The sequence below is a fragment of the Dicentrarchus labrax genome, unplaced genomic scaffold, assembly GCF_905237075.1.
Source record: "Dicentrarchus labrax unplaced genomic scaffold, dlabrax2021, whole genome shotgun sequence".
Taxonomy (NCBI): domain Eukaryota; kingdom Metazoa; phylum Chordata; class Actinopteri; family Moronidae; genus Dicentrarchus; species Dicentrarchus labrax.
Genome location: NW_026136703.1, coordinates 126,757 through 198,845, shown reverse-complemented (window position 1 = coordinate 198,845; position 72,089 = coordinate 126,757). Strand labels below are relative to the sequence as shown.

Genomic DNA, 72,089 nt, shown 5'->3' with positions numbered 1-72,089 from the left:
AGTGCTCCTGAGCTGCCTGATCTGCTGTGTAGAGAGGATGAGAGGGGTTGTCCATTATGGCTTTCAGCTTCCCTTCATCCTCTTCTCAGTCACAGTCTCCACACTGTCCAACTCCATCCCCACCACCAAGCTGGCCTTCCTAACCAGCTTGCTCAGTTTGTTGGCACCACAAGTCTCGATGCAGCACACCACAGCAAAGAAGATGACACTGACCACTACAGACTGGTAGAACATCCGTAGTAGCCAAGTGCACACGTTTAGAAACCTGAGCCTCTTCAGAAAGAACAGCCTGCTCTGTCCTTTCCTGTAGAGGGCCTCAGTGTGGTCCGTCCAATCCAGTTTGTTGTTGAGTGTCACCCCCAGGAACTTGTAGGTGTTACACTCCAGAGTTGGAACAGAAATCAGGGGTGTAGAGGGTGAACAGAAACAGTGACAATACAGTTATATATATAATGTATGAAGACTGTATGAAAGGGTCCCTTATTATAATATATATATGACCGTATATAGTTTTCCAATAGGAAGCTTAGGAGGAATCAGCCGAGCCATCAGAGTGTTTACGATTAGTTGTGATCAGCTGATGTAGCTGGAATTGAGAGCTGAGATTGACTTCCTGGCCTGCCTGAACCAACGCTATGCTTAATTTATCAAGTTGAATTTTATTCATATAGACCAAAATCACAATTTTCGTACGTTTTAACAGGGAAAAAATGGAAGAAACCTCAGGAACAGCCACAGAGGGATCCCTCTCTAAGATGGACAGACATGCAATCTGTTGGGTATTACATTACAATTAACACTTAGTGTTCCAGTGAATATTCGGGGCAGCAGGACGTTGTATGTGGGATTGAGTCACAATATACTACAGTTTGTGTGTTCATGGTAATGAAGGAACATGTCATCCAGGTCAACAGTGTGGAAGAAGATCAGGCTTTGATACACACACATTACTTGTTTGTAAATACATTCATAGTTTGGTTTGGCTCTACACATGGGATTTGATGACAAAGAAAAATAAAGAATATCACCAAACCCTCCCACCAAAACATTATGCTTTTGTGTAATATGCTGCCATGGTGTACATTGTTGTTTTACACAGCTGAAAATGTAGATTTAGCAACACATACATACATGCCCTACTCACCTTTTCATTTTCCATCAGATGGAGTTCAACATAGTCACACTCTGCTTCTGATGCTGTATTAGCTTACCCTTGGCCTCACACACACATTTTCACTATGGTCTTTTCCATTCAGCAGTCCTTCCATTAGGACAGGCTATTAACAGGCGGATAGTGACATAGTGACAGACACCATTGAGTCATTGAGCAGAGATGGAGGCTCCAGCTGGGAGCCACTTCGTCATCTTCATCTTGTCTTTCCCCTACTAGCATCTTACAGCTTGGGGTCTTCGACTTGCCAATAACAAGGCTGTGGACCCACCCACCAGAACCACTAAGGCATAAATGAACATACATCTAAAGTTAAAACTACTTTAGGTTAAGTCTTTATTAAATATATTCCGTGCTGTTTTGGTAACTCTTCAAACATGATCCCCTCTTTCAGACTGGCTATCCTAAAGTTGGAGTCACAATTTTCTGTGTGAAGTCCTCCAAGTGCAAAGGGAAGCCACATAATACTCCAGTTACAGTTACACAAACCAAACAACTTATCCCCCTCTAAGAGTCCCTCTGACTTGTGTGAACAGCACACCATCATTTTATAATGAATGAATATAATATTCATAGGCATGTTTTCATTAGTGTACAATCACCTGAATATAGGAATTGTTTCCTATATTTGTTGTGTTTTTGTTAGAAGGAGCTATTTTTATCTACAGATGAGCAGTTCACCTTTGGTGCAGGCAAAGACAGAACTGCATGGTTTGTCAACTCATGATCTACCTCTACACAAACTAACACTTCTTCTATGTCCTCAGACCTCTCAGATGGCAAACATTTGTTTTTAATTTAGATTAAACAATCTAACCCTTCTCTTTCTATCCCTCAACCTTAAACTACAAACACACCGGCTATGCAAAGAATTGTATCTTTCTTTATTCAGGCACGCTTACTCCAGTGACCCTTAACCGCTGTAAAAGCTGGACAAACACAGGAGCTCAAAGCAAAGACAATGAGGATAAACAGCACAGGCACTCAGTGAATGTGTATGTGCTTATAGACTGTCATCACAGATCTCTCAGACAAAATGATCAACATTTCAGTTGTTTTGGCTCAAAGCATCAAGACAAAAGAATCAATGGCTGCTGTCTTTAGATAGCCAGGTGAGCCAGAGTTTGTGAGACTGAGCAAACGTGTGGGCTCATTGATAACCTCCTGAGAAATCAAGGTTATTTGAGAATCACTTTGATGATTCAAATCACCTTTTTAGTACAGTTTAAGGATTAACTAAACATATCACTGTTCATTCAGCTGAAAAAAATCAGTGTGATTCTTTCTTCAGTAGTGTGTTAAGTCTATTGCCATTTCAAACTGTTACCTTCAGTTCAGTACAAAACTAGCTAATACTTTAAAAGCACTGTTCAGTCATAGCTACGAAGCCACTTATTTTTATACAATTCTTTTCACTTTTTAATTTAATTCAATTCAATTCAATTTTCAATTCAATTTTATTTGTATAGCGCCAATTCATAACAGAAGTTATCTCAAGACACTTTTCAAATAGAGCAGGTCTAGACCAAACTCCTTATAACATTATTTACAGAGACCCAACAGTACCACCATGAGCAAGCACTTGGCGACAGGGGCAAGGAAAAACTTCCTGTTAAAAGGCAGAAACCTAGAGCAGATCCTTCAGCTCTAGGTGGGTGGTCGTCTGTCTCGACCAGTTGGGGTGAGAGAGAGAGAGAGAGAGAGAGAGAGAGAGAGAGAGAGAGAGAGAGAGAAAGAGAGACAGAGACAGAGAGAGAGACAGACAGACTGACAGGTGCACAGCAACAATGGTATTGGCAATGGCAGTCAAGCAGGACTATGGCAGGAGGCTCCACCAGGATCGATGAGAACCTGCGAGACGAGTAGGCACAAGACCTCCGAGGAAGAAGTGAAGTTAGTAACATTCATGGGACATGAATGAGTGCAGAAAGAGAGAGGAAGAGAGGAGCTCAGTGCGCCATGGGAAATCCCCCGATAGACTAGGGTTAGGGTTAGGGTTAGAGTTAGCATAACTAAGGGATGGTTCAGGACTCATCTGAGTCAGCCCTAACTATAAGCTTTATCAAAGAGGAATGTCTTAAGCCTACTCTTAAATGTGGAGAGGGTGTCTGCCTCCCGAACCACAACTGGAAACTGGTTCCACAGGAGAGGAGCTTGGTAACTGAAGGCTCTGGCTCCTGTTTTACTTATAGAGACTATAGGAACCACAAGTAGCCCAGCATTCAGAGAACTTAGTGTTCTAGAGGGGTAATAGGGTACTATGAGCTCTTTAAGATATGAAGGGATCTCTTTTTCTAGTTCCTGTCAGTACTCGTGCTGCAACATTTTGAATTAATTGGAGTGTTTTAATGGACTTATTGGGGCAACCCGATAATAAAGAGTTGCAGTAATCCAGCCTAGAAGTAACAAATGCATGGATTAGTTTTTCTGCATCTGTCTGTGATAGGATGTGTCTAATTTTTGTAATATTACGTAAATGAAAGAAGGCAGTCCTAGAGGTTTGCTTTATGTGGGAATTAAATGAAAAATCCTGATCAAAGATAACTCCAAGATTCCTGACAGTGGTGCTAGAGGCCAAGGTAATGCCATCTAGAGTAACTATATCTTTAGACAGTGAGTCTCTAAGGTTTTTGGGGCCAAGTACAAGACTTTCAGTTTTTTCTGATAACATAAGAAAATTGCAGCTCATCCAGGATTTTATGTCCTTAAGACATGTTTGTAATTTAGATAATTGATCAATTTCATCGGGCTTGATCGATAGATATAACTGTGTATCATCTGCATAACAGTAAAAGTTAATGGAGTGATTCCTAATAATGTTGCCTAAAGAGAGCATATATAAAGTAAATAGTATTGGTCCAAGTACAGAACCTTGTGGAACTCCATGGCTAACTGTAGTATTTATTGAAGATTCATCGTTAACATGTACAAACTGCAAACGATCTGATAAATATGACTTAAACCAGCTTAGTGCGGTTCCTTTAATGCCAATTTGATGCTCAAGTCTCTGTAAAAGAATATCATGGTCAATGGTGTCAAATGCAGCACTAAGATCTAATAATACAAGTACAGAGACAAGTCCATTGTCAGAAGCAATCAGAAGGTCATTATTAACTTTAACCAGAGCTGTCTCTGCGCTATGATGAATTCTAAATCCTGACTGAAAATCAAATAAACTATTGTTATGTAGAAAGTCACACAACTCTTTGGCGACTACTTTCTCCAGAATCTTAGAGAGGAAGGGGAGGTTAGAAATCGGTCTATAGTTGGCTAAAGCCCCTGGGTCAAGAGTGGGCTTTTAAAGAAGGGGTTTAATTACAGCTACTTTAAAGGACTGTGGTACATATCCTGATAATAAAGAAAGATTAATCATATCCAGTAAAGAAAGTGCCAATTAAGGGTACGACTTCTTTAAGCAGCCTAGTTGGGATCGGGTCTAACAGACAGGTTGATGGCTTCGATGAAGAAATTATTGAAGTTAACTGATGAAGATCGATAGCAGTAAAACATTCTAAATATATGTCTGAGTTTACATTAGTTAAAGTTCCTGAGCTTGGAGAGCCACTGATAGCTGTTTTTACCAAGTTAGTGTAGGCTATATATTGTTTTCAATCTAAGACATACACATTTGGGAGCTCCCATCATACTGTGGTTTGGAGATGGTGGAAGATAGTTAGCCTATCCTACATTAGCACTGATTCCCACTAGATATTATTTCTTGTTATTTTACCCCTGCTGAGTTATTTGTAGCTCTCACACTCTTGTTTTTTTTCATCTCACATTATACAAAGTTGGGTTCTAATTGGGGACAGCTAGCTCTCTTTTATGGGTCCAGTTGTGTTGATTGTAAATGACTGTAGAACTGTAGAGTCCTACAACCTTTGTACCATGATTTGGATCACAACTCATGGAGTAATGCATGGAGTGCTTGAATCACTGATGGGGCTAAGGAATGGATAATATCTGCCCAGCTGATTTACTGCCTGTGTGATTGTTGGAACTTGTGATTAAGAACACTTTTTACCCACAAAGATATTGCACCATTCAAGTTACGACATTGCAAAAACACCACAAAAAACAACAAAAAAAAATGCTAGAGTAGACACTAACTGGGGTCTGATCATCAAAGACTATTCACATTTCTTATTTTTATGGTGCACATGTCAATAAATATTGTTCACTATTACTGTAATAAAGTCTCTCCTGATTGATATGTTCAATGACCCATTCACACGCATTCATACAGTGGTGACAAAGGCCATCACAACATTAAGTAATTAATTCATACAGCGATGCACAGCATCGGGAGCAATTTGGGGTTCAGTATCTTGCTCAAGGACACTTCAACATACAGTGGGAGGAACAAGGCAATGCATGTTGGTAACCGCTGACTTGACAGAGGTAGTTGTGTGTGTACAGCAGTGGTTGTGTTTGGGGGTGTACAATACAATAGAAGCTCCCTGAGGCACAAACCTTCTCGGTTGGCAGCCTTGACCCGCACTCCATGGACTGTACACACATCTGTCCCACATAGCCCTTCCTCCCTACATACAATGTGTGGATCAAATGTGGTCTACATGTGGGCTAAGTCACTTATAAATGAATAACTGCTTCACCACGCCAGGCCATTAGGGTCTCAAACTACATTTCAAGAGCTGTCACGCAGAAAGCCAGATGGCCCCCATCACGCTCAGACATTTGTGAGGCACTGAGGCTACATCAGTCAAGAATAAGTGATGTAGTCTTCTACTAATCTTCTTGAGATTGGCATATATATATATATATATATATATATATATATATATATATATATATATGTATATTTTATATATTTCAAAATTAAAAGCAGTTTTGGTGTTTTCATTTCAATCCTGACAACACGATATCTGGCTTCAGAAATACTAGTGAAAGTTCGCTTTTTAATACATTTAATGTCTATTTAAGAAGTCCTAAAAACAACCAAATGGACAGATCAAACAGACTATTTTGTGCAGCAAATAGGGGCAGTCTTAATGCCTCACAAAGTCTTGTGTTGAAACATTTGAAGACATTTGTTAACACATGTTAAAAATCAATCAAGATTCTGCAACTCCATGAGGGAAATGTTGCCAAATAAATTTGATTTTTAGAGAAAGTTGCTGACCAATGCATTATATTTTACCAATACAGTCAGGTTCAATTCTGTCTACTCACTGACTGCTGCTGTTGATCATGATTGCAAAATACCAACGTTCAGTCCAATAGTCAGTCAGTAGTGTGTTTTTTTAATTCAACACTGGAGGCTAGGGTTTATGTCTCCTACCTATAATCAGCGTTGTTTCTCTTTAATATCTGACTATAATGATAATTTTAGCTTTGCATTCCTATACCAAGTATGTAAACAAGAACAACTGCTCTTAGATATTAACCCAATCAATAATTTTCAAGGATTTTTGAAGTTTTAAAAAAGAGCTGTCCTTGAGTAGTCCTTTAACACTGACTGACAATGCAATATTAAGGAGTAAGTTAGGGCCAAATAACGGTCAAAGGAAGGGAATAGAAGATATTAGGAATATACATTCCTTCCTGAATTTGTAAGAAACAATCTGGTGAGAGGCTTGTACAGAAAACTGGAAAGGAAATTCATGAAAGGACATTCCTATAGCTGAGATACTTCGACTGAAAAAGTGAAAACATCTGCAAATTGACCTCAGCTTAGCCTTTCCACTATTAATGTACAGTTAATCATGAGCTTCTTGTGTACCTTCAACAAAGATGCAGATAGCTCTCTCTGGTCACGTTACAATTGGAAGTCTCAGGATCCATTTAATCCCGGAATGAACCTGGCCATGAATTGGCTTTTACAGGTCCTCCTTTTTCAGAGCTCGTTTCACTCCCTGCCTTCATTCACTTGAGTTTGCTCTGGCCCAAAATTGTGGCAAGATGTATAATAAATTAGATAAGTTCTGGGAAGTGACTAAGGAGTAAACACAGTAAACATGACACTAATGGCATGGCTCACACCCTTATCTGTGCTTAAATGAGAGGGAGCATGGGCGGCTTCCTTAATCAGAAGGTTGTGGGTTCAATCCCCGGCTCCTGGTGCCACATGTCGAAGTATCCTTGAGCAAGATACTGAACCCCAAATTGCTCCTGATGCCGTGCATCGGTGTGTGAATGTGTATGAATGTTAGTTTCTGTCCAATGGACTTTGCCATCACTGAGTGAATGTGTGTGAAAGGGTGAAGGTGGCACGTAGTGTAAAACGCTTTGAGTGGTCAGAAGACTAGAAAGGCGCTATACAAGTACAGGTCCATTTACCGGCTATGTTATTGGCATTGGTCATGCACACATTCTGGCTTGATCAGGAAGAGAAAAGCTACAGAAGTTTGATGAAACCTGTGAGAGATTTTGTGTGTGTGTGTGTGCATTTGTGTGAGAACAGACATCTGGTCTTATGGTCTCTGTGCTCTCCATTCACACAGCACAACAAGCCGCAATTTACTGCCCCTCCAGTGGTCATAAAACACAAATGCCTGAGTGTGTCTGTGTATGTCTATGTCTCCTCTTTTTCTTTCTTTTCCCTCTCCCTTTATCCCCAGAGTCAAAGTTCAAAAGTCTTTTATCACTGAGGAAAATGAGAGAACTTTCTGCTTCTTTCTTTCTATTTAATCACTTCTCTCCATCTTCCTCCTACCTCTTGTTTGTTCTCTCAACATCAATTCCCTGAAAATTGCCTGACAAAGATATTCCCAAGTGCTTTTCAAGTCCGGTGAAGATGACAACAATATTTAGAGCTGGAGGTTTCTGAGGGAACCCAGCACAAATAAATCACTATGAAATACACAGGATTTTATAATAAGTGGGCTTCCAACTCACTCACAAGTGTGTTATCATTCAGATGTAAGTAGATAGGTATGACAGATACGGCTCTGCTGTCTAGTTAAGACAGGATCTATATATATTATTTACACTCTGATCAGTGTGTGAAATACCTTTGATAACAGCACACGTCAATGTTATGTCACATATTTCCTTTCTTTTCAAAAGTGACATTAGAGAATTGATGCCATTCTTATGTCCATGTGTTAAATACAGATCTAGTGTGCTTATTTCCACATCAAGCAGTTACGGAGCACAAGATCATTTACAGTATACACACCAAAATGAGCTGCTACTCTTAAAACAGAGGATATGAAGGGATGATGTTGTTGATACATCTGTACTTCATCAATTGACCCTGGTGTGGTTTTGTGGACGGACATTTTTAAGTTGATTTGTGCTGGAGGTTGCGCAACCAATCAGTGGTCTTCTGTGTTTGAGCTTCACATCTTTAGAGGCAGCTCAACTTGCTTGGAACCTCGACTTAGGTAGTACCAACAGAAGTACCAGGTAACAGGTACTACCCATAACTGCCCTAAACCAAAAGGGCAAATGGAGTCAGGCCATACTAATGCGGTGGAAATGTAACACATCACTGTAAAACTGATCCTTCCCTGCCCAGGTATATGCATAAATGAGTGACGAGGTAAATAAGTAGATGCTTCAGCAGCTAGAGCTGTGATGTATGATCTGAGCTGTTGAAATAAAATCTTTCATCCCTGGCTTAAATTAACTCAGGACATTCCTAGAATAGAATTAGGGCTACAGCCTTGCAGCGATTAGCCTCTATTTTCATTACTCAGCATTTACATACAATTTAGTTTTTAATTAGTTTTGTTTGACTTTTATCAGATGAAACAGACATAGCCTTTGATTTTTTACAGTTTTTTCTCAATAAAAAACAACAAATGGAATGATGCATCCAGTCTCATGACCTTTCTTTCATCCCATTGTGAGTCTAAAATCAGCTTTTTAAAATCCATAAATTAAATGTGAAAAACTGAATAGCATTCAGTTTACACAAATGTATATGACTGATAATCTGACTATCCTGGTGAGTGTTACTAGCAAGGTAGGTTTTCAGAGTGTGGTTGCACAACAAAGCCTCATTTCCTAAAAGTGTTTTAGGCTAAGACGACTGTTTAGTAGGGATTAATATTGAAAATGAACAAAGGTCATGTCTTGCAATAAACTTGTTCTAAACAATATGCTGCAATAATCCTCTTAAAGATCTCAACATGCTTCCACACAACATACTCAAGAAATTAATAAAGGGTTGTCATTGTCATTAACAAACAGTGAACACAGTGACTCTAAGAAAGTAAAAAAAAATAAAAAATAAAATATGTCATCTTTTTAGTTTCACAACTGAATGTTTCATTTCAGTGGAGCAACAAGTGGTATAAGACTGAAGAATTAACTTTACGAACAAGCGTAGACTATGAGCAGTTGCATCTCATCACGGTCCCATAGCCCCATGGTCACAGGACCACGCAGAGCAGAAATGCTCCTTCCCGGGCATGGTTTTCTGCTCACAGATCCTGTTCTGTGCACTTATGTCACATGCATGTTTTATATGTGTGGGTTTTGATCAAATGCCATAATTATACTTCCATTTTAGTTACTTTTATTTTTTTTTCTTTGAGTCCTTGGCATACAGACTGGCTTATGATTTTTGGACTTCAACCTCCCCTCAGTACTTTCATGACAGGAAAAATCATATAATTCCCTAATGTCAGACAGTATCACATATATTGTGTATGAGCTTGTTTAAACTGTTCATTGATTTGAAATGTCATCATTGTAACCACATTTTCACAAAATTCAGCCTGACAGATTTGTATGTTTGGACATTTTTAGATCTCTATTAGAATGTAAAATAAAGTTATGTGTATTTGAATAAACAAATGCAGCAGAGGAGAAGAACCACAGGGGCTAATAGCCTGTATTAATTAGCCTATATTTATATTTTTACAAATGGGGTGGTACTGTTATCACTGTTACTGTCATTCACATTGTATTTCACCTCACCTTTAATTTATTTACTGTATAGATAAACAGAAAATACAGCAAAAAAGTTCATTAAGGGCTCTGAGACCCCCTGTATTCCACACAAAGTACATAAGAGTCCACACCAGTGACCCTCAACACCAACACAGGAGTAATTCATCTATATTAGAACATACAAACCTGAAGCCATAAAGCTACATTGTTTCTAATGCCTTTGTTTTTCTGAGCAGATCTCGTTACTTAACCCCCGACTGACTCTCACCACTTTGTTTTCATTTTATCTCCCAGCAGGAAGTAAAGCAAATGCCTCTGGCCCAGCCCCTCCTTGTGTTCCCACAATGACTTGTTTTCAGTCCAAACAGATGCTTGTCTAAGTATCATTATCTTGAACCAAAACCCACATCCTCCCTGCTGTGGACTTTGAAGTCAACATCAGAGGTGTAAAACACTGATGCTGTGGTTATCCTCTTTTTGAACCTAGTTGTGTCACCTCTGCTATGTTTATTTGTGAGAGATTCTTTAAAACATCTCTTCTATGGAGGGTGGCCATGTTGCTATTGGGATGAACAATATTGTGCTTCACATAAAACTGATAAAAGACTGAAGACACTTTGCAAAGCAACCATTACAGGCTAATAATCAGGTACAATTTATCAGGTACTAGTTACCACCAAAAACAAGCCATAACAGAACCTGAAACCCAGCACCTTTTTGAGCATGGAATCAAACGAGGCACTCCAACAAAACTTTCTTAGACAGTGCCTCACTTCTGTCTCTTTCATGTGTAAAACCAAAAAGACACTGTCTAAGGTCTCCTGACCTCTCTGAGGCCCTAAGCAAAATTCTGCAAGGTGGCCCTTCAACCTGACCCGTAAGCCATGTTAACTATTTGTCATTGCCATAGAGTCGCACCTGACATTCCAGTACTCCCACTACAATTCTTCCTCCTTTAAAACAATTTGCTCCATCTGTCTGTCTAAGAATTAGTAGCTTTATACGGAACAGGATGAGGTATAAAAAAATAATATTTATTCAATAGAATATTAACATTGTAGAAAATATAACATGTAGAAAATAATAAAAACTAAAAACTGACATTTGGCTCTGCTGCATGGTAATTAGTCCAGTCCTTACAATATTATAAAATTAGCTTTGTCTATACAATGTAAACAGAAGTCTACAGTCTCCTTTAATTTCCTTTTATACATTTTCAAATATAAAATACTAATTAGGTGGGGTATTTACTGGTGTATTTTATGTTGTAGAATAAAAAAGGAAAAGAGAAACAAATAACAAAAGGGTATTGGAGATTTGTTTGTCTGCATATACAAATTAGCTACACAGAGGTATACTGGGATATACATTCACCACCCAAATATGGGCAACTTTTACGGCCACATCCATCACATTCAACTTCTTGTTGCAGGGGTTATTTAAAGGTAGGGTCCGTAATGGGTGGCTGAGGCTCAGAGGCAGTGTGTGTCTTCCACTGAGAGTTGAGGCAAAGTAGTCAAAGGGCATTAGAGAGGAAACCAGGAAATGTTCTCTCCATAAAATATGATCCAGTTTCACCAAAATCCGTAACATAGCTGGTCGTGTGTGACATAGTTCTGTAAATGCACTTGTCTCAACCCAGAGGTTAAAGTGACAAAAACAGGAATGACGGAGGCACGAGTCAACCTGTTAAGAGTCAGGGAAGCAGCAATATGATTTTGAAGATGTTATTTTAAGGTAGTAAAGTTAGATTATGGGGGTTTAAATGTGCTTCACTGTTAAATTCCCCAAAAACAACAAACGTCTCATAGAAAGAAAATCCTGTGTTCATGGGCTTTAAAGCTTTGAAAAGTAAATATTCACAAATCTTGTAACTTAGAAACAGCACTGAAGTTAATGCCAGGTCTAAATTGGTAGTGATGTGATGCCAGCAGTGTAATACAAAATGCATTCCTGTTCAAACAAGTGAACTCTAAAACAGATGTTTTTTAGTGCACCTCTGATATCAGAGAAACAATAACTTTTGTTTGCCTCATTATATGCTATGTTTTTTTTATATGCTTTTTCCTGGTTTTATATCCTTCTCTGTTCACAGATTAGATTAATCACGCACACTACTGGGCAAGTGAAAAGACACATTCCTAGCTGTAACCCCTGAGCACTGGCCTGCAGCAGCTCCCTCTGCCATACAGGTCCAAAGTGCCTGGGAGCCTGGGAAGTGCCTAAACTGCTCATTATGCAAATGGTTGGATATGTAGCTGGACCTGCTGTAAACCAGGGGATCCATTACTTCCTACCTTACATTACCAACCTAATAAGATACAGACTCTCATACTCAAGTCATTACCACAAGGTGCCAGCTTCTCAAAGAGGTAAAAAGGCTGACTATTAATTAAAAGCTGTGTGTTTTGATTCCTGGCACTGACTAGAGGCTGTTAGTTGGCCACTGGAGGAGGGAAGGTATTATATCTATGGTACTAGACATACTAAACCCAAAACTATGTGGTTTTATTTCAAATTAGTTTCTAGGTTACTTTTCCTAATGTTCTGCAATGCATAATGATATTTACTTACTTGTCTTTTGTCATGTAGATAATACAAATGTTAGGATGATAAACTTAGTTTGACCTGAAGTGCAGTCCTGAAGAGTAAAGAAGACATGTGATATAGCTGAAAGACAGCGCCCACCCCAGCTACAACCTACTCACCCTGCTGCCATCTGGAAAGAGGAGAAGCTTCCGCTGCCAGGCATTGAAGCCAATTTGACAGAGTGGCTGAACTGTGGCTGTATATGTTGGATACATTATTTGGAGCATAACAAGGCCCATGGAATTACTTGTTTCAGTATTTGATCCATTTTAAAAGTCTTGAAGAGCTTCACAATTAAATAATTTTATCCATATTAAGTGGCTTCATGTACCACTGAACAGCTTTCATAGGAATGAATGGAGCGTCCCCTCCAACATTGTATCCAGGGAGTGGATAATGGGTCCATGATGGACACTGCTCACCGTGTGTTCTCGACGGCATAACAGCAGTTAGCTACCAGTCAGTGTTGGTTTTTAATGTTACGTCACCTTGAGCTCCTTGTCCATTAGCAGCAGTTGGCAGTCAGCTTATAGGTACAAGTAAATGTCCATCAGTAAACCCATCAATTCCTCAGAGTTGAGGCAGAAAAGCAGCATGACATTAGAGATAAAAATATGTAGCTTTTTTGCATCCAAAAAATGTAAAGGATTAGCCCTGACTTCTGTTCAGAGCAGTCAATTCACTTAGACACACCAAGCAAGTCCCTTTGAGGGTGGGCTATGCTCTATCTGGAGGAGACCATATAAAGTGATCTGTAACAAACCTGGGTCGTCTAGTCGCATAAAGCCGAAAAAGAGGTTGGTTGAAGCAATATGAATTCTGACCTTTTTGCCCACAGGTATTACTTTTACATAGGCATACCTCAATATTTTACACTTTAGCCTCCTTTAATATTAACATCAAACATTGTAACATTATATATAGGCCCATGGCAGAAACTAAGAAACAGCACAATAAGGTCTCTTTTAAACATTTTAAAGTTAAATTGTGAAACCTGAGTCTGACTAACCCATAAAAAAACCTATAACCATGCTGAAATTAATAACCTTCTTACATTCCAGCTAACAGGGGGCTTACTTTAAGTTCCAAGCATTGCATAATGTTTGCTCTGTTGCATCCTGATGAGCTGGAATCCCTTAAGTCATACTGTACGATAAGATAAGATAAGATAAGATGTACCTTTATTGATCCACCATAGGATAAATTCAAATTAGACACAGCAGCACTGTAAGCTGTATTGTAAGCAGATATGCCTGTAAGTGTGTGTGTGTATGTGTGTGTGTGTGTGTGTGTGTCAATGTACTGTATATGTACATGTGTAAGTCACATTTTATCGTATGTATTTTTGCATTTAATGTAATTTGTGACAATCAAAGACCACGTATTGACAGGCAAGAGGGATGTATTGTGTCCTTTGATGAAACAGAGAGAAAACAAATATGATAACAAGCGAACATACCAAATGCATGTCTCTTACAAACCCTCAATATAAATCAAAATCCTGATAATGTGCAACAGGATTAAGTCCTTAAAACAACATGCTGTCAGTGTCTCAACATAGCTGAGCAACAGGCCTCAGAACAGCAGGAGGGAAGGAGGGAGGAGGAAACTAGGATGGAGGAGGAGGAAACTTAAAAAGTCCTTGTTTGCCCAGTCAACTACTACATACATACACACAAGAGCAAGAGAAAGGTGGGGGGATAGGGTGTATCTATCAACTTAGGTATGACAATTTCCTGTGGCTCCTGCTCACACTTTCTTCTTCCTTCTTTTATTTTATTTTTTGCAAAGTGCATCTACAGTTGTTTACATAAGATATAATGAAATGTAACCTTAATAAAATAAGGGATTCCTGTATTCAGTTCCGAGAATTACAAACATAGATGTTCATATACCTTTTGTCATCAACAGGGCGGCTGTGGCTCAGAGGCAGAGCGGGTTGTTCCTTAATCGGAAGGTGCTGGGGGGGGCAGCAGCGCATGGACAAACTGTTGCCGGTTGGCGAGGAAAATCCTGTCTGCCTCCACGGCCAGCGCCCGGTAGTCTCTGGAGGAAGGGAGGGGGGAACTGGCCAGTGTAGTGCGCACGGGTGCTGGAAGCTGCCGCAGGAAAATGTTGGCGAAGAGGAATGAGGGATCCGCCGCGCCCAGCACAGCCAGCATCCTCTCCATTAACTCGGACGGCTTGCTGTCACCCAGGCCGTTCAGGGACAGCAGGCGGTCTGCTTTCTCCAGCTCCGACAGTTAAAAGAGGCTCAACAGGAATGTTTTGAGTGCGTTGTACTTGCCGTCAGCCGGAGGAGCCTCTAACAGCGCCATAGCCCTGGCTGTCGTCGAGGCATCTAAGGCCGCTACCACGTGGAAATAACGTCCTGTGTTTGTAACGTCCTGTGTTATTCCTCTCAGCTGGAACTGGGCCTCAATGTGCTGAATCCACGGCCGTGGGTTGTGCTGCCAAAAGTCCGGTAACTTGACGGTAGCAGCGAAGACAGCGCCGACATTAGCCGTGCCGCTAGCAGCGGCCGGCGCCGCAGCAGCAGCATTTTCACCACCGTCGTTGTGTGACATAATTCAGCCGTATCCAACTCGCGGTTAAACAACTAGCTTGGCTCTGTCTGAAGGTAACAAAATCTACCCACAAGCATCTCTAAAACACAACCACAACTTACGGTTATGTTAATTTATGCGCAGGACCTATAAACCTTATAGGAATGACGAGACTCCAGGAAATCTCTGTACCCAGCCAAGAAATGGTCCCACACATAAACCTGCGAAAAACACAACATTGTTTTTACACTTAGGGTTTAGTAGGAATTATACAAAATTGGTGAGTTTTAGACGTTGGTAGGTGTGTTTTTTAACTTGTTTACCACTCTTCCCAGTTTTTATGCTAAGCTACAAAATGTACATATCTGCTAACCACACTAGAGGCAGTGCACCTTTGTCTCTGTCTCTGTCCTTCTCTCTTTACCACCCACCCCCTCACCCACCTAGAGCAATCTGTCCAGGGTCTGTCCGAAGTTTTTCCTTGCCGCCGTCGCCAATGCTTGCTCATGGTAGCAAATGTTGGACCTACTCTATTATCTAAAGTGTCCTGAGATAACGTTTGATATGAATTGCCATTATACAATTAAAATTTAACTGAAAGTTGAATTGAATGAAAGCAATATTAAGAAGCTAACTTTTTGTCTCCTCAAACTTGAGGTCACAAAAACTCTACTTGGTCACTTACACAGTTTATAGATTTGACAATTTCACACATCGTTGGACATCATATCACCATTTTCCTCCCACTGTACAAATACTGAGGCATAATATCTCAGATTTGGCCACCTCGGTATTGAGATCCTGCCCATTCAGCCAGCCAAGTCAGACACAAAAAGGGCTCAGTGGTCAATGACTACGTGAAGCCCCATTTTAATAGCTTAAAATAATAAATAATAAAAACCAACCTGATCAGAAAGATAATTACTTGAACATACATCAGTGCGATAAAAACTAAATAAAATGCCAAAAAAACATCTCTCTCGTCCTCTTCACCTTGTACACATCTGACTTCCAGTATAACTCTGGGCTCTGCCACATGTAGAAATACTTGGATGATACTGCGATAGTTGGCTGTATCAAGGATGGATGGGAGGGGGAGTACAGGAGACTGGTCGAGGACTTTGTGAGGTGGTGCAGGTCCAACCGTCTGCAGCTGAACACCTCCAAGACCAAGGAGATGGTGGTGGACTTCAGAAGGAAGAAACCACATCTCCAACCTGTGTCCATCGAGGGGGTCGATGTGGAGGACTTATAAATATCTGGGGCTGCAGCTGGATGACAGGCTGGACTGGACAGCCAACATGGACACTTCACAGGAAAGGGCAGAGCCGTCTCTACTTCCTGAGAAGGCTGGGGTCCTTCAGCATCTGTAAAAAAACTGCTGCAGATGTTTTACCAGTCTGTGGTGGCCAGCGTCCTTTTCTATGCTGTGGTTTGCTGGGGAGGAAGCAGCAAGAAGAGAGATGCTCGACTGGACAGATTGGTGAGGAGAGCTGGCTCAGTGGTGGGCACAGAGCTGGACTCTCTGGTAACAGTGGCAGAAAGAAGGACCCTGGACAAACTGCTGTCCATATTGGACAACGCCCACCACCCTCTACACAACACCTTCACCAGGCAGAGGAGTGTGTTCAGTGGCAGACTGCTGTCCCAATCTAGCTCCCCCAATAGACTTTAAAACTCTTTCATCCCCCTGGCCATCAGACAATAGACAATTGACAATTTCCTCCTCCATTTACACCATTTTCCTGGACATTCAATTCAATTCAATACAAATGACTTTATTGGCATGGCGTAACACTGTACATATTGCCAAAACAAGCGTTTAGAATTAAAAATAAAAATAATAACAATAACGGAAAAAAATATTTACAATAAATTCATTATAATCTATACTTTTGGTAATACTATGATTGACTATGATACTATGAATCTATCTATCTATCTATCTATCTATCTATCTTTGGGACCACGTTAACCATCTTCTTACATGGAGGGTGCAGACTTTACGACCTATTATAAGTCAGAAAACAGCAGTTGAGGAATCCATCACAGGTAGCCTTAGTAAAGGAGCAGTCTTTATGAGTTGCTGTTAATGGTAAATGTCTAGCGCCTTTCTAGTCTTCCGACCACTCAAAGCGCTTTTACACTACGTGTAAAACACATTCACTCAGTGACGGCAAAGTCCATTGAACAGAAACTAACATTCATACACACTCAATGCACGACATGTGGCACCAGGAGCCGGGGATCGAACCCACAACCTTCCGATGAAGGAACAACCCGCTATGCCTCTGAGCCACAGAATTGTTTCTGTTACGCCTGGTTTAGACTACACAGGATCTCACCTGGTCTCACAACACCCACCAGCTCCTGAAGAAAGCCCAGCAGAGAATAACTTCACATTTCTCTCATGAGGCAGGCGCTACAGGAGTGTGAAAGCGAGGACAAAAAGACTAACATTTCTACCCCCAGGCCATCAGACTCTTAAACAGTACAGCCCACACCACCCTCTCCCACAATCAGTCACTCCCACTGTAATGTAATGTCACTCTGCACCTAAAGGCCCGGACACACCAACCCGATTGTCGTGACTCGAGTCGGTTCGGTGTGTCCTGTGCCGTCATCAGTCGGCGTCGGTGTCAGCGTTCATTTTGGCCGATTCGGCATGTAGACTCGGCCAGTGGCCGTCGGCCTCAATGACCAATCTGATTGGTGGAGTGCTAGCCCTTGACTAGCGAATCAGTGAGTGCACGAGAAAACCGGAAGTGACGATGGTAAACATACTACGCCAACGCCAGTATCTTGTTATTATTAGCCATCGTATTTTTGTTCAGCGAGTAATGAAAATAATGATCCTTCTTGACTACTATCAACACTCTCTGATGAAAACAAAGACTGACGACAGCGTGCTCTGTGTTTACTAGGTCTAGAGTGATCCATCATTTCCGGTTTTAATTTTTTTTGGGCAACAACACAGATTAGCGCCGCCTGCTGTTATGGGGACGTATTACGCACGCGCAGAACGTACGCTGCGGCTCAGAGGCAGAGCGGGTCGTTCCTTAATCCGAAGGTTGTGGGTTCGATCCCCGGCTCTTGGTGCCACACGTCGAAGTATCCTTGAGCAAGATACTGAACCCCAAATTGCTCCCGATGCCATGCATCGGTGTGTGAGTGTGTATGCATGTTAGTTTCTGTTCAATAGACTTTGCCATCACTGAGTGAATGTGTGTGAAAGGGTGAATGTGGCACGTAGTGTAAAAGCGCTTTGACTGGTCAGAAGACTAGAAAGGCGCTATACAAGTACAAGTCCATTTACCATTTACCATTTGTAGCACATAGTCACTTACCAGTGGGCTGTTCATTGACCGTAGGCATGCTAGCTGTAATAGCGGCTGCCACTATTCCGGACAGGAGGAGTTACTAGTGTAAGAGGGGGTAAGGAGGCGTCAGTTTACTCAAAGACATAAAAGGGCTCCGTTAATGAAACAGGTTTGGGGAAATATGATGCTTGGTAATGGCTTCTAAAACAGAATTAACAAATGCCTTCTTGATAAAACTAAATGTATATGGTTATATGCCACACATATTGTTGAGTATTGTTATGTACCAATGCTGGATTTCTAGTAATTTGTGTTGTTACAAATGATTTTGAATAAAATTTCAACAGAAGCGGGAAGAGGGTGTAAAACTTCTGGTGGTTCATGCCATTCCCCAATGTCCCATCCTGCTCCATGCAGCACCCAACTATTTAGAGGTTGTTACTGTAGAAAGAAGGATGTGGTCTCTTACTGGCTTTCCACCCACACTGTGTTCAGAGGGGTGAAGAGAAGTAAATATTTTTTTTGTTTGTTTTGGCATGAAAAATATTCATAAAGTGTAATTTCAGTATGCAATGTGTATCAAATCCTGATGTGGATAAGAAGAAAATTCCATGCTTGGACAATAATATTTTTTGTACGATAAACAAGTAGACAATTATGGTCCAGAGGTCCATTTGACTTTACTAGTGCACTGCCCGTAGGAAGTATGTATTGCTATAGAAAAGTGGGAGGTTAAGTAGCTTTTTCATGGATGGCCAAATGAGGTTGTGTTTGAAGGTGGGACGTCAGGGACATTTAGGACATATTATTTAGTCCTGTAATATAGGCCAGCATACATCAGAGAGAGAGAGAGAGAGATGTGGGGATCCAGCGCCAATTCTCCGCACCCTCCTCTGTGTGAAAGACTCAGATGCGGCGAGGGGGGAAATGTTACTCCGTCCCTGATCCTCCTCTGGAGGTAGTATCAGGGACGCATTATTTTTGAACCGCCTACAGTGTGAACGGATAAGCCGGTGGCGCGGAGCGAGGACGTGTTGGTCAGACAGTCTGATAACTGCACAGGTCTCACAAAGCAACGTTACAGGACCAAACATCAGTAATGTAGTAACTGTAACTGTCTTTGGAAACTTATATGAGGAAAGAAAAATACCACAGCTGTACGTGGAGAAGCGTCTGTCCTCCTGTCTGTCCTCCCGCCTGTCCTACCAACTCTTCCGTTACATTTCTGCCCGAAAAACAGCGTCCGTCACCGGCGAAAAAACTCACGGAGTGTTAAAACATTCTCCGTCTTGCGAGTGAGGGAGTCAGTTTACTGCTGGTGATTATTATGTAATAATTGTGTAATTTAGAGTGAAAAACGTAACTTAGAGTGAAATACGTAACTTTGTCACTTTCCAGGATGTTTGGTGGGTCAGGATCTCAATCACTACACATTATAACAGCATCCATATGATTAGAAAGTGTCCGCGGGTTTAGATTGACAGGGGGAGACAACTGGGTAACACCTTCAACACGGGCTCTGCAGTGATTGGCTCTTGTGCGCAAGTGGCTATGGTGGCTATCGTTGGCAATGCTAGCGGAATTCGGAAATAATTTATGAAATAATTTATTAACGGTATATTTGTAGTCCAAACAAAGCCGACGTTGCACACCCTTAAACCACACAGCAGCCATGTGGAAACTCTCAGGTCAGTCTGATCCTGATCTGCAGAGATATTTGAGCCACACACACACACACACACACACACACACACACACACACACACACACACACAGACAGACAGAGATTTCTTGCTTTATAGATAGACTACCTGTACAGCAGCTTGACAGGAATTCCTTTCTTTGGACACCAGATCTGATTAAAATAGTTCAATAAATAAGCTCATCTGACACACACAGACAGACAGACAGACAGACAGACAGACAGACAGAGAATAAAAAAATTATAATTTACATCATCATTTACAACCTTCGGACAGGAAGTTTTACATCCATTTTCAGACAGCATATGATCGCCTACTAACAGTGTCATTTCCGAATTTCAAAGTCAGATCATGCAAAAAAAAAGAGTTTTTTTTTTTTAAATAATAAGTAATTAGTTATGTACTGAAAATTGGCACGTTCAACTTAAAATAATATGTAACCTGGCTGCCTAAAATTTTAGGTTGGACAACAATTTAAGGCTTAAATTGTTGAGTTTGGCCAACTAAGTAACTTAAGTTGTTTTAACATATATCAGAGTTTCTTAAACTTAGAATAAATAGTTGGGGTGACAAAGGTGAAGCTGTCAAATTAGTCCCATCAACTTTAGATTTTAAGTTTGTTTTAAGTTTTTGTGATACCAACAAGATGTTTCAAGTTTTACAAACCTAAATCCTAGTTTAGACAACATAAAATGACCAGTAAAACCAACAAACTTGAAATGATATCTTGAGTTGTACAAACCTAACAAAAAAAGTTGTTCAAACTAAGCATGTTGTTTTTTTAAGGCAGCCAGGTTACTTTTTCCAAGAACAGTTAATCTAAGTAGCAATGTTAAGTTCATTCAATAAAAATTTAACTGCATCTTTTTCCCAAACAACTTAAATCTATAGTACGACATAAAAACTATTCTTCAACATCAAAGACTATTCAGAATGCCATTTTATTGAATTTCAAAACTGGGTGGCCTTTTTGGTATTACTACCATCAGGCAATGCAGAATCAGAAGCCCACTCCTTTTGTGACCTCCTCTTCTGAACTGCCAGGCTAAAGCACATAATAAAGATAAGTCAGAAATCAAGCATATACCATCAATTTACCAATTCACTATTTCAATTTGGTAAATGTGTATAAATGTATACATTTATTTGTATGATGTATTTAGTCAAGATAATTTTAACAGAAAAAAACATGGAGTCTCAGGTCTGTGATTTTTTATTTTGCAGACATAAAAGGCTCACTTTAAGCCATTTTCAGGTGATTATACACAAATGAAAACATAGTTATGAATATAATAATTAATTTCTGCCATATTCTGTAAATAGAGTCCCCCAAATCTGATACACCTTTAACATGTGTAAATATCAATGTTTGTTGTTGTTTTCCACCATAATTAGAGTGTCCCATGCAAATGAAATTAATTCACACACCTTGCAGACAAAGACGAAACTTGAAGGATCCTCCTTCAGGTAGTATGGAAGTCCAAGCAAAGCAACTGCTCTTCTCTTCTGATTTGAAGTCTCATAACACAACAACAACAAAAGAAGAAAAATTGTAATCAAGCATGCCCATGTCAATTCTGACAACACTGGGGTTGCTGCTGTGTCACCTAGCGACAAATTAAACTGTGGTTTAGAACAGATTTACAATCTGGAACATGCTAAATGGGACATGGCTGCTATGTCAAACTGACACTTTAAGATGTTTAACTGTTTACATGACAATGTAGCATTATAAAGCCTCATATGTCATAACACAATGTAGTAAAAATCTTTACTGTCCTTACTTGTATGTCAAGGGGCTGAAGCAGAGTATACAGGTCTGCACTGGTGCTACTTCGATCTGTACATTTCGAGCAGACTCGGGACATATTTGTCCAGTCCATCAAAGAAAGACCCGTGGAGTTCAGTTGAAACCAGTCGCATAAACTCTGCGCTGATCTGTAAGGACAAAAACAATTATTAGTCATATCAGTGGTTTCCTGATAACATAAAATACATTGAGAGCAAAGAGGTAAGCTTTGGTTCTCACAGGCCAAAACTCAAATCTAGCAAATCCTGATTACACTGTAAACCCGGATAAGTTGATTGTACTTAAAGGAGTCATATTATGCCCCTTTTTCAGGTTCATAATTGTATTTTGTGGCTCTCCTACAATTCAAAAAACACATTATTTTTCTCACACTGCCTATAGCTGAGCACCTCTTTTCAACCTCTGTCTGAATCGCTCGGTTTTAGCGCCTGTCTCTTTAAGACCCCCCTCCTGAAAAGCCCAGTCTGCTCTGATTGGTCGGCATTATGACGCGGCTCACGCGGATGACGCGGCTCACGCGGATGACGCTCCGGCCCCTCCCCTTCGTTGCCGACAGGTAGCTCCTCACTGCTACTGAGTTTAGCTGCATTTCTACCGTCAATATTAATTCAATAACTGCTTCTAAAGCAAAAACTTCACCAGCGGACATGTTTGAGCGGGAGTCTGACCTGAAATCACGGAGAAATGAACAACATCAACAATCAGGATTACAGCTTTCTGTGACGTTTTCCTCAGGTAAATACTGCTATATTAACTACACATACATATAACTAATATATATATATATATATATATATATATATATATATAGTAACCTCTATCTATCACATAATGTTAGTGTTTATACCTTAACTATGAGAACCAACACTGTGTTTTATGCTTGTCTTTACAGGTACAGCAGTGAGCAGTGACCTACAGTCTACACAGCCCAGTGAAGTTAAACATATTATATATTACATAATATTAACATTAGTCAAGCAGTTGTTTTTAGTGAAGAAACACCCAGTAAATGTACCAAAGTAATCAGAGTAATAGTATAATGATTACTGTAACCTCCCATCTGTTATATTCTTTATACACATTAGTTTACTGAGACCATGGAAACAGAAACCTGGAATACTTGATCCTGTACAACATGTCAACATAACTGAAGGAATCACTCATCTAATAAAGTAAATTGTTTATGGGGTTGAAAAACTGCTAAGTAACCAACTGTTAACGGTACTGTATCCATATTTCATAGTCTGAAATTTTAACTAAGTATTATTACCAAAGTTATCCTTCAGATATTTGTAAAAGCTGCAATTATGTTTGAACCCCATTAAAAATACTGTATACTGAATATTCTATCACTTATATTATATATTGTGATGTAATTTATCTTCCAACATAATAAAGTTTGAATATGAGACAGTAATGTATTGTGTTGCTTACAGTCATTAATACAGGTTTAAATTTCACATTTTCATATTGATAGATGACCAGATTTTCAACTCTTTCAAAATCTTCATAAAACCTCTGTGAAATTATTATCTGTTATTTATATAAAACCACACTTATTACTGAATTTAAAAATGACCAAAAGTCTTCTTAAAAGTAAAACACTTTATTTATATTTCATTCATATTCCAGTTACACATGTTGTAAGTAACAAAGCTATAACTTTTTTGTAAACTGTGCAGATCATGTTCTCCATCAAGGTTTATGGTTTCTAGTATACTGAAGTGTGAGCTGGTAATGGAGCTCTGCAGTCAGTGTTCATCTTCATGAGTCTTCCTTTGGATACCCAGACTGTCCTGATGCTGCAGCTGTCTCTGTCCTCTGATGGGTCCAGGAACTCCTGAGCTTCATCAGGTCACCTGTAAGACATGGAAGATTCAGTGTTACTAGTAAGGCAGCATATAATATACAGTGTAATATAATACAGTATAATATAATACAAGTACAACAGCTCATTGTGGCTCACAGTAGTCCTATGTTATAAAATAAAATAATAAAGCAGTGTCTCTGGTGGGTCCCTTGTTGCAGCTAACTGTAGTGATGTGTTGTTGAAACAGTCTGAGGTTACCAACACAATGTCTATCTAATGGCAGCAGATACACACACAGGACATTTACTGACTGTAACTGATGTTGTGACAAGTTCCCGGTGCAATAACAGACATTTAGCAGTGAGCCTCAGTGTTTATAATACAATAGGAGATTATGAGTATAGGATGTTACACTGGACCTACACTTATATCGTCAGTAATAGCAGTACTTCAGTAACGCTAAATAAATGCATCAGAAAACTTTTATTCGTCGCAGTTTGACTCCACAAAACAACCTAGTGAGCAACCCCAGCTGCTCGGTGCTAATCAAAGTTACAGAATAATACTAAACTAATGAATCCCTGCAGTTTGACTATTTCTCTCTCACTGTAGCTCTATTGTTAACTCTGGTGCACGTTGATCAAGTTAATTTACACACCATCACACACACACACACACACACACACACACGCACACACGATTTCCTTCCAAATACAATCACAGCATAGTTTTTTAATATTTTGCTCTGTGAACAATTTTCAAGTATGAAAAAAACAACAACACTTATCATGTAGCAGCAGGCACTACAAGTGCAAAAGGAAAAACTGTACGCTTTGTTTGCCACACAACAAAGCAGGTATTAAGAACAGTAGCATTAAGAACAACTATGCAGTGAGGACCAGAGTTGGTAAAAAAAAACAAAAAAAAAAACTCTGAAATGTAAATGGATGGACCTGTACTTGTATAGCGCCTTTCTAGTCTTCCGACCACTCAAAGCGCTTTTACACTACGTGCCACATTCACCCTTTCACACACATTCACTCAGTGATCCAATCCAATCCAATCCAATCCAATCCAACTTTATTTGTTAAGCACTTTAAAAACAACCAAAGTTGACCAAAGTGCTGTACAGGAGAATAAATAAGACATCATAAATGTAAACAGTGATGGTGATGATGATGAAGACCACTGTGAGGAATATAGACAGTGATGGTGATAACACTGGAAAGTTCCCGTGGCAGATAACACGGACAAAGTCCGATGGCGATGAGCTCGATGTCCGGGCTGCAGACGCTCTTTCACACAGTCGTGCCCGGCGTTACACCACCTGTTGTTTATGAGCACGGACAGTCCCCCTCCTTTCTTCATGCCGGTCGCGGTGGTGTCCCTGTCGGCTCGAACCGTCTGGAAGCCGGTTAACCCCCGCTCTGCAGCCTCACCGTCTCCTCCTCAGCTCCTCCGGTATGGAGGGTCTCTCTCCAGTCAGGATGCTAGGGGGCCTCAGGGCGATCATCTGGTCGCGGGTGAAAACAATGCGACTCCCCGTTGCCATGGAGACCAGCGTAAACAAAAAATAAAAAGTGCTCAAAAACGCCAAAAAAGTATTTAGGCGACATGAACAAAGTAGTAAGAAAGTAAGAAAGTAAGAAAAGAGTTCAAAATAGCAAAAACACACTAAAACTACAACAATGAAAGGAGCTGCCATGACAGGCTGCCGTTGTCGCCGGCGCCATTCCATGGAATGATGGCAAAGTCCATCGAACAGAAACTAACAGTCATACACATTCACACACCGATGCACGGCATCGGGAGCAATTCGGGGTTCAGTATCTTGCTCAAGGATATTTCGACATGTGGCACCAGGAGCTGGGGATCGAACCCACAACCTTCCGATTAAGGAACGACCCGCTCTGCCTCTGAGCCACAGCCGCCTGTGTCCTCTGTAGAATAATTTCAGTAAAACAAGCAACACTAGACACATCTTGTACAAGAAGAATCACATACAAAATGAGCAACTGCAAGAATATTAGCTCCAGTCAGTGCAATGTATTTGTGCAACAATCCAGACATGGACATGAAGAATTGTGTCATGAGCATAAATCCGCTTACACTGCAAGATCATTCTTCAGCTTTTAAACCTTGGGAGGTAGCTCACTTTGACCCAAATTTAGCATTACCTGCTGAATGAAGGCAAATGTGTTTTTTAAGCACTTCGGGTACTGCAGGTGGAGTGCGTAGGTAAAGCCAAACAAGAGGCACATTGCCTGGAGGTAGGTTGGTGAGTGCTTCCATTACAAGGCTCTAGGATGATCCCCACTCTTGAGGGGTTTAGTTGTGGCGATGTTGGGCTTGCAGCGCTGGTGTCCTCATAGCAGAGGATTCCCATGGGAATGTCCACAGAGTCTCCCTCATTAAGATTCTATAGTGCGAGAAACAAGACAAAAGGAGGATATTCAGGTTAACAGTAATTTGTCTACAATCAGCTGTGTGGTCTTCATAAATATTATGATTTTCATAATTCACAGTGGTTTTATTTTAGACAATGTTGTGTAAACAAGCTATTATAGAGGCATTTTTTGTGTGTTCATGTATAGGTGTCTGAGTGCATTGAGAGACTTGAATGTACACATACATTCCTGATGCAAGCAAGGAAAGGGCTCATGTTTTAGCCTATTATGTTTAAAAAGCTGTGCTCAAAAATAGTAGGGCAAATGAGGCTAATGTTAAAATTGGGCATTGAAACTTTTTCAAAACTACATCGAATAATTTGAATTTTACACTACTGTTGCAAAACGTTTCAAACTAGAAATGTTCCAGCAGTTTCTAATACTTGAATAGAGAAAACAACTCACCTCATTCAGGCAGAAATGGTATCCTCTTTACGGCAGGCAATTGTCCTTTAAAAGCGTCCAAACTCCTTCCTTGTCCAAGGAGCATGCAAAGTGCAAAGACCTTAAATTGCTCTGTGTAAATTAGAAAACTTTGGCGCAACTTTCTCTGTAGCCGCCAACAGACAAACACAGACTTGTCTTGAGTTTTGAGCCAATCACAACAGGGCAGCACTGTGGCCTGAGGTAAAACTTGAGTTTAAGTTTGTTGAACTTACAAAAATGACTACACCCAATGACTGTCTCATACACTGTTCAAATACTCATACTGTTTAAGTAACGCAATAAAACTAATCTTTAAAAGTGGTATTCACTCAAACTGTTTGCGTAGAATGAACTTTCGGGTTAACAGTGTAGTTTAAAAAATATTTAAAATAATATTTCAGTTTCACACACTTTTCTCTGGTTTATGTAGCAGGATTTGGGATGAAATCAAAAAGAGTGAGACGTCATCTTGCTAGTGTATCTCACTTGTCTTTAGCACTGATACTGGACAACTGAATAAGCTTAATGATTAGGAATTGGACATACATTTTGTACTGTAAACTCATTCAACCATACCAGGCTGAAAAAAAATGATGTGCACTGTCTAGCTATAACATGGCTCATGACTTATTTAGCTACTTGCAAAAAATCATTTTCTGTTCTTAAAATCACACAATACGGAAGCTCTAAGAAGTCATGCATTCATACATTTTATTTCGTCCGTTTTCTTGTGATTAGGAGTTAATTTAATTTGTTTTCTCAAGATAACGGGATAATTGTCCAGCGATCTTGGCATAATATGACTTTGCTTTTCTCGTGTTAAACTTTGCTGCTTGGCTGCCAGACTTTGAAACGCTGTAGCCTTTTATTTAAGTGTGTATTGCAACATACTGTACATTTCTTTCTAACCGAACTCCTACTGCTAACCTGCTCTGTTGCTTCGCCATACACACACATTCACTCCACACTCTCAGGCCTATTATATCTGATTTGTTATCTCGAGATCTCAAATTAATTATCTTGTTATTTTAGGAAAACAAAGTCAAATTAACTTGTTATCATGAGAAAACAGAGGAAATAAAATGTATGAATGCATGACTGCTTACGGCTTCCGTAACACACTCAAATATGGTGCACAAATTTAAATCCATTGTTGAGCTACTGTTACTACTACTGTTCATGTTACTAACTTACAGCAACTAAAAATTACTCAAATTCTAAAATTCACTGTAAAAAATCTTATGTTACTAAAAACTGCTGCTGCCAGGTTTAATTAGAAAATTCCAGTGTAACATTTATCTAATTCATCTATCTATCTAACAATACTTAACCAAGCATTAAACAAGCATTTTGATAAATACAAGCAGGCTAAAAGTGTGTTCTTACCTTGATCCTCCTCCTCCTGATCCGAAAAGGAAGTTTATTGTGGCACATGGAGGTGTATAGCCCTAGTTGGCTGTGTGGGGTTGCATCTGCACTTTTTAGTTGAACAGACTAAAGGAAATGAGCTGAGGTAACTAAAACCTCATATCCTTTTTTTACAGTGTGTGCATCATTTTATTCTGTTAACAATAGAGAGAGAGAGAGAGAGAGAGAGAGAGAGAGAGAGAGAGAGTGTGTGTGTGTGTGTGTGTTTGTTTTAGCACACATTTTCAGTGCAGGGCGACTTAGTAGTAAGTGCAAGCTCACCACTTCAGGAATGTGAAAGTTGCCCAAAATTTGAAATGCAGAGATGAGGTCTTCAGCAGGTGATTATGTGCTCATGGCAGATTGATACAAGTGGATCAGAATCTATACTTTTCGCCAGATCTATCTATATATCTTAAAACTAGGTATGTATAAAATGCTTGAGATCCACAAATGCATTTTCCATTCTCAAATAAAAACTGGATTCACAAATGTTTTGAAGCTGTAATTGTTTTGAACATTGTCACAAATGTTTTTAATTTATTTGTAAATGAATTGAATGTATTTGCAGATATTTTTATTTGAGAGTTTACGTCAATATTTTTTGTATTTGTGGAAGGTGTTTCATATTAACCAATTTACAAACTGATTCAAACTAATTATATTGAGACAAATCTCCACACTACACACATGCCACTGCCATCAGAGATATTCACCTTAGCTCAGCACATCCCAGCAGAGTAGCAGCAATATACAGGAAGAGGGATTAACTAACAAGGGTCTTAGTAAAACATACTTTGCAACACTTCAGCACTGATTTTCACTGTTCCAACACCAGTGTTATTTCAGTTTTGCTGCTATAGATATGTTTATACAGTTTTGTTTATACTACATATGAGTATAAAACACTGTCACCACTATTAGTTGTCCATGTCTTCCATTTATATTTCTTAAGTTATGTCCCCCTTTTAAACCAAAGTAACTGTGCAAATACCATAAGATTGCAACAACAAAGCTTTCAACATCACCAAAGTACTTTAGCTGGGTGGAGTTGATGCATGACAGAAACATTGTGATTTTGAACTACCAACTACCAAGTACTTTATGTCTCCCATTGTCCTCCTCTCTTGTTCAATACTACAACGCCACAGAGTCAGTACTCCCTGGCCTCTTTAAGTTCCATCTGAAACACTTGTTCAGGGGGGTTATCTGCACAGTCTAAACCATTATTGGGCGGCCTTGCTGAGTGAAAGCGACTCCAGTCCCCCTTGCACAGGATCCAAGGAAGTACATCCACTTTGTAATGCAGCTCTGGTGAGAACTCTGTACTGATCAAATTTGGCACTCCTGCTCCTTTACCTCGCGTTATCAGTCTCATCTGATCATTGTAGCAGCAGTGCTGCGCTGCCAATGTTGTGCTATCATATGACAGCATTGAGCGGACACAGAATCTGGCTGAAGGTTTGTAGATGTCCAACCGTTCTTTGGGTCCGCTAGCATCCCTCCAGCGGTAGGTCTTGCGAAGTTTGGCATCCTGGATATTGACAGCTCTGTAAACAGCCTCAGAGGGGTAGGAGCAGGGGCAGCTAGGGAGCTCTGTGAGCACTTGGTGCAGGTATTTCTGGAGGAAGTCATTCTTACAGCTCAGCCACTTCTCACAGCTGTCTACATCTGGGTTTGGGGTTTGATTTGGGATGGGTTTGGGGTTGGATGGGGGGGGGGCAGAAAAATATAGAATCTATCACAGAAAGTCTTTAATATTCTCAAGTTAGTTCCCAGTATTGGTTGGTTGATCTTATAGTACAGTATTGATAAAAGGATCCTTTTCATGCAACATACAGCATTTTAGTTTGAAAAGGTACAAGGTGAAAACTGTGGAAACACGAACAAGAAGTGCAAGAATTACTTTCAGCAGCTCGATGAGTAAGAAAAGGAAATGATTACCAAACCAATAAACACATTTCTTGTTCAGAGAATGGAAAGTATTGAAATACTGAGGTTGTGCACTGTGGTCTGGGAGTGGATTAAATATGCCAAATGGACACCAGAATTTAAGAAGCAGGCCTATTTATTATAGAGTAGAAGAGAGAGCAAGCTAAATAGGCTTGAAAATGTTTTTCCTGTCCTCATTCTGCATTGAAGGAATGGTCACTCTGAAACTGAAAAGACAAGGAAAGGCCTAAATTGAAGAGCCTTACTTACCACTGAGGGAGATTTCTAGATATCAAAATCAGGCACTCACAATGTAATTGATTGAGTCTGTAACCCACAACTGATTGGAATGATTGGATGGAATGATTCATAAACAGGCGCATCCGCCGAAAACATGGAGTGCAACCTGTTATATATATATATATATATATATATACACACACACACACATAATATACACAATATACCCACACACTCGATACTTACTTATGTCTAGGGAGTTTGTGCTGGTGGTCGTTTGGATGGGTGACAGCTCAGTCACTGACATAGCAGTGTCTACATGACAGAGGAAGAAAGAAATGAGTGATTTGATTATCTCTTGAAAAACATGAACAGCAAACAAGTAAATCTGCACAAGTAAACCTTTATTTAATGTGGACTTTAAATGCTTCATGCCCTGTTGGTGTCAAAAACATAATTATAGCATTGACAGAATAAAGTAGGTTAAATATACACCTATGCACATTCCACAGACGACATTCAATAAGAGGTTCCAAGTGAGCTGATACTAAAATGTGACACGAAAACCCTCAAAACCACTAATTTGTCAGAGGGAATCATCACTAGAACAGCATGTTTTAATCCACTTAACCTAGATTTTTATAAACGACAAAGTAGAGAAAACAAGCTGGTACCGAAAATTAGTAGAGTTGAGTCGCGCCGTACAATGCAGTGGCAGCACGGCTTAATGCACCATACATTATGGTGAGCAGCACAAGTGACCAAATTAAAGACACCCATAGTGTTGCACAACAGGTGCATACTGCGCATTGGCAGAAATGCTTATTGTGTATCATAGTGATAGTGATTTCTACCTTCAGGGTTTCAGCGAGAGCAATGCATTCTTTTTCAGGAACACCATATTCACACCTGGAAGCTTCCCAGTACAACCACAGTCTTATCCGCTGGCCACTGAGCAGTTAAAGGGGTTAAAGGTCTAGCTCAAGAGCACCAAAGTGGCTTCCACTTTCCCCACCTAGATCCAGCAAGTATCCAGCTGGTTGGGGGGACTGAACAGACGATCTTCCGGTCACTTTCCAGAAGCAAATCTAAACACTTGCTGCTTTACATAACAACCTTGTGTAGGTGCACTATATGGTATATGGTAAATGGACCTGTACTTGTATAGCGCCTTTCTAGTCTTCCGACCACTCAAAGCGCTTTTACACTACGTGCCACATTCACCCTTTCACACACATTCACTCAGTGATGGCAAAGCCTACTGAACAGAAACTAACTCATTCATACACACTCACACACCAATGCACGGCATCGGGAGCAATTTGGGGTTCAGTATCTTGCTCAAGGATACTTCGACTTGTGGTACCAGGAGCCGGGGATCGAACCCACAACCTTAACCTCGTATCCGATTGAGGAACGACCTGCTCTGCCTCTGAGCCACAGCCGCCCATGGTGTGCACAAATGGTGCAGGTTCTCTTTTCTTGCTTTAACATGTGTTTGTGGGCTTTAGCCACTGTGGTCTTTATATTGCTTGTAAATCTATGAGTGTTATGCCTTGGTGATGCTAGGGCTGGACATAGATGAAAACAGATGCCAATTCACAAAGTGGATGCGTTTCTGATAAAACCAAATGTCTACATTCAAAGACCTGTTCAAACAGTCTACATGTACAGACCTTTGTGTAAGATAACAAAATTTAGTTTTGGACCCTCACAGCAATGTGAATGCATTAATTACAATATGGACTTTTTATTCTGCTGTTGATTGTACAGCAGGTTCTGTCATTTGCAAAATCACATTGGAGGCAGTCATTTGCAATGAAACTCTTATTTTCAGGCTCCTTCTCTTATGCCCACATAATATGATTTGCAAAAGTTGGGCAGTGCACATGTGAATCCTAAATACATAAAATAAAACAAGAAAACAAACAAAGCTGTTGTGCACATGTGCACAGCATTTATTGTCTATTATTATTATTATTATTATTATTATTATTATTATTATTATTATTAGCCTACACTGAGGAAGGTGGTTGTATATTTGTAACTGTTGTATGTTATGTTCTCCAAAGTCTTTAATCTTTTGTATTCTTCTGACAGTCTTCAGGGTGTCTTTCTAAACAGAATTCATATTTGGCATGGACAGCACTGAAACTGCTCTGGCATGCTTCTCTTCCTCTTTTAAAATGAAAAAAGAAAAAATGGGTGCAAAAGTTATATTTTTACAATCTTGCCACATCACAGAGTTTCTGCTTCTTACCAGCACAGCTCTCCAGGTCACATGTGCGTGACTCAGTTGCAGTGCATGCGTATCCACAGGAACGGGTGCGTTTCTGAGTGCCATGTCCACAGGTGACACTGCAGGGAGCCCAGCCACTCCATTCCTCCTCGTACTCTAAACACACAGAGAAAAGACGAATGACGGGGGAGACAGCGCAGAGGGGAGAAAAGCAAAACTATGGAGTAATATATCAAGAGCGGGCTTTGAAGTTAGCCTTGTGAATTCCTCACCCAGCTGGTGTATGTGTGTTATGCAATTAAGGAGCAGCTCAAAAGAGCCGAGTAACGACAGCGTGGGACCTCAGAGACATGCTCCTCTGTATTTAAACAACGCTTGCATGAGGGGAGAGAGAGGGGGAGAACTTCAAAAGACTGAAGAGAGGGGGGTGGGGGCAGCGCTGAAACTGAAGTGGTATATGCATTCAGTTCCTGCATTAAGCTCCAGTTGCTTATAAAATGTTGGAGCTTAATAAGTTTAAACTGTTCTGAAAGCAGCTATCATACAGCCGTCATGGGTGGGATATATTAGCAAAGCAACTGAACATTTGGTCCTCAAAGTTGATGTGTTAGGAAAAATGGGCAACATCAGGATTTGAGCGACTTTGACAAGGGCCAAATTGTGATGGCTAGACGGCTGGGTCAGAGCGTCTCCAAAACTGTAGCTCTTGTGGGGTGTTCCTGTTCTGCAGAGTACAGTACCCATCAAAAGTGGTCCAAAGAAAGAAAAGTGGTGAACCGGGCACAGGGTCACGGGTGGCCGAGGCGCACTGATGCACGTGGGGAGTAAAAGCTAGCCTGTGTGGTCCGATCCAACAGACGAGCTACTGTAGCTCAAATTGCTGGTTCTGATAGATGTCAGGTGGTCATAATGTTATGACTGATCGGTGTATGATACACTACATTTTAAGTCTCTGTAAAATAATTTAAGACAGGCAGTGACATGCTTTTTGTTGCAAAAGAAACCTTCAAGAATCAAACTTACTATGTTTTCTCCCCAGTTTCCGAAAACATTATCCGGCATCACAGTTCAGACCCATTCAGAAGACAATGAAAGCAGATGAATATCAAAAGAAAAACAAAAATCGAAAAAAGGAGTCCCCTCTTTGGATAATAAAAACAAACTAAGTACAATTACCAAGAACCCAATAAAACAAACCACTTTTGTTTCATTGCAGGAGGCCTGTCACAGGGATGCCCCATAACCTTTAACTTAAATAAGACACAACATAGAGTGCTTGTCCACCTCAGTCACTTTTACATACCATCTAGCCAGCAGATATATCAAGTTTGGTAATTAGTATAGATGTTACATGTTAATGATAATTATATTATGTGTGCATTGAAATACATGAGATCTTGAAGGAAAGCCTGAAAAATTGGGTTTGAACATTTTTATGTGATTAATTTTGTGTTTCTCACCTCTCCCCTAGATTACACCTGGCCATCTTCTGAATTGGACCCAGGAACTTCCAAACCAGTCCTCACCAATGTGAACTCCTTTTATGGTCAGGTTCCTTGTGGGATGTGCTAAGTGTTGTATTGGTGAGGAGGAAGTTTAGGAGATGTTTGGGATCTAGTTACTCCTTTAATATGTGTAATGAGTTTAATAAGTTAATCGGTTCCTTAATTTTTACTTCCTGGGGTAGGAGGAGTAACAATATGTATGTAAGCAGGAGTTAAAGTTTCTCCCGGGGGTATAGTTTAAACGTTGTGCTATTTGTGCATGTACGTTGAAGGGCGTGTCCGTGGCGTGCCCTCAAAGTTGGCCATAGTGAATTCCGTGCGCATTTTCGGTGATTTTTTCGCGTTGTATTTGAACGAACTCCTCCTAGGGAATTTATTGGATCTGCTTCAAAATTGGTCAGTACAGTCAAAAAATGGTGCTGATTAAAAGTTTGTGAAAATTTGTGCATGTACATTAAAGGGCATGTCCGTGCTATTTGAGACTGTACGTTGAACGGCGTGTCTGTGGCGTGAGGTCAAAGTTGGCCACTTTGAATTCTGTCGTCATACAAACTGATAGAAAAGTTGAGCTGTGACTGTACATTAAACCGCGTGCCAGTGACAACTTGTCCATTTCAGCAGATTTGCCATAAAATAGTGTTCATAACTTCAGTGTGCAATGTCCAATCTCCAATAACCTTCATATATTCTGAAACAGTTTTGCCCTGAACACGTCCTCATAACTTCTGCGTACGTGGTCCAATCTCAATGAAACTTCACATGTGTTATAACAGTCCCACCCTGAACTTTTCTACATGACAATATTAAGACATAGTGATAGCGCCACCTACCGGCAACAGGAAGTAAGCGCTGCGTGGCAGTTTTGAGCTGATTTACGTGAAATTTCATGTTTTGGTCCGCACGTGTAACGACGGCACGCAAGGCGGCCGCAGCACGCCCCGAGTTGCGTGGAGTGCGAGGTCCTGCTCAACGCTGCTTGCAGCTTTAATTATTTTTAGCCCCCTTTGACTGCATTTTTGCCCCCCTGAACATATACGAAAACTAAATTTTATTTGGCAAAGTTATCAGGCCTGGTGAAAATGGGGATATTCTATGCGTTGCTTTCGGGTTGGCCACTAGGTGGCGCTACTATCATAAAAAATACATTTAGGCCAATAACTTCTGCATACTTTGTTGCACATTCAAAAAAACTCGGTGAATGGAGCTGAATCTCCCCATATAGGCCACGCCCACTTCCGCCTATAATAAATAAAGGAGTGGCTTCGGAACAACTCTGTGACCATTCTTGACTGGCCCAGCCAGAGCCCTGACCTAAACCCAATTGAGCATCTCTGGAGAGATCTGAAAATGGCTGTCCACCAACGTTCACCATCCAACCTGACAGAACTGGAGAGGATCTGCAAGGAAGAATGGCAGAGGATCCCCAAATCCAGGTGTGAAAAACTTGTTGCATCATTCCCAAGAAGACTTATGGCTGTAGTAGATCAAAAGGGTGCTTCTACTCAATACTGAGCAAAGGGTCTGAATACTTATGACCATGTGATATTTCAGTTTTTCTTTTTTAATAAATTTGCAAAAATTTCTACATTTCTGTTTTTTTCTGTCAAGATGGGGTGCTGAGTGTTCATTAATGAGAAATAAAATGAACTTTTTTGATTTTAGCAAATGGCTGCAATGAAACAAAGATTGAAAAATTTAAAGGGGTCTGAATACTTTCCGTACCCACTGTAACTTGAGTATACATTGTCCAATCGGCTCCACACTTCAAATGCTTGATAACAGTCCTGCCCTGAACACGTGTACATGACAATATTCAGACATAGTGATAGCGCCACCTACTGGCAACAGGAAGTAAGCACTGCGTGGCGATTTTGAGCTGATTAATGGCATATTTTCATGTTGTGGTCCGCAAGTGTTACGACGGCACGCGATGCGGCCGCAGTATGCCCCGAGTTGCGTGGAGTGCGAGGTCCCGCCCAACGCTGCTTGCAGCTTTATTTTTTATTAAGTTTGTTGTTTTCTTCGATTTGGGCCAAGCTGATGCTCACTGTAAATATGATGTATTGATCCATGCTGGAAAAAAAAGGGAAATAAAGAAATTTGGACTGACTGAACAGTTTGAAGGTCCCTTCCTTCCTGCCTTCCCCACTCGACCAACCTTACAAGGCCCATTTCACTTCATATTGAATTTAAAAGGTTAATATTTAAAAAAACTCCACTATGGAACAACCTAGTTATCCCAAATTCCAAAGCAGGCACTCAAAGGTTGGGTTAATAACAGAATTAACATAGTTAAGGATCTAATACAAAAGGTGTATTCTTTAGTTTTCAGTAACCGTCCCGTAAATACAACATGCCTCTACATAAACTGTTTAAGTATTTCCAAATCAGACAATGGATCAAAAGTCACCTAATAGATATCCTGGCATACCGGAGGAGACCCCACAAGAGAAAGAGTTACTCAGTACTTTACTTGCAGACCAGAGGTCTAACGTCAGCTATTTAGAGTATCCTCAACAATAATTGTATGAATTTGAAAAACCTCTTACAAAACACAAATGGAAATTGGATCTAGATTGTTCATATGATGGTGCTTACTGGCAAATACATTCAGTTTTTAATCTCCACAGACTAACACCTATAAGAGAAATATAACACAAATTAAAAAGCAGTGGACTTCGAGATGATCCATCCAGCTCACAACAGCGGGTGCTGTGATCACCCCAGGAAATTTAGGGCTGATGTACACTGTAGTTGCAACAATTTCCGGTTTCATGGCAAATAATGAGTCATCGTGGCAACAGCATTTGATGAAGACTTTTCCCCTCAGACCTGTTTCTACACAGACATTAATGATGCGCTGCAGCTAAATGAACATTGCGCACTCTTGGGGAAAGTTAATCACACTCATGATCAGGCAGGAAGAACGGCCAGCTGGCATTTGTGTATGAGGGTGAAGAATAAATCAGAGTGTGAGCATATGAAACTGTGTGTGTGTTTGTGTGTTCAGACTGCAATAAATGGTAAATGGAATGTACTTGTGTAGCGTCTTTCTAGTCCTCCGACTACTCAAAATGCTTTATACTACATGCCATCACCCATTCACATACATTCATTCAGTCAGTGATGACAGCTCAAACAGAAACCAATACTCATTCATACACGATGCACGGCATTGTGAGAAATTTGGGGTTCCTTATCATCCTCAAGGAAACTTGGACATGCAGTGGGAAGAGCTGGAAATCAGACAGACAGAAGCTCAGACACTTAAGAGTGCCAGGGTGTATACCAACAAACAGTGTGTAAGACAGTGAAATGTCTGGCTGACCAACAATGTCTTCACTCACTCCCAAACATCCTCTGGCTATAATACATCCCCCCATTGATCATATACACTGTGTTCCAAATTATTATGCAAATATGATTTCAATTAAAAAAACATTAGATTTTTTGTTTTTCAATGAAAGTTTTCAATTGTGCTGCTTCCCATGTCTGTTTAGATCACTGACGTCAATCTCAGACAGGTTTGTCTTTATTAGTTTTCCAGGTGAGCCTAATAAATGGGAAACTACTTAAGGATGTTGTTCCACATTATTAAGCAAGTCACTGGTTTCATGCAATATAAGGGAAAATAAATAAGGTATGAAACCACTGGATATTTTACGAAGTACTAAGAGAGATCATCGTCCTCTGAATAGATCTGTGTCTGATTCAGAGCGCAGACAGGGTTCGTTCAGATTAAGGCGTGTTAAGGAAAGTTTCTGTAAGGCTAATTCATCATATTAAGTGGGCAGCTGTGAAAAAGCCACTGATAAGTAGTAAAAAAGGCATTTGAAGTTGCTGGTGACTCTGGAGTCCCAAGATTCTCTTGACGCAGGATCCTCCAGAGGCTTGCTGATGTGCATAAAGCTGTATTTCGGCCACCCTTAACAATGCCTACAAGGAGACATGATTGCAGTGGGCTCAGAAATACATGAAGACTAATTGTCTAACAGTTTTATTCACTGATGAATGCCGTGCGACACTGGATGGTCCAGATGGATGGAGTTCTGGATGGCCACCATATCCCAAAAAGGCTGCGACATCAGCAAGGAGGTGGTGGAGGGATGTTTTGGGCTGGAATCATGGGAAGTGAGTTGGTAGGCCCCTTTAAGGTGCCTGAAGGTGTCAAAATGACCTCTGCAAAATATGTGGAGTTCCTAACTGCCCATTTCCTGCCATGGTATAAAAAGAAGAACCGTGCCTTCCGGAGCAAAATCATTTTCATGTAAGACAATGCACCATCCCATGCTGCAACAAATACCATTGAAGCCTAGGCTGCTATTGGCATTAAGGGGGAAAGAAATACAGGCAGAAACTGTACATGGACTTCATGGTATCAAAGAAGGGCTCCTATGTTAATCAATCTTTAAAGATGTTTTTGATTTAAATAGCTTTGATTTGAGAAAAAATATCCCCTCTAATGCAAAAAATACAACAGATTTCGGTTTTCAATCCTTTAGAAACTTAAGTGTTTTGAAACTGTTTTGCATAATAATTTGGAACACTGCATTTTGAGTTATTTTGCAAAAAATGCCATTGTCATCATTGGTAATTGTGTTTAATAAAATCCAGATTACGATATAATTGTTGAGGAATAAAAAATCCTATTGACTGCCAATTATATTGACTATTTAGTAAGAAAAACAACAAAAACAGTATATGCATAATAATTTGGAACACAGTGTATTAATTGGTCATTTAAGAAGAAAATATTTTTTGTTAAGATCCAGTTTTTTAATAAGCCTAAATATTACAGGATAATTCTTAATACAACTTGGATCTTCTGCATACCTGCTAACCTTTAGGCTTCAAAATTACGAGTCTTTTCGTGATTGGAGTGGTGGCTGGGGGTGGTAGCAGCCTACATAATGTTTCATAGAGGAGATAAGCATAGGCTGTAGAGGCTGTCACATTTAACAGAGATTCTAGTCTGCAGTGTAGTACACTTCACTGATAAACCACAGAATAGGAGAGTAACTTCAGGCTTGACCAAACAAAGATTTTAACACCTACAGTGTTAGGTTTAAGTGTATATAGTGTGTGGATTGTGTTTCATACATGATCGGGCAACTTGGGTGATATCAGGCTAACTACGTGTATGACAATTATTCATACATTTTAAGGGCCAAGAGAATTACAGGAGTTTCCCAGCAGAAGATGGCAGGAGGTGTTGGCAGGTATGTTTCCGCTTGTTTATTTGTAGATTTTGTCATAATTTCTTATAATAATTAAGACTGTACTCATTGTAGCAGACGGGCAGCTAACGACACAGCACAGGGCACCAGAACCAGAGGCGTGGGCCAGCAGGCAATGTAAACAGACTCAGCAGAGGCAATTTAATTCAATTCAATTAAATAAAATAAAATAAAATAAAATTTGTATATCGCAAATTCATAACAGAAGTTATCTCAGGACCCTTTTCAAATAGAGCTGGTCTAGACCGAACTCCTTATAACATTATTTACAGAGACCCAACAATTCCCACCATGAGCAAGCACTTGGCGACGGCGGCAAGGAAAAACTTCCTTTTAAGAGGCAGAAACCTAGGACAGTCCCCTCGGCTCTAGGTGGGTGGTCGTCTGCCTCGACCAGGCAGAGCATGGCAGAGGAGAAGAGACCCAAGAGGGTGACTGAGGAAGCTAAGAAGAGAAAAAGAGAGAGTGACCGAGCAAGAGAATGCCAGACCAGAGTATATCTCATACTGGCAGTTGTTGGCAAGAAGTTTGTGCTATTGGACTAGTCAGAAATATTAGCTGGATTGCTGTCTTTTTTGTTGTAGTTGATTGATGTTTACATTGTGTTAGCAAAGTCATCAACTCGCTAGTTTTGTAAGTAATGTAATAAGAAATGCACATACATGGTAAATAGACTTTACTTATATAGTGCCTTCCTAGTCTTTTTGACCACTCAGTGTATAAATTTGTGTGAATGAGGTGAGTGTGGCATGTAGTGTACAGCGCACTGACCCGCTCTACCTCTGAGCCTGTCTCTCTGTGTCTCTCTCTCCAGAATCTTAACTGGCCATACTGCTATTAATCATGTCAAACATATTAGAGATGTAGAGATAAGGGCTGGACTTGTACTCTGAGCTTTGAAAATGACATAGTTTCACAATTGGCTCCTTTGGCTCGGCTCACTCAAAAGAGCCGGTTCTTTCGGCTCCCAAGTGGCTCCTCATATTTTTTGTTGCTTAAATTAATTTATTACCAAATTATGTGTAAAATGAATATCTAATGTAAATACATGCATTGTATCAAATGTTTAGTATTTATATGGATTTATTAATATACTCAACATGGAACAGAGTGCTACAAAAATAAATTATAAAAACACAAAAACAAAGACCCATGTCAATTAGACAAAAAGCTGCTTGATTTTTAACTTTGCACAGTCTACACTCTGCCTTTGAACTGTCTGCCACATACATATATGTCCAAACTTTACTACATTTCCTGTCACTAATTTTCCTCACCTTTCCAGTGTGTAGTCTCTGTCTATGTAGCGCCAAGTTCTCTCGCTCTCTCACGTCTCCCTCCCACCTGTTCAGGTGCTCACTGTGCCATGTGTGTCTGTAACTCCTCCCTCCCCCCCTCCTGCTCAGTGTAGATTCACAGATGCCGCCACACATCTTCACCAATCACGTGGCTTTAACAGGAAAAAACGGGAAAATCCGGAAAACAAATCCGGATCTGGCTCCCAATCACGAGCCGGCTCCCGTCTTGAGCCGGATCGTTCGCTACCGACCCATCACTAGTCTCGACTCACACTTGTATTGGAACATTTACATTATCACACTCCAATTTTCACTCAAAGATTCAGTGAAATGCTGCACTATAGAGCCTTGCTGTCATTAAGGAGAGAAGGACAGCAACACTAAGCAGGTTGAGCTGGCTGAAACAGAAAGATTGGATTTGATCTCATGTATTCTAGCAGATATCAATCTATTAAATTATATCTGGAGCCAGCCTGATAGGATCTTTGGGATTGGCTCAATCACTTCTGATATTGCACAGATTTATTTTTATTAAAAAATGTAATTTTGCATTTATAAAGTAATTATAAAGTAATGTCATACTGAATATAAGTAGAATTAAAGCTGCAAGCAGCATTGGGCGGGACCTCGCACTCCACACAACTCGGGACGTGGTGTGGCCGCGTCACATGCTGTTGTAACACGTTCGGACCACAACATGGAATTTTCACGTCACCCCACTCCCAAGCCCTCATCGCCAGAAGCTGAGGGAGAGCACTCTACGTTGTCACACGTTTCAGACACTGCTAAAGACTTGCGCTTTCAGAGAGAGACTCTTCACTACGAAAGGTGGAAATTCAGCGCCACGCCACGGACACACAGTTTGACGCACAGTAAATATTTGATTAACTTATGATCACCAATTTATGTAGATTGCAGTGATCGAATATGAAGTCAATATGATAAAATCTGTAGGAGTTAGTTAAAATAGAAGCCCTGAAATGCCGGAAATGGCATCACAGTGGCCAACTTTGACGGCACGCCACGGACATGCCCGCACGTCACAAATACCACCGCAGAACCATGTTTTGACTGTACTGACCAAATTTAAAGTCGAGCCGATAAAACCTGTAGGAGTTAATTAAAAGAGAACACTGAAATGCCAGAAATGGCATCACAGTGGCCGACTTTGACGGCACTCCACAGACACGCCCTTCAACGTACAGTCACAAAAAGCACGGCGTTCAGTCACAAAATTTTTGACTGTACTGACCAAATTTGAAGTCGAGCCGATAAAACCTGTAGGATAAGTTTATTAAAATAGAACCCTGAAATGCCAAAAATGACATCACAGTTTGACATTTGATTCAAAATGGCCAACTTTGACAGCATACCACGGACACGCCCTTCAACGTACAGTCGCAAATAGCACGGTGTTCATTCTGCAACATTTCTTGACTGTACTGACCAATTTTGAAGCAGATCCGATAAATTTCCTAGGAGGAGTTCCTTCAAATATAAGCCCAAAAAGTGAAAATTACTACAAAATGGCCGCCAAGAGTGAAAATTAAAAATTAAAATAGCCAACTTCCTTTGGGTTTTGGGGCATGGGTCCAAGAGGTGTATGTCTCAGCACGTTACACATGCCTACCGAGTTTCATACATATCGGCGAAACGTGGCGCCGGAGCTGCTCTTTAAAAATCCTGTAGGGGGCGCTACAAACACAACAAACACGATTTTTGGTATGTGAGCTACAGGTACCAGTCTACACGTGTCCTGTGAATTTCATATTCATAACTATTACGGTCTCCGCACAGCTAATCATCTTCCACCAGAGTGCCACCCGGTGACGGATTGTTGACACCTTTTTTAGCGAGCTTCAGGGAGCCATGGGCAATCATTAATCACGCTTGTCTACACAGAGATATAAACGTTCTCCTTTCAAAGAGCACCACCTTGTGGTGGTGGCCTCAAATTGTTCACGATTGTGCACGATGCCTAATGGTCTTCATTAGGCATCGTGCATAAGGAACTATGGACCCAAGGTTGGTGTCGATCGGACATACCAATGTGGTGTGCTAATTTTATAACGTGCTTATTTTTTGAAATATCAAAATACTTTAAAATACTTTTTTTGCCAGGACAGTCTCCAGATGCTACGTGCGAAGTTTCGTGCAAATCGGACAAAAGCGCATGGATGGAACACGAAAACGTAGTTTTTAGACATTTCGTGCTCTAGCGAAGAAAAAATCTAGGCGGAAGTGGGCGTGGCCAGTTGATACTGGCTCGGTCCCTAATAATAAATGGACCAAAAACAATAGGGACCTTCCAGCGGTCGTTGGCTCGGTCCCTAATAAATGGACCAAAAACAATAGGGACATTCGAGTTGATACTGGCTCGGTCCCTAATTAAAGCTGCAAGCAGCATTGGGCGGGACCTCGCACTCCACACAACTCGGGGCCTGCTGCGGCCGCGTCACGTGCCGTCGTAACAAGTGCGGGCCACAACATGAAAATCTCAAAAGCTCAAAATCGCCACGCAGCGCTTACTTCCTGTTGCCAGTAGGTGGTGCTATCACTGTGTCTGAATATTGTCATGTAAACGTGTTCAGGGTGGGACTCTTATCAATCATGTGAAGTTTCATTGAGATTGGACCACGTAGACTGAAGTTATGAGGACGTGTTCAGAACGAGACTGTTACAGAATATACAAAGTTTATTGGATATTGGACATTGCACACTGAAGTTATGAGTACTTTTTAATGGCAAATCGGCTGGTACAGTCACAAATACCTCAACTTTTCATCTACAATTTGTTGACTGTCCAATTTTGAAGTAGAAGTCCCCTATTTATCTTGCAATTTAATACTTGACTTCCAGCGGTTTCCTACAACACTCCAGGAACAATACTCCGTAGGAAATATGGCCATGTGCAATCATTGTACCAAGTTTCGTTTTAATCACACGTGCCGATGTGGAGATATAAACTTCTTCATTTTAAAGAGAGCCACCTTGTGGCGATGGCCTGAAGTTGTACACAATGCCTAATGAAGACATAAGGAACTATTGACCCAAGGTTGGTGTCAATCGGACATACCAATGTGGAGAAATGCCCCACTTCCTTTTTTGAATGATTTTTGAAAAATCAACAGGAAGTGCTAATTTTATAACCTGCTTATTTTTTGAAATATCAAAATACTTTAAATTACTTTTTTTGCCAGGACGGTCTCCAGATGCTACGCAAAAAGTTTCATGCAGATCGGATAAAAAAAACGTATAGATGGAACGTGGAACGTTGTGCATGGACATTTCGCACTGTAGCGAAAAAAAATGTATAGGCGGAAATGGGCGTGGCCTATATGGGGAGATGCAGCTCCATTCACCGAATGCATAGATATAAGGTTTTTGAATGTGAGACAAACGATGCGGGAGTTATTAGCCTAAACCTACTTTTCTTAATAGTAGCGCCACCTAGTGGCCGAGCCGAATGTGACGCATAGATTATCCAATTTTTCACCAGGCCTGACCATTTTGCCAAATAAAATACATCCAAGTATATGTTCAGGGGGTCTAAAATGCTAAGCGTAATAATAAACATAGCAAAATCAATAGGGACCTTCCAGTTGATACTGGCTCAGTCCCTAACAAATGAACTGAGATAATTAAAAATGTACTGTGTTTAGTTTTAGGAGAGCAAACTTACCGTAGTTATCCTTTGCATCCCAGTCTTCATTCCAGTGACTACCCCAGTCTCCCCCAATTCCACTCAGGATGGGCTCCTCTGGGTTGTAGTTGTAGTCTTCAGACTGTTCCGCCAAACTGTCTCTTCCCAGCCCATTCTCCACCTGCTCCGGGTACTCCCAGAACAGTGGCCAAAACAGTTTTTTGTGGCTGTTGGCCCACTCTGATGATGACACTGACCAGTCATTACGCTGACTGTCCTTGACCAGGTCTATCTCTACCTCCATATCAGTCTGTGCGTCATCTACCACCTCGATGGTCACCTGAAGGAAACACTGTAGTGTTTAGATGCGTTCAGAATGTGGTCACTGACAATGATATAAAGGATAATTCAATACAGTGCAAATTATCTCACTTTGATTCAACTTAACTTTACTTAAGTATTAATATGTCATAGGTCTACGTATTATACATCTATATACAACTTAAATCAATGGCCAAAAGTTGACAGCAGTGACCTCACCAACCAGCCAGCAATCAACCGCAAACACAACTGCTTCTGTAATTTTAAGTAGATAATTGGAATAAATGACCTTACAAAATGCAGTCACACATAACTGTTAAAATAACAATGTCAACACAGTAGCCTTTCTCACACGACTGCCTCAGTAGAGCAAATTCCAACAGCACATAATGAAAAATGCAGCATAACCATAAACAGTGGGAATTTAGTGATTCCATCAAAAGCCTTTTTGTCTTTAAGAAACAGGAGAACTGGACCGAATTTGCTTAATATGTTCCTCTTTCTATCTCTCTCTATTTAAACTCAGTTAAGTTTCAAAAAAAGTATCAAATATATTTTATTTCATAGATTGTGAACAGCATTGAATATACAAAAGCAAACTGGCAATAGAAATGTTGTTCAAAACTATCTTCCTTAAAACATTTTTGGCCTTGAGCATTTTAATAAAGTATAGGTTAAAACCATTTTACAAGTGGATGGCTGCATTAGAGAACAGCAACAATGGTTATATGTGGGGTGGTACTGAAAGCTCTCAATTTAACATACTGGGATATCTGTTTAGCAGGCATCCAGGACTAATGTGGGGGCCTCCTCCGTAACTTTACAAATTGTACATGGGAAGTATGAAAAACCAAATCAGTCAGAAGATAGATAAATTGAATTAAAAAAACTCATACAGTCTCTCAGACATGATGTGGGGAGTGATGTCACTGCTGTTTATTTGAAGATCAGATTAAAGTGTACTCTCCTATGAAAGAGGCTTATTGTGCAGTGGGAGAAAGGACTGGAAATATAGAAGTAAAATAAAGTAGGATGGAAAGATGAACTGATATCTTATTCTGACTATCTTGCTGTTTCTCATACACATGCATACACACATAAGCACACACAGGTCTAGACAAAACCCAGGTCATGCTTGCATGCATGCATGCTCATGTGATGTGAGACATATCTCAGCTGATAAGAGATTCTGTCATGACGCTGAATATGAAAAAGAAGAGAGGATAAACTACTTACTCTGAAACCAATTCTGTTCAAGTGATTAAACATATGTTTCCCTCTATATTCTGTACATTCTTCATATGCATCATATTAACACACTTAAACGTAATCCTTACTGATTACATGCATAATGTATAGTGTAAATGAGTAGCTGATGGATGCATATACAGGCAAGCCTGTTAATATGTACTGTGTACTGTTCATAATTAGCAATACATTTATTTCCTTGTTTTCCTGTAGACCACACACATATCATTATAATACATTAAATTTATAGAGCGCTTTTCAAGAAACTCAGACACTTCACATGAGTTAAAAAGGAAAAGAAAAAGGTTAAAGAACAACACACTAAGAAATTATAGCTATATCTACGACACTAAACAAGATTTAATTGTTAAAAAATCATTATAAGCAGTTCTGAAAAGGTGGACATGCACATATATCAGAAAATCGCTCAAATTGGCAAGATAATCTTAAAACTTATAGAAAGGCCCTCCGTAATGCCAGAGGAGCCTATTACTCAGCACTAATAGAAGAAAATAAGAATAACCCTAGGTTCCTCTTCAGCACTGTAGCCAGGCTGACAGAGAGCCACAGCTCTATTGAGCCACATATCCCCGTAAACTTAAGTAGCAATGACTTCATGAGCTTCTTCTATAATAAAATTATTACTATTAGAGAGAAAATTAATCACCAACTGCCATCAACAGTTATCAGTGGCTCTCCAAGTTGAGGGGCTTCTGCCAATGTAAACTTAGATATATATTTAGACTGTTTTTCTGCTATCGATCTTCATCAGTTAACTTCAATCATTTCTTCATCGAAGCCATCAACCTGTCTATTAGACCCGATCCCAACTAGGCTGCTTAAAGAAGTTGTTCCCTTAATTGGCACTTCTTTACTGGATATGATTAATCTTTCTTTATTATCAGGATATGTACCACAGTCCTTTAAAGTAGCTGTAATTAAACCCCTTCTTAAAAAGCCCACTCTTGACCCAGGGGTTTTAGCCAACTATAGACCGATTTCTAACCTCCCCTTCCTCTCTAAGATTCTGGAGAAAGTAGTCGCCAAAGAGTTGTGTGACTTTCTACATAACAATAGTTTATTTGAGGATTTTCAATCAGGATTTAGAGTTCATCACAGCACAGAGACAGCTCTGGTTAAAGTTAATAATGACCTTCTGATTGCTTCTGACAATGGACTTGTCTCTGTACTTGTATTATTAGATGTTAGTGCTGCATTTGACACCATTGACCATAATATTCTTTTACAGAGACTTGAGCATCAAATTGGCATTAAAGGAACCGCACTAAGCTGGTTTAAGTCATATTTATCAGATCGCTCGCAGTTTGTACATGTTAACGATGAATCTTCAATAAATACTACAGTTAGTCATGGAGTTCCACAAGGTTCTGTACTTGGACCAATACTATTTACTTTATATATGCTCCCTTTAGGCAACATTATTAGGAATCACTCCATTAACTTTCACTGTTATGCAGATGATACGCAGTTATATCTATCAATCAAGCCCGATGAAATTAATCATTTATCTAAATTAAAAACATGTCTTAAGGACATAAAATCCTGGATGACCTGCAATTTTCTGATGTTAAACTCAGAAAAAAACGAAATTCTTGTTCTTGGCCCCAAAAACCTTAGAGACTCACTGTCTAAAGATATAGTTACTCTAGATGGCATTAACTTGGCCTCTAGCACCACTGTCAGGAATCTTGGAGTTATCTTTGATCAGGATTTATCATTTAACTGCCACATAAAGCAGACCTCTAGGACTGCCTTCTTTCATTTACGTAATATTAGAAAAATTAGACACATACTATCACAGACAGATGCAGAAAAACTAATCCATGCATTTGTTACTTCAAGGCTGGATTACTGCAACTCTTTATTATCAGGTTGCCCCAATAAGTCCATTAAAACGCTTCAATTAATTCAGAACGCTGCAGCACGAGTACTGACAGGAACTAGAAAAAGAGATCACATCTCTCCTGTACTAGCTTCTCTGCATTGGCTCCCTGTAAAATGTAGAATAGAATTTAAAATCCTCCTCACCTATAAAGCTTTTCATGGTCAGGCCCCTTCATATCTTAAAGAGCTCATAGTACCCTATTACCCCACTAGAACACTACGTTCTCTGAATGCTGGGCTACTTGTGGTTCCTATAGTCTCTAAAAGTAGAACAGGAGCCAGAGCCTTCAGTTACCAAGCTCCTCAGAGCCTTCAGTTACCAAGCTCCTCTCCTGTGGAACCAGCTTCCAGTTGTGGTTCGGGAGGCAGACACCCTCACCACATTCAAGAGTAGGCTTAAGACATTCCTCTTTGATAAAGCTTATAGTTAGGGCTGGATCACGTGAGTCCTGAACCATCCCTTGGTTATGCTGCTATAGGCCTAGACTATTGGGGGATTTCCCATGGTGCACTGAGCTCCTCCCTTCCTCTCTCTCTCTGCACTCATTCATGTTCCATTAATGCATGTTACTAACTTCACTTCTTCCCCGGAGTTCTTGTGCTTTCTCGTCTCGCAGGTTCTTGTCGATCCTGGTGGAGCCACTTGCCATGGTCCTGCTAGATTGCCATTGCCAATACTGTTGCTGTCTGTCTGTCTGTCTGTCTGTCTGTCTGTCTGTGTCTGTCTGTGTCTGTCTCTCTCTCTCTCTCTCTCTCTCTCTCTCTCTCTCTCTCTCTCTCTCTCCCCCAAACTGGTCGAGACAGACGACCACCCACCTAGAGCCGGAGGATCTGTCCTAGGTTTCTGCCTTTTAACAGGCAGTTTTTCCTTGCCCTTGTCGCCAAGTGCTTGCTCATGGTGGTACTGTTGGGTCTCTGTAATTAATGTTTTAAAGAGTTCGGTCTAGACCTGCTCTATTTGAAAAGTGTCCTGAGATAACTTCTGTTATGAATTGGCGCTATACAAATAAAATTGAATTGAATTGAATATATTAATTTAAGTTCATTCACTGAAGCTGGCAGAGAACATTTCATGAACAGATTGGATATATTAACTTAACTGCAATTCATGCTATAACCTGTACACTGGGAATCTGACTGTCTGGAGTTTAAGTTTAAATCTGAACCTTACCCCCTGGTGTATTTACTGACAATCTGGTGTGAGTGCGACCATATCTACCAGCCGTATAGCCTTTCATCTTCCTTTCCAAATACAATTTTTATTTCACTTTCAATTTTAGTAAGCCTGGATTTAACTGTCGTAATAAGTAGAAAAGCTAATTTAGAGGCCGCATGCCTTATGTTGTATTGAAAAAAGATAACTCTACCCATAATGTCTTATATTCATGCAAAAATGCACTTGCAATTGCAGTTTTTGTAGTGGGGCTCTGTGTTTTTTGTTATAAAAAAATATTTTTAAAAAAAGCTTTTGCTTTTATTGCAAAGGATAGCTGAAGACTGACAGGAAATGAGGGAGAGAAGGGCTGAAGGGCCACAAGTTGGGCTTAATTATAAAAAACAATTTAAAAAAAAAGCTTTTTGCTGTGCCAGAAGTTATTGTATTTAAATGTATATTGTCTACAATTGTCTCTCTTAATTGTCCATCTGAATTGATTGATTTGCATTTGGCTTGATTGTTTCTCTTCAAATACTGAAAACATAAACATAGTCACAGAGTCCAACATCATTTCTGTTTAGCTCCAATCCACAAGACATAATGCTTGTTTCTAAAGCCAACTCCACAAGGATTCTGCTTCACACTTGAACTGAAAAATTACATTTTGACCTTTCATATTCCACTCTCATATGTTTTATATTTTTTGTTTTTCCTTTTTTCTTACATTTCTCCAAACTATTAAGGGTCATGTACAAGTTGGAACGCTCCACTGTTAAAGGTCCTGCATATGATAACTTAAGACAATGTCCTGACTCAAACCAGGTGTAGAGCAACAGGATGTGGAGCAAGAGAGATACAAAATGTAGAGAACAGAGTATTAGGAAAGAGAGATGGATGAGGAATCTGTAACACCCATACCTCCTGTGATCACTGGTTAAATGTGGAACACCTATACTTCAGTGAAATTAACTATTCATGTTATGAGACAAGTGACAACTTACTTCCAATGATAATGAATAAAAAAATAACTTCTCTCCATGCATATTACCTACCTGGATGTTGGGGTTCTGTGAACCCATGTCTGCATTGGCCAGGTCTGGGAAGTTCCTGAGGTCCAGAATGAAAAGCTCATGGTCCTCCTCACGTTTAGGTAGGGACAAGACACTCTGGTGACTGTACGGGGACCAACGGTGTCGCGACCTGGGGGAAGACGGAGCAGAGGGTAGGGTCTGCAGCAGGTTCTCCTGCTGGAGCTCCTGGAGAGTCTGATGTTCTTTGCCATGACTATGGACTGCTATCACCTAAGAGGGGAAAAAGAAAGTATGTTAACGTTTTTGGCCACTATTGATGCTGTGGAACAATGTCTTATAATTCATAAATTAATAATTAATAATAATTAATTTAAACTAATAAAACAATTGATAAATTAATAAATAATTTAAAGTCTGATTTTGGGTTGAGTTTCCTTGATTAACAGGAGTCTTAGCCTAAATCACAAGCTATTTGGTTTGCTGCTTGCTTATCAGCCCAGTGCCACCAGGAGGTGCAATCAGAGGATTCCTTCACAGAGGCAAAGTAAATACTTGTGCATGGGGTTAAAATCTGGTAAAACCAAACATCTTGATGGGTGATGCTTGGATGCTTTTGGGGGAACAGAGAAATAAAGGAATCTATCATATAATGTGCCTCACCATGCAACTCTGTTGTATTATGCTCTGCCGGAGAAGCAGCAATGGGCTGCATTTATATAGTGCTTTTATGGTTCATGAAAAATAAAACAGAAAAACAGAAGTTACATTTGGTATTTTAACGTGTCAGATACATTTACTTAACATTTCATCCAACACTGCTCATTTTAACAACAATAAAACAGCAATGTTTCCGCATTCTTTAGTAACATTTTATTTAAGTTCTTGTTACTTATTTACTTGTAATTGTAGCAGGATGAGGAGACTGTTTCTCAAAAGTTGGACTTTTTATGTGAAGATGAAATTATATTTAATTATCTGTTTTTCTTATGTGTGTAACATGAATGCAGTGCAAACTTTCATTTCATTGTATAACCTTGTTTTATATAATGATAAATCTTTGAGCCTATGCATGGAAGATGATAAACAAACTGGAAAAAAGACAACAAACAAAACTGCTACATAGACAGTAAATTCCAAGTGGTTGCAACAAACACAGGATTTTATGTGTAGAATGTATTACTGTAGAATTATTGCATGTATATATAGATGTGTGGATGAGGTCTTTTGCTTAGCACAAACTAGTGCAGTGAAAGCACTGGCTCATGTTCTTTCATTAAAAACCAAAGAAAAGGCAAAGAATCCAACCTTACACACAATCGTCACATAAAGTATACATTCTGATACATACTGTACATTATAATATACAGTTTCATCTTTACCTTATCTAGAGTGCATGACATTTGAGAGCCATCCATTCCATACAATTTTTTCCACAATACAGCACACAATTTAAATTTGAACTGGCTAAAAAATCTGACGCCCTCTACAAAATGTGGTCATATCAGATTCAGCATGCCTCTTGGGAGGGGAGTGGAAAGGGATAACTGTCCATCATAAACCTATGAGTTTCCAACCAGACTGCTTTAGCGCATTATTTGGTTAAGTTAATAAATATTAACTCAGAAGAACGGCAATTAGGTTACACCCCAACGCACTCGACAATCACTGCTGGCAGCTTTAATTTTATTTGTATTATATTAAATGTATCTTTTATTTTTTACTATGAATTTGATTATCTTTTTCTATGCATCTAGCATGAATAAACTACAAACTTTCATTTCATTATACAATAAATACATTTCCATTATTGATAAACTCTGCCTGCAGGTTTGAGTATTTTTGCCCTATATATATACATATATATATATACACATACATATATACACATATATACATACATACATACATATATACACATATATACATACATACATACATACACACACACACACACACACACACACACACACACACACACACACACACACACACACACACACTGTATAAACACATGCATATATATGGAGCCAGGACGGTGACTTTAAAATTTGGCATCCAAAAAAAAAAAAATGGCATTGAAAACAAAACCAGTACTGAAAAAGGAAACATTGGCATTGAAACATTTGTATTGAAAACAGTTGTATTGGCATTGAAACAAGAATTGGCACTGAAAAAAGAAACTAATTAAAATAATAAAAATCTTAAAATCTTATTGTTTTATTTTATTGGGATTTTTTTATTTATTTTTCAATGACAATCTTCAGATTTTTTCTTCATGTCACTCTTTTTTCAGTGACAGATTTTTTTACAATGTCAGTTTTTTTTCAGTGACACTGATTTTCAGTTTCAAATTTCTGTCACTGTTTTGGCGTTGAGAGGAGGGGTCTGAGGGGAGGGGCAAGTAGAGTGTGGTTTGCATATAATTTGCATATCGGCATACTGAAGAAGTACGTCTCTTTTCCGGAACCCGCCGTCTGCTCTAAAGCCCCATAAAGGGACATGGGGGAAAAAAATATATATATATCTCGTGCTCACGAGAAACCTTAGGTTAAGCACAGGCAGTTGTGCTTCCTGTGCATATGCCTCTAGGCTCATTAACTGCGGTCAAGCCAGCCGTTACTCCGATCTCCGTGGTCAAATCAGCCGCACTTAAATTTCGAGTGTACAAGTATTCTCAGCATTATTATTATTACAACCACGCTCGACTTACCCCTCCCCTCAGACCCCTCCTCTCAACGCCAAAACCATGACAGAAAGTTGAAACTGAAAATCAGTGACACTGGAAAAAAAAACTGACATTGTAAAAAAATCTGTCACTGAAAATAGAGTGACATGAAGAAAAAATCTGAAGATTGTCATTGAAAAATACAAAAAAATCCCAATAAAATAAAATAATAAGATTTTAAGATTTTAATTATTTTAATTAGTTTCTTTTTTCAGTGCCAATACTTGTTTCAATGCCAATACAACTGTTTTCAATACAAATGTTTCAATGTCAATGTTTCCTTTTTTAGTACTGGTTTTGTTTTCAATGCCAATTTTTTTTTGGGATGCCAAATTTTAAAGTCACCGTCCTGGCTCAATACATATAAACATATAGATACATACATTCATGTTTTTTTTTTTGATTTGATGTCATGCAAATAAAGCCCATTAAATTGAAAATTGAGAGAGAGAAAAAAACAGAGAGAGAGAGAGAGAGAGAGATAGATACGGGAACACCCCACAAGAGCTGCAGTTGGAGATGATCTGACGGCCAATTTATTTGTTAAGTTTATTTGTTAAGTTCTCTGCCAGTCTAAGAGTCTAAAACCCAGCCAACCATTCATTCATTCATTAATTCATAAGACTTTACTGAGAGTTTCTGTCTGAGGAGGTTAGTGTTTGCTTCATCTGACGACTGTATGCAAACTGCAGCTAAAAATGAGCACTAAATGAAGTGGAAATGCAAAATGTGTCACAACCACCAGTATAACTCAGGTCTTCAGAAGTAGTAATGTACGTCAGTACATTTTTAGGTCTGGGGTAAGGGGCAGTCAGCAGGAAATGCTGACAAGGCAACATCAAATACTTATGTGGTATTCTTGATTATTATGTTATTCTTAAACTACCACAACATCCGATGCGTCTATGGCCTATGGGACTTTACACTTTTTATCAGTTCAGAGAGTTTATAAATAAAGCCCACATCCATCAGAGTTTGTGCTGTGAACAAACAAAACTCACACCACACCCAACCATATCAACACATATCAAACTTATAGGGCTCAATGTTACATTTTATTTTTTGTTTTATTTAATGTAATTATGGATTTAAAAGCATTCGAAGAAATTATCTGAGAGTTCCCAAACGTCCTTTTCCCAATCTCTGTACGAACAATTGGTACAGACAACATATAAAAGTCCCTTGACCACATGGAATGCTGTCCATCACACAAATACATACAGTAGATAGCACTGAAGCAAACCAACAATTGCCTTGTATATGTATATGTGACCTGTGTTACTAGAACAGGCCATCCCTACCTGAGAGTAAAGCTCATAGTGGTGAGTGAAGGCCAGGGTTTGGAGGATTACTTTAAAAATGTAATCTGATACAATTACTAATTACCTGTTAAAAGATTTAGTCAGTAAGCTAAACTATCGCAATATTAAAGTAACGTAACTTGATTACTTTCCGTTACTTTTGGCTTACCTCAACAACAAATATGCAAGACAAGGGAAAATAAATATCGGAAGCAAGTATTGATGTAAGCATATTCTAGAAGATAACATACTATAAGACAACAGAACAATGAAAACTTAGAAAAGAAAATGGAAACCAAGACTTTTACCATACAAAATGTGTCATCTGCTCAGTTTCTTTTTAAAGAAAATTGTAAACCTACTAATTATCCCTATTTTAACTAAATGTAACTGTAATCTGATTGCATCTACTTTCTTCTGTAACTTAAATGAATTATACTTACCTTTTTCTGTATCCTGATTTTGTAACTCAGTTACACCTAATCCATTACTCCCCAAGACTGGTCAGTGTTTTACAGTTTGTGAGGAATTCAAGGGAAGCATGGTAAGCTAGGAACGCATTTGTAGGACCAGACACTGCCACCTACCGAATTGGATGACCAAGGACCACATTTCGCCGACACGTGAGAGGGATGAGATGGACGACAACCAGAGTGTGAGTAACATAAGTTCAACATTAAAAACAATCTAGGTGTCTTGAACTGGACAGCAAAGTTAATGTCAGCTAAAGTTAGCTGTGAGTAGCTAACTATGATAAAGCCAAAACGTTTTGAGCAACACCCTCTTCATCAGCGTGTATTCTAGCAATTTCAATTACCGTATGCAATTGCAGTCATCTATAATTAACCCCACCTGTGAACAGTATATTGATAGTGAATGCATGCTGTAGAAGGGGTCTTGCCTGGGACGCCTGTGGTAAATTATATTCCATAATAACATTTGGAGTGCTGTCCTAGTCTTTATTTTTTTATTATTATTATCATCTTAATTTATTTTAATGGCACTATAATGTGATTTGGCAAGCCCAACTAACGTTATGTCTCTTATATTGTTGATTTAATGACTGACATTTAAGTATAGCCAGTACATGAATTAAACTTCAAATGATGATAAAAGCACGTTGATATGATGTGTCTCTTTTATTTACTATTATCAGTTAATATCTTAACTTAATTAAAGTGTCGATTAATGTATGGCTGGTGGTGATTTTGGGTGGGTGGGCTAACAAATGCATTGCACTCATCAATACATCATACAGCAGCAACAGCAGCAACAGTAGCATCACATCAAGTTACAGCAACAACATTGTATATAGGGATGCACCGCTCCACATTTTTTCACTTCCAATCCCGATACCTGAATTTGGATATCGGCCGATACCGATACTATTCCGATACCAGAGCTGTGTTTGCTTTAATATTATTATTATCATTATTGTTGATTTTATATGAGGCTGAAATAAACTCCTCTCAACAGACAAGTATGATATGTACGTATGTATGCATGTATGTCCCAAAAGGCAACTTGAGGCAAGTATAAGGTCAGAAAAGGAAGCCAGAAAAACAGGAAATCCTGTTAACAGGAAAAATCCCAAAAATCCCAACAAATATACAACTGTAAGGGTTTCAAATGTATTGCCATGTCAATATTTATTAAATTCCCAAAATGTCAAATATTTGAGTCTTGAAATATAAGAAAAGTGCAATAAGTGTAAACATCTTACACACATACTATCAATAAAACAGTGTGCATCTGAACAGCACAAATCAAGTGCACTGGCTCTTGTAGCATCAACAAATCAAGGTTTTAAAATGTCCATTATCTGAAATATAAGAAAAGTGCAATAACTGTAAACATCTTACACGCGTGCGCACACACACGCACACACACACACACACACACACACACACACACACACACACACACACGGTAATCGATTTAGCCTTCAGTTGTCTGCCTGGAGTTTACCTTGTTTTTGGAATGACTCCAGAAGTGATTCCTGACAGCTCGCCTAAAAAGTCCTCGTGCTGTTTCGTGTGGTGTTTTTTTTAAATGTTTGATTGCGTTTGTAGTGTTGTACGACGCCGGAAATTCCGATACATAAATTACGCTAGTATCGATCCCGATACCGATACCGGATCGGATCGGCCCCATCCGTAATTGTATTCTTTGTCATAGCAAGTGCTCTAAGGCAACACTGGGGAGACATACCCAAAAGAGTGGCCTGAGGCCAAAAAAAAGTCTGTATATTCTCTCTCTCAATTCAATTCAATTCAATTCAATTCAATTCAATTCAATTCAAATTCAATTCAACAATGGGCTTTATTGGCATGAAAGTTTTTTTTAAAAACAATATTGCCAAAGCAAAGTATTCAAATACAATACAATAAATCAAAGATATATACATTATGAACATTATATTAGTATATACAGTGTGTCTGTGTGTGTGCGTGTGTGTGTCTGTGTGTGCCTCGGTCACTCACTGTCCCTCAGGTTGTGGCATGTTAATACCTACTGGGCAGCAAGGTGCGCCTGCTCTCCTTCATCGAGGAGTATTTTTAATTTGGAGAGGTCGTTCAGCTCTTTGAAATCTGGTATCAAAGAGCTGAACTTGTTCAAATAAATGTTTCTAGTATTATTTAATTTTGTACATTGTAGGAGAAAGTGCATCTCTGTCTCAACCTCACCTCTCAAACAGTGACCACATTTTCTGTTTTCTTTTGGTTGCCATGATTTTTTGTGTCTTCCTGTTTCTATTGCCAGTTTGTGGTCACTGAGCCTGTACTCACTCTCACACTCTCACTCATGTTTCCTAATTTTGTTGGATAAATGTTTCAAATCCACAATTCCTTGTTGGGTCCAAGCCGTGTCTCCTCCAAAAAGCAAATATGGGAAACAGATAAGTGTGTTCCTAGCTACACTTGCCGTTAGCCAGCCCTTACAAAAAATAACAATTTTGTCGTTTGTCCTTTTGTGTTATTTGAACATCGTTTGGATGATATGTCCCCAATCTCTTTACTTCCAATTTTTCCTCCAAAGACTTGGAGAAAATTGATTAGAAAGTACATAATCCACCTCGTTCATGTTCATGCTAATGCCGCCATTGCCACAGTTGCTCACTTCCCTCTCTCCACGTTCTACTACGAACTAGCATTACTGTACTGTACTGTGGCTACTGCGCTGTGATTGGTCGAAGATCACTATACTGTGGCTACTGAGCTGTGATTGGTCGAAGCCTTTGAGCTGAATTAATTTAGCCGAAATGGACAGCATATTAAGGGGGCGTGTCACGACACCTGTCAATCAAAATTTGATGGAAGCTAAGAATTAAGCCCATTCACAGGAAAAACCCAAGATATATCATATATCCTGGGTTTTTTCAGTCACTGCTGCTGTTGCTGCTCTAGGTTTCATCAAAATTTAAAACAATATGTTCTAAGGTTTTTAATAATAGTTTTTCATCTTTACTGTAAAAGATAGGGAGGGCTTAGCCCTGTTAGCCCATATATAGCTACCAGCTGTTTTGTATCTCTCTGACCTTTCAAATATCTGGTAGAGATAGTGACTGCAAGGGCAAGGCATATGATTCCTTATTTTACCTGAGTATAATGAACTAATGACACTAATTGTCCAACTTGTAACTATATATGTATACCTACAAGTAAAGGACTATTTGGGTAAAATAAGTCTTTAAAACTTTAAGTACTTGCATACAGCAATATTTTGGTGGAATAAACCTTTAAAACTATAAGTACTTGAATAAAGTAGTATTTGGATGGAATATACCTTTAAAACTGGAAGTACTATTTGGCTTGGTGGTGCTGTCACGAAAAACTAGAGTCAGTGGAAATGCAGTCCTAGAAACGCAGAGACTTACCTCTTCTGGTCACTTAGACATTAGTGATAACTGATAAAGCTTTTGATATATTGTAGAAGGTGTAGTGTAGATAGCTCTGATATATTGAATATCAAAGATTTATAGGCCGAAATCAATATTAGAAACACAACTTAAATAGCAATCTCAATATTCATGAGAAAGTCCACTCTCTCATGAGAAAAAACTCAAAAGCACCACTCTCCTCTCTGTACCCATATAATCTGTGCAGCATGCAGGACAATTTACCTCAGTGAGAGACGTTGTAGTGTGTCTGTCTCCGACTGAAGTCTTCTTTAAACTCGTGGGAAATCCAGTGACAGACACCGACACCATAATGAGGATCAGCAACCACAGATACGACTCTTCTCTCCCTGGCATCTTAACCGTAACTCTGTTGATCGTCTCCCAAAGATGATGGATCCTTCAGCCCGTGTCCTCAGATGTAAGAGAAGTGATCACACCATATCAGCGAGTAAAGAGTAAAATCACAAACCGGCACACACGTGCGTGATCTCCGTGCGCCCCCTCGGCGCTGCAGCTCTGTGCTGAATCTCTTCCTTCCCTAATGGCAGCCTATTAATCCCTGATATCTGATCTCTGATATTATGTTAATTTACTGCACATGTCCGACAAAGTCCAACCGGCGTTTCTAACGAATGTTTCCGTTAATGCGCCATGGTGAAACAGTTCTAATTGGTCTAATGCAACTTCCAAACCTCGGAGCGGATAGTAGACCACGTCCACAAGGTTTTGAGGTCCTCCTCTGCTGAAGTGAGATGAAGTCAGCGGTTCCTCTGGTTGCAATCCAGCTTGTAGTATTGGTTTAAAAGGAGCAACCTCCCCCTCTTCCCTGGATGACGCAGTGGAGGGAGGGTGTGCTCCTACAGCTATAGTTGTAAACTGACAAAAAGCAGACAGGACATAAGAGAGAGCGTGAGAGATGTGAACAAACAAGCAAAATAGCAAAATATTCGTTGCTTCTAGGATAGTAACACATTTTGTAGGCAACTTCTTAATCCACTGGTAGCCTGATATGATGTTTCACAGACATTGTACTTGCAAGCAGCATTTGCAAATGTGTAATGATATATTGACAACAACAAATATAATGATAGAACTTATTTACTTAAGTTATTTTATTAGGCCTGTATTGAAAATAAAAGAAACAAAACAAACTATTAAAATGTTTGATGTGTGATCATTATGCTGATGGTCTATTTGCCAACTGATGTATGGAGAATTACTTTAATTACTTACTTTAGATTTTAGCAGTGAAAATTAAAATTGGCATTTAAAACAAAACTTGAACTGAAAAAGGAAACACTGGCATTAAAAAAAAAAAATAAAGAATGAATGTAATGAACTGTTTTGACCATGTACTTTTTAGGGGCCCAAGCAGCAACGCTTAGGGTTCTCGTTGCTGGTGGGGCCAGTGCTTAAAAATATTAGCATCTATCGCTTAGGGCTGTGATAAAGTTGAATAAGCTAAAATATTTTACCAGACTAACTGATATAGCCTGCCAAGGTATTGTCTCTTCATTTAAAAATAAATTGAACATATATTTTTAAATAAGCTTGCAATAGCACTCCTAACCGCTTGGTTTCCAATTTGGAGGCCAAAGCTATTCCTTGCCGGCCTGGCCTATGTGTATGCACACAAACCAACATGCACACATGCATCGATCAGCCATAACATTATAACCACTGACTGGTGAAGTGAATAACACTGATTATCATGACACCTGTTAGTGGTGGCAGCAAGTTAATATTTTGTTCTCAAAGTTGATGTTTTAGAAGTAGGAAAAATTTAGGATTTGACTTACATTTGACAAGGGCCAAACTGTGATGGCTAAATGACTGGGTCAGAGCATCTCCAAAACAGCAACTCTGGGGTGTTCCCAGTCTGCAGTGGTCAGTACCTATCAAAAGTGATGAACCAACGACAGGGTCATGTGCAGCCAAGGCTTATTGATGTAACGGCCGGCCCGAGTGGTCAGATCCAACAGATGAGCTACTGTAAAACTTAATGCTGGTTCTGATAGAAAGGTGTCAGAACACAGTGCATTGCAGTTTGTTGCATTTAGGGCTCTATAACATTATGACCACCAGGGTGCCCAGGTGTATTTCACGACACACATATGCTAGTGTATACACTTAACTCTTTCCAGACACAGGTCTAGAAGACCTGGAGTGAAATGGAGAAAGCATGGAGAGGGAATGGATTGGGGGATGGGATCAAGGGGTGAAAGAGCTTCCAGATGTTGAACGTTTCTTTTTCACTTCCTTTTTTGACTAATAACGTGTGTGTGTGTGTGTGTGTGTGTGTGTGTGTGTGTGTGTGTGTGTGTGTGTGTGTGTGTGTGTGTGCATGTGTTTCTCATGTAAAAATCTTCACACTGCTTTTGATCAGTTTCAGCACTTCTAACATGTATTATGACTACTCCAAATGAATGATAATGTTGCTCTGTGTATGCTGGTTATGCAAGTATTATGCTAATAAGATTGCAAGATCATAATACAATCAATCGATTCTGAAACCTCATTGAAACCAAAAGTATTTATTATGGTTAGCAGTAATATATGTCAGAGCATGGCGGAATGACGCTCTGCCGCTTTTTCTTCTCAAAGGGAGGAAATAGAATATTAGCAGTTCACATCAGCGGCATTCATATCCAGAGCTTGTCAGCTACATGGCTGCTACAGAGCTGCTACTGCCAGCCCTATGTTTGTTATGTTGCCCTATGGGCAGTGTGACCACTCTAATCTGTTAACATGTACGCCGAAATAAAAATCAAGATGTTCTGCCACACAAACGTAATGCAGGTGTGGGCGATGTGAACAAGCCATTGTAACAGCCGAACTTGTGAAATGTGCCTTTAAGAGACTGTGTTGTCAAGATACGAGAGACGCGTCATCAGACAACACCTAATCTGTCTTGAGTTAGTTGAGCGGTACACCTGTTGTGAATGGATGCCTGTTGCTGAGCTACTGTTTTCTTTTTGCCTCTCAACTCAACAGTAACGTTTAGACTACGTGTGGCCTCTATTATGTTCATGTATGATAAAATAGTAGGCATACAACCGGGCTTGATAAGGTTGAGGTGTTAGTAATAAACAAGTATTGTGGAAACCCCAGTACCAGTGTGGCTGTGAGTTTATGCCTGTGCCTTTTTCCACTCTCTCTCAAGATAACATTAGCTCAACCAAGAAACACGGACCCAAACTGTTACACCATAATATATATATATATATATATATATCATGGTGTAACAGTTTTTTTTATGGTCAAAACAAAAGCCATAACTGAATTTCAGGAATTTGTTTTTCATACTTGAAGTTACATTTCATAAAATATTACTACAGTGCTTGAGACGTAGCAGTGTGACTGCGTGCCAAAATAAAAATCACGTCACACACACAAGGGTTCCAGTACTAGGGCTACACCTCTTGTAAAAGTCTATGTTTACATATTGACTTAAGTGACTACCTTAGCCACTAACAGTAACCAGTTAGCAAAAACAAATTTGGCCCTTTCAATCAGACAACAAAGTAGCCATTGTTTGTTTGTTTTTGTATTTTTAAATAAAAAAATGGACATGAAGGGATAAAAGCTTCATCAGCTGGTTTGGACAGCACATCTTCATCGTGGTGGGGAGATCAAAGTGCTTTCTAATTGATTGTCCAAAGCTGATACACGGAGATGTGAAAGGTGTCAGTTCAAAACAACTTTGATTCACTTTTAAGTTGGGGTATATGTCCAAAGACACTTTGCCTTATAGACAATTGGAGACTCTGTTCCATTGAAAAGGAGTAAATGGTAAAGAGAGAAAGACCAAGATGCAGATTTTAACTGCATGCTGAATTCATTTTTAGAAAAAAGCCTTATTTCAAATGCCCAGCCGACAACGAGAAGGTCTCTTGAAAACAGCTGTGAAGAGTTTTGTTTTGTCGATATTTGGTGACATATACACCTAAAGGATAAAAATTATCCATTTTAGTCTCACCTTCAATCCAATCCAATCCAACTTTATTTGTTAAGCACTTTAAAAACAACCAAAGTTGACCAAAGTGCTGTACAGGAGAATAAATAGGACATCATAAATGTAAACATGGTGATGATGAAGACCACTGTGAAGAATATAGACAGTGATGGCGACAACACTGGAAAGTTCCTGTGGCAGACAACACGGACGAAGTCCGACGGCGATGAGCTCGATGTCCGGGCTGCAGACGCTCTTTCACACAGTCGTGCCCGGCGTTACACCACCTGTTGTTTATGAGCATCGACAGTCCCCCTCCTTTCTTCATGCCGGTCGCGGTGGTGTCCCTGTCGGCTCGAACCGTCTGGAAGCCGGGAATGGTGACGATGGAGTCCGGTATCTGCTCGATGATTGCAGGGATGTAGAGTTTAAAGCTCCTCTTCTTCATCCTCCGTTTAACACCCGCTCTGCAGCCTCACCTTCTCCTCCTCAGCTCCTCCGGTATGGAGGGTCTCTCTTCAGTCAGGATGCTAGGGGGCCTCAGGGCGATCATCTGGTCGTGGGTGAAAACAATGCAACTCCCCGTCGCCATGGAGACCAGCGTAAACAAAAAATAAAAAGTGCTCAAAAAAAGTATTTAGGCGACATGAACAAAGTAGTAAGAAAGTAAGAAAGTAAGAAAAGAGTTCAAAATAGCAAAAACACACTGAAAACACACTAAAACTGCAACAATGAAAGAAGCTGCCATGACAGGCTGCCGTTGTCGCCGGCGCCATTCCATGGAATCCAATCCTTGACTTCCTATACTACAGAACTGACATTTTTTTTATGCCTAACAACAAATCATATGGAGCATTAGAATGCCTAAGCCCCCTTTAAAAAGAACATCCTGCTCTGTCCTTTCCTGCAGAGTGCCTCAGTGTTATCCGTTCAGTCCAGTTTGTTGTTTAACTGCTCTCGAAGAAACTCTTGGTGAATGAATCCAAGATTCTTAAAACACTCAGCCAGCGACACAGGAGGCCATTGACACTCAGCCAGCGAATAAGGAGGCGTGTGACACTCAGCCAGCGAATCAGCAAGATACTGAACCCCAAATTGCTCCCGATGCCGTGCATCGCTGTGTGAATGTGTATGAACGAGTTAGTTTCTGTTCGATGGACTTTGCCATCACTGAGTGAATGTGTGTGGAAGGGTGAATGTCGTATGAATGAGTGGTCGGAAGACTAGAAAGGCGCTATACAAGTACAGGTCCATTTACCATTTAAAACACTCAGCCAGCCAATAAGGAGACGTATAACACTCAGCTAGCAAATCAGGAGGTGTGTAACACTCAACCAGCAAATCAGTAGACGTGTAAAACTCTGCCAGCAAATAAGAGGTGTGTGACACTCAACCAGCAGATCAGGAGGCCTTTGACAGCCAGCCGATCAGGAGACGTGTAACACTAAGCCAACAAATCAGGAGGTGTGTAACACTCAACCAGCAAATCAGGAGGCCTTTGACACTCCGCCAGCCAATCAGGAGGCATGTAACGCTCAGCCAGCCAATGTAACACCAGTGTAACACTCAGGCAGCCAATCAGTAGATGTGTAAAACTCAGCCAGCCAATCAGGAAAATGTGACACTGAAAAAGCCCGTCAGGAGGCGTATAACACTCAGCCAGCCGATCAGGAGGCGTATAACACTCAGCCAGCAAATAAGGAAGCATGTAACACTCAGCTGGCCAATCAGGAGGCGTGTAAAACTCAGCCAGCGAATCAGGAGGCCATTGACATTCAGCCAGCGAAAAAGGAGGCGTGTAACACTCAGCCAGCCAATCAGCAGGCTTGTAACACTATCCAGCCAATCAGGATGCTTGCAAAACTCAGCCAGCCAATAAGGAGACGTGTAACACTCAGCCAGCAAATCAGGAGGTGTGTAACACTCAAACAGCAAATCAGTAGATGTGTAAAACTCAGCCAGCAAATCAGGAGGTGTGTAACACTAAAACAGCAGATCAGGAGGCCTTTGACACTCAGCCAGCCACTCAGGAGGCGTGTAACACTAATCCAGCAAATCAGGAGGTGTGTAACACTCAACCAGCAAATCAGGAGACGTGTAACACTCAGCCAGCAAATCAGGAGGCGTGTCACACTCAGCCAGCCAATTAGGAGGCGTGTAACACTCAGCCAGTCAATCAGGAGGTGCTTAAAACTCAACTAACCAATAAGGGGGAGGGTAACAGTCAGCCAGCCAATCAGGTGGCATGTAACACTCAGCCAGCCAATGGAACACCAGTGTAACACTCAGGCAGCCAACCAGGAGATGTGTAAAACTTAGCCAGCAAATCAGGAGGCCTGTTAGAGTCAGCCAGCAAATAAAGAGGCTTGTAACACTCAGCCAGCCAAGAAGGAGACCTTTGACACTCAGCCAGCCAATCGGGAGATGTGTAACACTCAGCCAGCCAATCATGAGCTGTTTAACACATAGCCAGCCAATAAGCGGGCGTGTAACACTCAGTCAGCCAATCAGGAGGCGTGTAACACTCACCCAGTGAATCAGGAGGCCATTGACACTCAGCCAGCGAATAGGGAGGCTTGTAACACTCAGCCAGAGGATAAGAAGACTTGTTACACTCAGCTAGCTAATCAGGACGCCTTTGCCACTCAACCAGTGAATCAAGAGGCATGTTACACTCAGCTAGCCAATCAGGAGGAATGTAACACTAAACCAGCAAATCAGGAGGACTTTACCACTCAGCCAGCCACTCAGGTGGTGTGTAACACTCAGCCAGTCAATCAGGAGGCGTGTAATACTCAGCCAGCCAATCAGGAGGCGTGTAATACTCAGCCAGCCAATCAGGAGGCATGTAACACACAGCCAGTCAATGAGGAGGCGTGTAAACCTCAGTCAGCCAATCAGGTGTCATGTGACACTCAAAAAGCCCATTAGCAGAAGAGAAATCAGGAGGCCTTTGACATTCAGCCAGCCACTCAGGAGGCGTGTAACACTCAGCCAGTAAATCAGGAGGCGTGTAAACCTCAGTCAGCCAATCAGGTGTCATGTGACACTCAAAAGTCCCATTAGCAGAAGAGAAATAAGGAGGCCTTTGACATTCAGCCAGCCACTCAGGAGGCGTGTAACAATCAGCCAGCCAATCAGGTGTCATGTGACACTCAAAAAGCCCTTCAGGAGGCGTGTAAAACTCAGCCACCCAAATAGGAGGTGTTTAACACTCAGCCAGTCAATCAGGAGGTGCTTAAAACTCAACTAACAAATAAGGGGGAAGGTAACAGTCAGCCAGCCAATCAGGTGGCATGTAACACTCAGCCAGCCAATGGAACACCAGTGTAACACTCAGGCAGCCAACCAGGAGATGTGTAAAACTTAGCCAGGAAATCAGGAGGCCTTTGAGAGTCAGCCAGCCAATCAGGAGGCGTGTCACACTCAGCCAGCCAATCAGGAGGCATGTGACAGTCAGTCAGCCAATGAGACAGCGTATAACACGCAGCTGGCCAATCAGGAGGACTGTAACACTCAACCAGAGAATCAGGAGGCCATTGACACTCAGCCAGAGGATAAGAAGGCTTTTTACACTCAGCCAGCTAATCAGGACGCCTTTGCCACTCAACCAGAGGATAAGAAGGCATGTTACACTCAGCAAGCCAATCAGGAGGAATGTAACACTAAACCAGCAAATCAGGAGGACTTTGCCACTCAGCAAGCCACTCAGGTGGTGTGTAACACTCAGCCAGTCAATCAGGAGGCGTGTAATACTCAGCCAGCCAATCAGGAGGCGTGTAATACTCAGCCAGCCAATCAGGAGGCATGTAACACACAGCCAGTCAATGAGGAGGCGTGTAAACCTCAGTCAGCCAATCAGGTGTCATGTGACACTCAGACAGCCAATCAGGGGGCGTGTAACACTCAGCCAGCCAATCAGGAGGCGTGTAACACTCAGGTAGCCAATCAGGAGTCGTGTAACACTCAGCCAGCCAATCAGGAGGCGTGTAACACTCAGCCAGCCAATTAGGAGGCGTGTAACACTCAAGCACCCAATAAGGAGGCGTGTCACACTCAGACAGCCAATCAGGGGGCGTGTAACACACAGCCAGCCAATAAGGAAGCATGTAACACTCAGCTGGCCAATCAGGAGGCGTGTAAAACTCAGCCAGCGAATCAGGAGGCCATTGACATTCAGCCAGCGAAAAAGGAGGCGTGTAACACTCAGCCAGCCAATCAGCAGGCTTGTAACACTATCCAGCCAATCAGGATGCTTGCAAAACTCAGCCAGCCAATAAGGAGACGTGTAACACTCAGCCAGCAAATCAGGAGGTGTGTAACACTCAAACAGCAAATCAGTAGATGTGTAAAACTCAGCCAGCAAATCAGGAGGTGTGTAACACTAAAACAGCAGATCAGGAGGCCTTTGACACTCAGCCAGCCAATCAGGGGGCGTGTAACACTCAGCCAGCCAATCAGGAGGCGTGTAACACTCAGGTAGCCAATAAGGAGTCGTGTAACACTCAGCCAGCCAATCAGGAGGCGTGTAACACTCAGCCAGCCAATTAGGAGGCGTGTAACACTCAAGCACCCAATAAGGAGGAGTGTCACACTCAGACAGCCAATCAGGGGGCGTGTAACACACAGCCAGCCAATAAGGAGGCGTGTCACACTCAGCCAGCCAATCAGGAGGTGTGTAACACTTGCGCAGCCAATCAGGAGGTGTGTAACACACAGCCAGCCAATCAGGACGCGTTTCACACTCAGATAGCCAATCAGGAGTTGTGTAACACTCAGCCAGCCAATCAGGAGGCGTGTAACACTCAGCCAGCCAATTAGGAGGCGTGTAACACTCAGGCAGCCAATAAGGAGCCGTTTCACACTCAGGCAGCCAGCCAATCAGGAGGCGTGTAACACTCAGCCAGCCAATAAGGAGGCGTGTCACAGTCAGCCAGCCAATCAGGAGGCGTGTAACACTTGCGCAGCCAATCAGGAGGCGTGTAACACACAGTAAGCCAATCAGGACGCGTGTAACACTCAGGCAGCCAATCAGTAGGCCTTTGACATTCAGCCAGCCAATCAGGAGCCGTTTAACAATCAGCCAGCCAATCAGGAGACGTGTCACACTCAGCCAGCCAATCAGGAGGCATGTAACACTCAGTCAGCCAATCAGGGGGCGTGTAACACTCACCTTGCCAATAAAGAGGCGTGTCACACTCAGTCAGCCAATCAGGAGGTCTTTGACATTCAGCCAGCCAATCAGGAGACGTACACACTCAGCCAGCCAATCAGGAGGCATGTAACACTCAGTCAGCCAATAAGAAGACGTGGCACACTCAGACAGCCAATCAGGGGGCATGTAACACTCAGCCAGCCAATAAGGAGGCGTGTCACACTCAGCCAGCCAATCAGCAGGTGTGTAACACTTGCGCAGCCAATCAGGAGGCGTGTAACACACAGCCAGCCAATAGGGAGGCGTGTAACACACAGCAAGCCAATCAGGACGCGTGTAACACTCAGGCAGCCAATCAGTAGGCCTTTGACATTCAGCCAGCCAATCAGGAGCCGTTTTAAAATCAGCCAGCCAATCAGGAGACGTGTCACACTCAGCCAGCCAATCAGGAGGCATGTAACACTCAGTCAGCCAATAAGGAGACGTGTCACACTCAGACAGCCAATAAGGGGGCATGTAACACTCAACCAGCCAATTAGGAGGCGTGTAACACTCAGGCAGCCAATTAGCAGGAGTGTCACACTCAGGCAGCCAATTAGGACGGGTGTAACACACAGCCAGCCAATCAGGAGGCCTTTGACATTCAGCCAGCCAATCAGGAGCCGCTTAACAGTCAGCCAGCCAATCAGGAGGCGTGTTACAGTCAGCCAGCCAATCAGGAGGCGTGTAACACTCAGGTAGCCCATCAGGAGTCGTGTAACACTCAGCCAGCCAATCAGGAGGCGTGTAACACTCAGCCAGCCAATTAGGAGGCGTGTAACACTCAGGCACCCAATAAGGAGGCGTGTCACACTCAGACAGCCAATCAGGGGCCATGTAAAACTCAGCCAGCCAATCAGGAGGCGTGTAACACTCAGACAGCCAATCAGGGGGCGTGTAACACTCAGCCAGCCAATCAGGAGGCGTGTAACACTCAGGTAGCCAATCAGGAGTCGTGTAACACTCAGCCAGCCAATCAGGAGGCGTGTAACACTCAGCCAGCCAATTAGGAGGCGTGTAACACTCAAGCACCCAATAAGGAGGCGTGTCACACTCAGACAGCCAATCAGGGGGCGTGTAACACACAGCCAGCCAATAAGGAGGCGTGTCACACTCAGCCAGCCAATCAGGAGGTGTGTAACACTTGCGCAGCCAATCAGGAGGTGTGTAACACACAGCCAGCCAATCAGGACGCGTTTCACACTCAGATAGCCAATCAGGAGTTGTGTAACACTCAGCCAGCCAATCAGGAGGCGTGTAACACTCAGCCAGCCAATTAGGAGGCGTGTAACACTCAGGCAGCCAATAAGGAGCCGTTTCACACTCAGGCAGCCAGCCAATCAGGAGGCGTGTAACACTCAGCCAGCCAATAAGGAGGCGTGTCACAGTCAGCCAGCCAATCAGGAGGTGTGTAACACTTGCGCAGCCAATCAGGAGGCGTGTAACACACAGCAAGCATATCAGGACGCGTGTGAAACTCAGGCAGCCAATCAGTAGGCCTTTGACATTCAGCCAGCCAATCAGGAGTCGTTTAACACTCAGCCAGCCAATCAGGAGGCGTGTCACACTCAGCCAGCCAATCAGGAGGCGTGTAAGACTCAGTCAGACAATAAGGAGACGTGTCACACTCAGACAGCCAATCAGGGGGCATGTAACACTCAACCAGCCAATTAGGAGGCCTTTGACATTCAGCCAGCCAATCAGGAGCCGTTTAACACTCAGCCAGCCAATCAGGAGGCGTGTAACAGTCAGCCAGCCAATCAGGAGGCGTGTAACACTCAGGAAGCCAATCAGGAGTCGTGTAACACTCAGCCAGCCAATTAGGAGGCGTGTAACACTCAGGCACCCAATAAGGAGGCGTGTCACACTCAGACAGCCAATCAGGGGGCATGTAACACTCAGCCAGCCAATCAGGAGGCGTGTAACACTCAGACAGCCAATCAGGGGACGTGTAACACTCAGCCAGCCAATCAGGAGGCGTGCAACACTCAGGTAGCCAATCAGGAGTCGTGTAACACTCAGACAGCTAATCAGGAGGCGTGTAACACTCAGCCAGCCAATTAGGAGGCGTGTAACAGTCAGGCACCCAATAAGGAGGCGTGTTACACTCAGACAGCCAATCAGGAGGCATGTAACACACAGCCAGCCAATCAGGAGGCGTGTAACATACAGCCAGCCAAATCAGGAGGCGTTTAACACTCAGCCAGCCAATCAGGAGGCCTTTGACATTCAGGCAGCCAATCAGGAGCCGTTTAACACTCAGCCAGCCAATCAGAACGTGTGTAACACTCAGCCAGCCAATCAGGAGGCGTGTAACGCTCAGCCAGCCTATCAGGAGGCGTGTAACACTCAGCCAGCCAATCAGGAGGCGTGTAAAGCTCAGCCAGCCTATCAGGAGGTGTGTAACACTCAGCCAGCCAATCAGGAGGCGTGTAACACTCAGACAGCCAATCAGAGGGCGTGTAACACTAAGCCAGCCAATCAGGAGGCGTGTAACACTCAGGTAGCCAATCAGGAGTCGTGTAACACTCAGCCAGCCAATCAGGAGGCGTGTAACACTCAGCCAGCCAATTAGGAGGCGTGTAACACTCAAGCACCCAATAAGGAGGCGTGTCACACTCAGACAGCCAATCAGGGGGCATGTAACACTCAGCCAGCCAATCAGGGGGCTTGTAACACTCAGCCAGCCAATCAGGGGGCATGTAACACTAAGCCAGCAAATAAGGAGGCGTGTCACACTCAGCCAGCCAATCAGGAGGTGTGTAACACTTGCGCAGCCAATCAGGAGGCGTGTAACACACAGCAAGCAAATCAGGACGCGTGTGAAACTCAGGCAGCCAATCAGTAGGCCTTTGACATTCAGCCAGCCAATCAGGAGTCGTTTAACACTCAGCCAGCCAATCAGGAGGCGTGTCACACTCAGCCAGCCAATCAGGAGGCATGTAAGACTCAGTCAGACAATAAGGAGACGTGTCACACTCAGACAGCCAATCAGGGGGCATGTAACACTCAACCAGCCAATTAGGAGGCCTTTGACATTCAGCCAGCCAATCAGGAGCCGTTTAAAAATCAGCCAGCCAATCAGGAGGCGTGTAACAGTCAGCCAGCCAATCAGGAGGCGTGTAACACTCAGGAAGCCAATCAGGAGTCGTGTAACACTCAGCCAGCCAATTAGGAGGCGTGTAACACTCAGGCACCCAATAAGGAGGCGTGTCACACTCAGACAGCCAATCAGGGGCCATGTAACACTCAGCCAGCCAATCAGGAGGCGTGTAACACTCAGACAGCCAATCAGGGGACGTGTAACACTCAGCCAGCCAATCAGGAGGCGTGCAACACTCAGGTAGCCAATCAGGAGTCGTGTAACACTCAGACAGCTAATCAGGAGGCGTGTAACACTCAGCCAGCCAATTAGGAGGCGTGTAACAGTCAGGCACCCAATAAAGAGGCGTGTTACACTCAGACAGCCAATCAGGAGGCATGTAACACACAGCCAGCCAATCAGGAGGTGTGTAACATACAGCCAGCCAAATCAGGAGGCGTTTAACACTCAGCCAGCCAATCAGGAGGCCTTTGACATTCAGGCAGCCAATCAGGAGCCGTTTAACACTCAGCCAGCCAATCAGAACGTGTGTAACACTCAGCCAGCCAATCAGGAGGCGTGTAACGCTCAGCCAGCCTATCAGGAGGCGTGTAACACTCAGCCAGCCAATCAGGAGGCGTGTAAAGCTCAGCCAGCCTATCAGGAGGTGTGTAACACTCAGCCAGCCTATCAGGAGGTGTGTAACACTCAGCCAGCCAATCAGGAGGTGTGTAACACTTGCGCAGCCAATCAGGAGATGTGTAACACACAGCCAGCCAATACGGAGGCGTGTCACACTCAGCCAGCCAATCAGGAGGTGTGTGACACTTGCGCAGCCATCAGGAGGTGTGTAACACACAGCCAGCCAGTCAGGAGGCGTGTAACACTCAGACAGCCAATCAGGAGCCCTTTGACATTCAGCCAGCCAATCAGGAGCCGTTTCACACTCAGCCACCCAATCAGGAGGCGTGTAACACTCAGCCAGCCAATCAGGAGGCGTGTAAAACTCAGCCAGCCAATCAGGAGGCGTGTAACACTCAGCCAGCCAATAAGGAGGCGTGTCACAGTCAGCCAGCCAATCAGGAGGCGTGTAACACTTGCGCAGCCAATCAGGAGGCGTGTAACACACAGCCAGCCAATCAGGACGCGTGTAACACTCAGGCAGCCAATCAGTAGGCCTTTGACATTCAGCCAGCCAATCAGGAGCCGTGTAACACTCAGCCAGCCAATAAGGAGGCGTGTCACACTCAGCCAGCCAATCAGGAGGCATGTCACACTCAGGCAGCCAATTAGGACGGGTGTAACACACAGCCAGCCAATCAGGGGCCATGTAACACTCAGCTAGCCAATCAGGAGGCGTGTAACACTCAGACAGCTAATCAGGGGCGTGTAACACTCAGCCAGCCAATCAGGAGGCGTGTAACACTCAGCCAGCCAATAAGGAGGCGTGTCACACTCAGCCAGCCAATCAGGAGGTGTGTAACACTTGCGCAGCCAATCAGGAGGAGTGTAACACACAGCCAGCCAATAAGGGAGCGTGTCACACTCAGCCAGCCAATCAGGAGGTGTGTAAAACTTGTGCAGCAAATCAGGAGGCGTGTAACACACAGCCAGCCAATCAGGACGCGTTTAACACTCAGCCAGCCAATCAGGAGGCCTTTGACATTCAGCCAGCCAATCAGGAGCCGTTGAACACTCAGCCAGCCAATCAGGAGGCGTGTAACACTCAGCCAGCCAATCAGGAGACGTTTCCCACTCAGGTAGCCAATCACGGAGTTGTGTAACACTCAGCCAGCCAATCAGGAGGCCTGTAACACTCAGACAGCCAGTTAGGAGGCGTGTAACACTCAGGCAGCCAATAAGGAGCCGTTTCACACTCAGCCAGCCTATCAGGAGGCGTGTAACACTCAGCCAGCCAATCAGGAGGCGTGTAACGCTCAGCCAGCCTATCAGGAGGCGTGTAACACTCAGACAGCCAATCAGGGGGCATGTAACACTTAGCCAGCCAATCAGGGGGCGTGTAACACTCAGCTTGCCAATAAAGAGGCGTGTCACACTCAGCCAGCCATTAAGGAGCTGTTT

At 41.4% G+C, this 72,089-nt stretch overlaps 1 protein-coding gene and 3 long non-coding RNA genes across 5 annotated transcripts; 1 reads left to right on the top strand and 3 right to left on the bottom strand.

Moving 5' to 3' along the window:
- Nucleotides 1-20,421: 20,421 nt before the first annotated feature.
- LOC127354568 (uncharacterized) lies at nucleotides 20,422-22,546 on the bottom strand. Its single transcript, XR_007881584.1, has 3 exons — nucleotides 21,979-22,546; nucleotides 21,623-21,712; nucleotides 20,422-21,239 (listed from the first exon to the last, which is right to left on the bottom strand). It is a non-coding gene; the product is annotated as an uncharacterized LOC127354568 (long non-coding RNA).
- Nucleotides 22,547-22,551: 5 nt separating this feature from the next.
- Nucleotides 22,552-23,421, top strand: LOC127354483 (uncharacterized). The gene is made up of 2 exons (XR_007881556.1): nucleotides 22,552-22,739; nucleotides 22,897-23,421. It is a non-coding gene; the product is annotated as an uncharacterized LOC127354483 (long non-coding RNA).
- Nucleotides 23,422-23,767: 346 nt separating this feature from the next.
- Nucleotides 23,768-25,985, bottom strand: LOC127354530 (uncharacterized). The gene is made up of 2 exons (XR_007881574.1): nucleotides 25,142-25,985; nucleotides 23,768-23,863 (listed from the first exon to the last, which is right to left on the bottom strand). It is a non-coding gene; the product is annotated as an uncharacterized LOC127354530 (long non-coding RNA).
- A 2,617-nt stretch (nucleotides 25,986-28,602) lies between these two features.
- Nucleotides 28,603-58,539, bottom strand: ism2a (isthmin 2a). Of its 2 annotated transcripts, none has more exons than XM_051383972.1 (6): nucleotides 57,999-58,539; nucleotides 49,871-50,119; nucleotides 44,228-44,540; nucleotides 32,527-32,661; nucleotides 30,513-30,581; nucleotides 28,603-29,765 (listed from the first exon to the last, which is right to left on the bottom strand). In XM_051383972.1, exons 1-6 carry the CDS (start codon nucleotides 58,128-58,130, stop codon nucleotides 29,248-29,250), a joined length of 1,416 nt encoding a protein of 471 aa, XP_051239932.1. In that variant the 5' UTR covers nucleotides 58,131-58,539; the 3' UTR covers nucleotides 28,603-29,247. The 2 variants fall into 2 exon arrangements, with proteins under 2 accessions (XP_051239932.1, XP_051239942.1); XM_051383982.1 differs by having other exon boundaries at nucleotides 44,228-44,528.
- Between the last annotated feature and the right edge of the window lie 13,550 nt (nucleotides 58,540-72,089).

What these genes read in the sequence shown, in the direction of transcription:
- ism2a (XM_051383972.1), bottom strand. Translation starts at nt 58,130, where the DNA reads ATGCCAGGGAGAGAAGAGTCGTATCTGTGGTTGCTGATCCTCATTATG. An exon ending in CTACAACGTCTCTCACTGAG is followed by an intron (nt 50,120 to 57,998) that starts GTAAATTGTCCT and finishes TTCCCCTCTTAG; the next exon opens with GTGATAGCAGTCCATAGTCA. An exon ending in TGACCTGGAGAGCTGTGCTG is followed by an intron (nt 30,582 to 32,526) that starts GTAAGAAGCAGA and finishes TCTGTCATGTAG; the next exon opens with ACACTGCTATGTCAGTGACT.